General features: G+C 33.9%; 2 protein-coding genes across 3 annotated transcripts in view; one reads left to right on the top strand and one right to left on the bottom strand.

The window, feature by feature from the left end:
- LOC128235915 (uncharacterized) overlaps positions 1-4,272 on the top strand; it is a 4,291-nt gene extending 19 nt beyond the window's left edge. The window contains exons 1-5 of the mRNA XM_052950703.1: positions 1-62; positions 331-640; positions 1,085-1,378; positions 1,589-1,720; positions 3,950-4,272. The exon at positions 1-62 is cut by the window's left edge and continues 19 nt beyond it. Of these exons, the coding sequence (XP_052806663.1) occupies positions 1-62; positions 331-640; positions 1,085-1,378; positions 1,589-1,720; positions 3,950-3,966 (815 nt within the window). The 3' untranslated portion in view covers positions 3,967-4,272. The remainder of the gene's footprint in view (positions 63-330; positions 641-1,084; positions 1,379-1,588; positions 1,721-3,949) is intronic.
- Positions 4,273-13,483: 9,211 nt separating this feature from the next.
- On the bottom strand, positions 13,484-65,600 carry LOC128235282 (uncharacterized). 2 transcript variants are annotated; one of them, XM_052950095.1, is made up of 11 exons: positions 65,510-65,600; positions 59,318-59,635; positions 58,690-58,986; positions 58,212-58,517; positions 57,812-58,108; positions 57,260-57,577; positions 56,396-56,521; positions 55,365-55,416; positions 55,093-55,109; positions 54,509-54,606; positions 52,405-54,252 (listed from the first exon to the last, which is right to left on the bottom strand). In XM_052950095.1, exons 1-11 carry the CDS (start codon positions 65,559-65,561, stop codon positions 54,106-54,108), a joined length of 2,028 nt encoding a protein of 675 aa, XP_052806055.1. In that variant the 5' UTR covers positions 65,562-65,600; the 3' UTR covers positions 52,405-54,105. The 2 variants fall into 2 exon arrangements, with proteins under 2 accessions (XP_052806056.1, XP_052806055.1); XM_052950096.1 differs by lacking the exons at positions 52,405-54,252; positions 54,509-54,606; positions 55,093-55,109; positions 55,365-55,416; positions 56,396-56,521 and adding exons at positions 13,484-13,876; positions 14,161-14,267; positions 15,100-15,234.
- Between the last annotated feature and the right edge of the window lie 6,489 nt (positions 65,601-72,089).

Below are 72,089 nucleotides of genomic sequence, written 5' to 3'. Positions count from 1 at the left end.
CGTTTGGAAATACCTTCAACCAGGATCAGCTGAATTCAGGGTCGCTAACAGTCAAAATGACAGTACTCAGTTCTCGGAAAATGGATCATACTATTTAACACTCATTAATGCAAAGGCTGTTTACAATAACACGTACTTTTACGCCGAATATGCATACAAACCATCCATGAAATCACAAGTAATAGAGCTGGATTTAGATGGTATGGAGTATATATATCTTACTCTTGGGCAATCATAAGAAATTATAAATACTTCAAATCGATTTTAGCTTATATGTTGACATTTCATTTGCATCAGTAGTTTGTTATATTATGATATGGTATTTTGTAGTTCCACAAAACTCTGTCGTTGTCGGGCCTCAGTATGGAGACTTTTTTTAAGACAAAATGTGTTTACGCTGATGCTGGTATCGACATATTTTGCAAGACAGATACGGGAATAGATCCTGTGAGTGTTAGCTTTAGTGTTGGAGGCAAGGTATTACCACTTTTAGCTGATGGGAAAGAGCCAGAGTTGCGTAAATTAGACCACACCCGACTCCGCCTTAAGAAGGAAATGGCTGGCAGTAATGTAACCTGTAAAGTTGTATACAACGCCAATAAGGCTCCAGTTGAGTTTACAGCACATTTGTGCTATTTAGGTTAGGGTTTTTCCTTATCGTTTACCTAAAAGCGTTATCTCTGTAGCATAATTGCATATTTCATTCGATGTTACTCGTAACATCTCATTAGCCACAGGATAGTACGCAACGTGTTTTTTTAAATCACTGCCTTCAATGTTTATTAATTACTTTTTTATTGTTTTAAATTCCCTTCAATTTTTGTATACATACTCTGAATAATAAATGTGTTTCATTTATCAACAGGCATTTTTCTAGCGTTCGTTAAAAGCTTAATAATATATATTTTTAAACAGGTGGTCGGCTGCTCACTATGAATTTACAAGTAAAACGTTCAATTAATTGTGTTCAGGGTAATAAACATTACAAACTTGCATTGATTAAAAGTACTTGTTATAAAACGATGGGCCCGATGAATAATTAAAGTTGATAGTTACTTAATATTGTAATTTTATTGATTTTAAGAGTTTGGTACGGGACCAACATTAATAGAACCAAGTTGTTTCTATGGCGATGACTCAACTGCAACTTGTGAAATAAATAATATTCGACCGGTTCAAATGATTGAAATTCGTGTAAACGACAGGATATTAAAAGTGCAACAACAAGATGAATATGATCGTTCAAAAAATACCTTCTCCAGCAAAGCAACTCTTAAAACTGCTTCTGAGGAATGGAATGGAACAGAAATGTGTTGCACATCAAGGATTGGGAACAACAATATTGGAAGGTCTATTTGCAAGCCAATACTTATGAGCTGTACGTATGTAGTAAGGCTTAGTTCTAGTTTTCACATCTGATTAAGTATTCTTGAACTTTTCATTTTTTGAGTATATTTTATGCTTCGGAACTCTTATGTTATGGTAATTATAAATCGAATCTGAAGATAAAACTTACACATATTTAGTTGAAGAGTAAAACATAAATTGTAATGTGGTCATGAAAACAGGAAAACGGTTGATATTTCAGGTATGCAGAATAAAGAACAAAGCTCGCTTTTCGTTAGCTTCTGGCTCCCAATTATCGCCGGTAGTTTGGCATTTATCAGTATGTCCACAATAACGCTTGTTTGCTGTCTACGAAAAAGACGTCAACATAACGGTAAAACAAAGCAATGATGCATTTTTTTACCTCTAACGTTAGTGTTATATATTTTTATCACATGCTTTCCCTTGATTTCCGTGTAATATACCCATTACGAATATTTGTTTTATCTTACACATGTGTAAGATAACATATCAGACAATTCTATTGGCTAGACTAACCACACGCGACCTAGATATCCCTCCGCATTGTTTGAAACATTAAAATGGTTTAAACGCCAACCAATACTTACCTCAATAATGAAGCTGTAGGACTTCCGGGAGATAAATGGCTAACGAATCATAGTGCCATAAAGCATCTTGTTAACAACTTTCGCCAAAAACAATGATCCGCCAAACCAGATAATGCAGATCACTAGTCACAGAAATATTCTGAATTCAGTCAGTCAACAATTACAGCCACATTAGTGACAAACAACAAGAGAACATTTCAAACATCTTCATCTTGACAAATACAAGCAATATGCAATCTATGCCATTTGCTTGCCAGTTTAATCAGCTGTCGTTTACCAAAAACACAAAAACGAATTCCGCAGCACAATATTCTAATTACACGTTCCGTGACGGCTAGAACATCATGTTCGCTTGAAACATTCTTGGTGGAACTTTTTCAACATCAACGTTAGGCATTATAGAATCTGTATTTTGTGAAACTCCATGAATATATATACAAAAAGCTAAAAATGTTCCATGAACACAACGAAAACGCTGCAAAATCATCGTAGAAAGCGACAGCGAATAACTTTTAAATCCGTGCACAGTAAAACTTGACAGACCGATGTAGGTCACATAAACCGCGTAAGATGCGTGTACTCCCTCAGTGTGACTTCATCAAATTGTGTACTTATTGTTGTTTTTTTTTGGTTATAATTGTTCGTTATTCATGGTGTTGGATATTTCACTTCACATTTTTATATTTGTGACACGTAAAGCGCTTTATCTGAATTAAAACTTGATAACTGCCTGTATTTTTGTCATTTGAATTTGGACTTATTTATATGGTGCATCGATGGCATTTCACTCTGAGTACTTTGGGTGTCAAACAATGTGTTCAGAAAGTGGAACTAAATAAGTTATGAAAACATGTGATAAAAACAGATCTGACACTCTTTGTCATTTTATTCAAGATTATTTTATTAAACTCGTCCATGAAAAGTGTTATTAAGCTCGCCAGAGGCTCGCAAACTAACAAATTGTTAATAAAATCCTGTATTAAATGACAACTCCTGTCAGATCCTATATATACATTCTTTCTTAGTAAACACAATACATAAAACAAGTACCGCCTTCATTGATTCTGATCATTGACAACGTTTTGATTAAACAATAAAATTGTGTATGTTATAACATTATTTTAAAACTTTTTTTACTAGAATATGAGTCTAGGGCCATTGTCAACGAACGTACACTTGTCGTAAGGATTTTGATATAGAATGCTGCGATGCGAGTGCCCTACACTGTACTTTTCAATTGTTATAGTTTACCAGGCGAGCGCCTGAGATAAGACAAGGTCTAATATGAACAAACATGAGCCAGTGTATTCAACTATAGATGATCCCATAGACACCGCAATAAGAGTATATGGATTTCTTTTCTTAGAAAGTTTAACAAAAAAACTAATATCATTTGTATTCTTTTAACAACATCATATCTTAATGGCCCGGGTGTATGTAATATTGGTTCGTGGTCACCAAGCGGGACCAGTGGGTTTTGTCCGGGTACTCCGGATTCCCCCATAAAAAAACATGACGACTCTCTCGCAGAGCATCGTGCCGACGATAGTTACTTAGCTAAATCTAGAGTGAATTCATTCAGAAAAGTTAAATCAAATTGCATTTTAATTTGTATTTCTTCTCACGTTATTTGTGTGGTATTTGTATTCAAATGAAACTCATTTTCAAGTTTATTAATAACACCAGGGGCCGTATTCCATATCGTTCTTTATTTGTCAATACGCAAACATTAGCGATTCCTTCAGTCCATTGGCCAGTTTTTTTACAGTCCAATCAACACACTTGGAATATAGTTTATTTTCAGTTAACGTGGATGTCATAACTTTAATTTACTTTTAAATCACTTCAGTTGCCAACGTGCTCGCTGTGTAACGCATTGCGCTGCTTGATTTATATATATATATATATATATATATATATATATATATATATATATATATATATATATATATATATATATATATATATATATATATATATATCTCTTATTGCAGAGTACCATGACCTTTAGTCGACAGAGGAGTGCTTCTGCAGAGTCAACAGATTATATGACACCAATCTCAAGAAAAGCAACTAGTAGGCCAATCAGGATACATTGATATGTCAGGATCAACACATATTACTTAAGAGTGTTCACAAAAAATGTGTAGATAAGGAGTATTCAATTGAATACGACAATAAGTGCTGTGGAATTCTTAACGAACAAATAACAAAACTAGTTATTTGTAATTATTGGTGAACTATCAATTAATGCTTCTTTCCTGACGTTTTTGCTGATTGTGGGTCTTATTTTGCTGTAAAAGGATGGCCACAAATCATGAACATGTATTTGAATACGTTTTGAAATATGTGATGCGGTAAATCCTAACGAAAGAATAGAAATAAATAGTTTATCATTTATGTTTGATCAGGTTATGTTTCTATCTTGTCTTCAAACGTCTTGTTTGTTTTCTTTTGGTTATGCTATCGGAGGGGTTTGGTATATTTAAGTTAAGAAATAAATCGCGCGTTTGTGTCATAGCTTTCCTTATAATCGCCCGCTTATGTGTTTCGCCTCAATAGCGCAAAAAGGAAAGAAACTTTAAACAGCTAAATTTACAAAGAAACCATCACACCTGCCTTCTTTAAAGTTATCTGATCAGTCTGTTTTTTTATAAAACAGAAACATTGTGTTTTGAAAGTGTATATAAACATCTAAATTACTCCAGCATCGGAAAAGGTCAAATATTATATATCGTATATATTGTGGTGGTGTCTTATGAATCCTTCTTTTGTTAACGATAAAATCAAATATGTAACAATCAATCTAAGGAAGGCCACATAAATGAGATTTATGACATGTTTAAAACAACTATCCCTATTTAAGTTGTTTGGATGGTTTCGGTGTAAAATGCATGTTTATTTTTTTTAACTAGCTTACGTTTATGACATACATGTGAGAAACAAGTTATCTTTTTCGTATACAGGTTTCGCTTTCAGATGGTAACTAGAGGCGATCAAATGAAACAAAGTCAACCAAATATATATTGCTTTAATGAACTGCCTAATACCTATAATGAAACAAAGATAAACCACCACAGTTAACAATTGCAGTATTGTCGAAGTATTAATAGTTTGCACTATGCATCGGTGAAACAAATGAATAAATGTCGCCTCAGGAACAATTGAGTATAACCACACTCACAAACAATGCATCTTATACATTATTACTCTTGAAAAGGGTATTGTTGTCATCGATCTATTTAATGACCACATTGATAATTGCAAACACTGTCAATGCACCCTGACAGATGCTTAACGTGATTCAAACAACTGTAGTTATATTTTATACAACAAACACCTATTTGATTTTAACTATTATTTACTTCATTAATCTGAAAGGCTGGAAAGAATGTTCGGTTTCATGACTTAACTGAGTTTACTTAAGCTGATGATACGTATTACTAAATTTTAGAGAAATAAAAGAAAGGGCCATATGGGGGAATGCAAATGCATACGCGTTACAAGAATATAATAAGCCGATTAATAACAGTGAATATGCACCCACCATTTTTATTGAATGAAGACGGAACCCAAAACAATTCCCGATACGTCTTTAAGCCAATCTTAATTAATTATTTCTCTGTTCAGTGGCATCATCATTCAACCAGAGTGGCAAGCTGACACAAGATACGCCCGTCAAAACTTTGTGTAATGTAGGCAATTCAGCGACTGATTTCTGAAGTGTAGTGGAATACGAGGCAGAATATCGAACATGTCGGAGATAAATTGCCAATGCATATATTGTCAAGATTGGTGAATCTTCGGACAAAACCTTATCCAGTTACAGAGTTGTGTAAGTTTCGTCATTCGAGGGTCGTAAGTGCAACGTGACGGAGGTGACATGACCAGTTATCGTACATGGCCGATATATTTTGCCCATACAAAAATTGTCAAAATTGTGTTATGATAAGACTTAAGCTCTTCTAGTTACAGCGCGCACTATGTATATAGTTTGTGTCATGTAAGGGCTATAACTCTAAGGTGACTTGGTTTGTTAGTTAACATTTTCCAAAACTCATGTCGACAAAATTTGGTAATGATCAGACAAAGGCTAAGATTTTTATACCTCGGTCATTGTAAAGTTTGTATATTTCAATCAATTCAAGAGCCATATACATGGGGGTAAATTTACCCAAAGTACAAACTTGACCCATGCCTCAATGTGGGGTTGATTTTACCCGAAGTATATCATGTCAGATAAGCGTAACAATATATTTTTGAATATTTGTTTAACTTTGCATGGCTTTACAGTGAAAACATAAAGTAGGAAAATTGTTATAGAAAATTTTGTTTACTTTGTAAAACCATTTTTAATTTCTCAGAAGACTGTTTCTACAAACGATTAAACTATATGTAAATTGTTTATTTTAATAATTTGTTTTTATGTTAAGCTAATTGGTCTTTCTAAGAGACTTAAATGCTATCAAAATGGAATGCTTAGCTTTTAAATACATTTATTTACAAACGCTATCGCACTCTTTTTCAGCTGTTACTTAAAATAACGTACAGTTTGAATTTTTACTGACAGTATGACATTTCTATTGTTGAAAGACAGGTATCCTTTTTACTTGCCTTAATTTACTGCAAATAATATCGCTCAGTGAATAAGAGTATTATTTATTACAGAAATTGATATCTTAAGTTAGATACAAATATTATAGTATTTTCTTTTTAAATTGACAGGGATGCAAAGTAAATATGTAACGAAAGACGATTGTTATTCATGCAACCTTGTTTTTTCTGCAAACCCTTTTTTTGTAAATTCTAAAAACAGACTGTTTCTACGAAAGACAGAAATATCATGTCAATTCATGATTTAAATATTTTGTGATCAAGTTTAGCCATATGACCTTTTTTGAGCACATCCGCTATCAAAAAGAATGCTTAACTTTCAACACATAAAACGCTGTCGCTCACCTATTCTAGGTGACACTAAGATAGTATCAATTTACTGCATTTTTATGGGGGTTTTAATAAAATAAACTTGAATATATGCAGTTAAAACATTTTTGGTCAGAATTTCGTTTCTGTTTTTGATAACAGTTTTCTTTTTATACAGAAATTGAATCATTGCGTTAATAACTTTGGTTTCTGCCCAGGAAACGGACTCGAGAATGATTCTATAAGCTTAGCTTTCGCCACAATCGAGCTAAAACATATGTGTATATACATAACTGTTGCCATTGTACAATGAGAATGCCCTTCCTTAAAGTTTCAAACCATGTATCGGTTAATCCACATTTGTTAACGCACATGTGCATATTCGCAGGGGGCTGTTCCATAAGTATGTTTGCGCAAACGCACACTGTTCTCTTTTAACAAGATGTCAAATGTGGCTCACCAACATTATATGTTGTTCTTGAATTATTTTTTAAAACAAATCCTGGATATAGCTAACATGTATTGTAGTCTAATTTGATAGCGTTTGCAATGCTTTGTGTGATTGTTCTCACTACATCAGAATCCTTCTAATTTAGCAGTTTCGTATCACCAATTTAAAATCGAACTTGCTTTTTGGCATCTTGTCAATATGATGTCTGCTACTGGTCCTTATCTTTAAGCATCGCTCATTTGGTAGTCGTTTACATGTGCAATTTGGATATTGGTTGATGTGTTGCAGACGAACCGTAAAGCTTCTATTCATTTTCTACTTCAGATGTTTTTTGTTCTACGGATGATGATACATATACAGATGCGAACTCGCGGTCTCTTTGAAAAGCGGCCTAATCGCTTATGTTAAATCCACACAAATGATTTTTTAATATGTTTTAGTACAAGGCATAAAAAAGGATAATAAATTTTAAAAAGTGGAAGAAGCGTTACGCGTTTCAATGATATATGCATTTCAGTCTTTACAGTTTTTTTACGATACAAAAATGCTATATAGAGTACGTTCTTCAAATTACCAGTGTTTTTGTTTTTGTTTTTGGTCTTTCCATGAACAAAGTATTATTTAAAACATTCTACGACGACAAAGGTCTAACTTTGAGAAGATAGGAATCATATAGAATGGCAAAACTATACTCAGTCGATGAAATACGAGCAAATGGTTATTATTTCAGTTACATCTTATTATAAAATCCCTTTTGTTTATTGCCGAAAAGGATGAATATGTAATTAATTTTTCCCCGTTCTTTTTTTGAGCTAAAATGCTTAACATCCATTTATTATAACTTGTATCCTTTATTTTCTTTTTCTTCGCAATAAAAAACAGCGATTCAGCAAACCTAGTAACAACCAGACATTGTGACAGGAGAGTGTAATAAATTCATCAGACAACAGCAAAATTCACGACCAAAATGTCACAGAGTTTTCACACGAATGTATAATAAATGTGTAATGTTACTCTCAAAGTTCCTTGGGAATTCAATTCTTAGGTTTAAATATGTAGGAAAGTTTATTTTCGCAAGAACAACAAAATGAATGTTGGTGATTGAAAGAAATGATGTTTTAAAATATTCATCCGTAATATAAAGCAAATATGAGACTGACATTGAATGTCAATCATTGTGTTGAAACACATATCTTTAATATAAACTATGTCAAAAGCACAAATACGAACGCTGTTGAAGGATGTGGAAAAAGCAACAACATGTTTTCATGTTTCTAGTTTGGAAAAAGGCTAATCAGTTGATGAACAGAAACTTTATTTGCATTATTTATGGTTTAAATTTAATTATAATGAAAAATATCACGTACACAAGGCAATGTTCACTGGTTCTTCCCAAAACCAAGGCACATAGTTGCTTTTTACCTGAAGTAAAATACTCCTTTTTGTTACACAAATATTTTCCGTAAATATTATATTACTCTATAAGTCATCCACCGCTTTTAAACTACTATTAATCTATTGTACATTTACACATGTACGCAAATTATCAAATTATGGTAGTGTCTGCCATGTGCATATTGCATGAAGGAATGCTATAGTTGGTAAAATACCTTTTAAAAGGGCTCAATGGTCATGTACAATCATGTCAGCGAATCTCGAAATGCAACTATAGGCTTTGTTCTGTTTTCTTCCTTGTGTACTCAAGTTATGTAATTAAATCTCGACCATCCTTTAAAGTTTACGATCATTTGGTATAGATAGCTGGTTTGCCCTGTGTTTAGTTTGTGAAATGTTACGTTCACTAAATAGTATTTTGGTTAAACAGTCCAATCAACTTTAAGGCATACTGTGAATTCATTTGGCTAAAAACTCCGATCAACTTTCAAGGCATGAGAATACTGTGAATAAACATTAATTGCCGCACTTACACAAAACAGCTGTATTAGCACACAACACTTATTCTCTTTCTACAATCGTATATGTTATTCCAGATAATCTCATACCAGAATGTATGTCATTGAATGCATTTGTGATAATAAGGTTAACAATGGATGCATTAGCCCAGTTCATGAATTTTCATGAGGAAGCTAGCTGCACTACGAAATGAGATTACACTTTAAAACTCATAACAAACTTCATGTAGTATTCTGGGATTATTGTTGATAGCAACTTACCACTTCCTCTTATTTTGACCGCAGCTAAAGGTATTCAAATTCTCTCTAAATTGCTTGATCTACATACCATTTATACATTGATGTCTTCTAATTGTCAATTTGCGAGTGCTTACTTTTAAAATGGCTTAAAAATTCCCACTTTCCAAAGTTCACTAATTTATCTTTGCGCGCAGATAGTATTTCCGTGATGCAAAGGATTTTAAAACTTATTACTTATTTTGAAAATAGCTAAACATTAAAAAATATGTATTGGGGTTGCCTTATTGACCCGTTTTGCAAGGTCATTTAGTGGTAAAATTGTCCAGGTTTTCTGCAGAACAATCATATTTTGCCATTTACTCGACTTATATGTATATCATACTTTTTTAAGCTGTCATATTTTATATAATTGTATACGGTTTTTTTATCATACGTTTAATGTATTTTGTTTGGATACATTTTTTCCAATATTATGTTTAACATGGTCCCATTCTGTGTTTGTGGCGAATAGCATCCAAAAGATATTCAATGAATTTATTTTATTTATATATATTCGTAATGGCTAACACATGTGCTATTAATGCCTTTTCAGAGATGTCATACAATAATATTTTCGAGACTGTTTTTTTTTTTCAAGTGTCCTATCAAGTTGATGATAGTTTGTATAATCCTAAATGTTGCTTAGACAATTACTCACTCAAAAAGCATTAAAGCAACGAGATAAATGTTACGATTATGTCAACTATATTTTTGGTGTACATGTGGTGGTTTTAAACTAAAAACTATCTTACAACACATGTGTCTAAACAGTTAATTGAATAGCATCGCACACATATCAACTAGAACCTCCAGTTTTTCTTTGCACTTCTTCTCAACAGTAGAAATTAAATAAATTATCTTAGACAACGATAAACCTTTCATTACAACTGTACACTTTAGAGTAGTACTGAATAAAGTATTTACAAGGCACAACGAGCGATCACAAATAATTCAACTTGAGCTCCGACTAGCTTGAATAGCTGCCCGTTGTTATGAGACTGAAATTATTTATATGGTGACAAGTACAAAATTGTAAATCGATTAAAAATATGGTTTTCTTTTATAAGTTAACTCTACATGTACCTTGCAGTTTGCATCAACGAAAATGAAGTACGTTCATCTTTGTTACAAATGATAGTAGAAAGGTTCCAGCGAATTGAAATGCGCTGGATGCAGTGTTGGTGGTTGCATTAGATTGCAGGTCCTGCGCAGGTATTTCAGTTTGGATAGTACGGTTTTATTATGTCAATCAGACATATATATCATGTTCTTAATGCCTCTTTTCCACGGTTAAATAGCAATGTTCTTCCTTTGAAATGCCTTAGTTTGAAACACATATATATTATTTAGTCTTTTCTTCTGATGCGATGTCGATATCGGGTCAAGAAAGAGGGAATTGCTGCGCCAGGCAATTGCCATGATATGCATGTTCCACCAGGGTTGCAAGTTCAGTTTTTTGAGCAATAAAACTAACTATAAGATATGGTTAAATAACTTCCTTCATTGTTTTTCTTTAAAAAATACTTACACATACAGTTTGGATTTTATTCAGTTCATGGACCTTCATGTTATTTGCAGATGGCAGTAGTATTGTAAAACATCCTTTAGTTATATATTGTCATTTCTAAAGACGTTAATGTGCCATTGTCGTGGATTTGGAGTTAATAAACATAAAGTACTAATTAACAGTCTTTATCAATTAGATTGACTATTAAAAATGAATGAACAGCATCAAGCAGCAAAGCAAAAAATGTGAGTATTATTATAATAAAGCGCATAATATTAATAGCAAATGCGCTCCACATTGTTTATAGATTGATGCAGTTACATTTTGCTTGAATATATATTATCCCTTCATTATCAAGTAATATCTACTTGACTAACCATTAGTTAATATTCATTTAAACTTATGTTTCTTTTATTGGAGGGTTGTCTTACCGAAACTTATTGATGCTTAAAAGTTTAATTTAGGATATTCATTGTCGACTTTTCAAAATATTTGGAGCGGACGGCAGGGGACACCCTTCCTCGACCCTACCATCAGCAGTCCTAATGTGTTATACCTTCATACTCGCCTGAACTGTCTGGTAAGTGAAATGGCATCATACCTTACCTTAGCAGGTTCATTTCAATAACTCATTGTTCTTGTCTCCTCTGGTATATATTGTTACAACACACGAGCTACCCATTGAATTCATATTCATTGCTTTCTTGAAAAAAATGATATGTTTGACACCTTTTACAAAATTTGCTTCTGGCTTTGTCCTTGTAATTGTCTCGGTGTTATATATTGTTATATCTATCTGTGGAAATGTCATTGCAAAATTGCACTCGTTGCTTAACTGAACCCGTGATTTTTTAAATGAATTGCGCTAAAACATCAATTGCATTCGATTTCACATTATGTTGTTTAAATAACATATCGATTCATACACGGTTCGACTCGCAAAATTTCTTTAAATGAATTTGGCATTACAAACAACTGGTTCGTTTCATGGCTCTTGTACTTCCTAGCGAAGTAACACTTACGTGACAATTTGAATAGGCTACTTTCATATCGTATACTGTAAGAACATCAACCGCAATCATTGTCACATGTATATATTTCAGATTCTTTCTGAAAATGGGAGGAATCCGTTACAATTGACCTAGCTAGGACCGTATCATTTTCTGCATTTGTTAGCATAAAAGGTGTTTGTGTTTCAATACGATTGGACGGGTTAAACTCAGGTCGTTGTTTTATGGCGCTTGGTTCAAAACAAAGCACTTAATCACCTTTGATTTCTTTCAGTTATATGCCAATTTGTTTCCTTAATCTCACAATTACAGCTCACATAACAAACAACGAAATGCATACGCGTTAGTGAATTTTATTTCGTGCAAATGTCCGCTTAAATGACCAATTTGACACACAATTATGTTTAACATATAAAATCATCATAATATATTACAACGGCATCCTGATTCTTCAAATGTACAAGTCAACAGTAATTTGACATTCAACTAGTAATATAACTCGTCTAAAACAGTTTTCGAAACTATGCACTCATATGGGAAATAAATTAACAATGATATGATCATAGTACAAAAAGGAGGAAACAAATGCATTTAAAGCGTGATTGTTTTACATATGGTTAACCAACCATTCTTCAAATTGTTGTCACGCTTTTCGAAAACGAAAAGTTAACATTTAAATAATTAGGTTTACACGTTAACATTTAATATTATGTAATCCTATATGATGACAACACCAACTGGTCATGTGGGCCTTGAAGTCACCGTTAAATCATTAGAGGTTGCAAAACCCTTCTGGTACAGGGGCGTGTTCATGTTGGATACTTGTCTGTGTGCTACGTCATCATTATATGTGTACATTGTACAAATGTGGAATCTCATGTAACATGACACGAGGAAGTGAGTAAAAATATGGAACGCTATGCGTACACGTACACGTTACAAATTCGTAAGCTCCTCAAACGTATCTTTGCGAATAGGAAAATACAATATATTTTAATCATTCATTCATTCATTCAATCATTTTAAAAAGGCAGCTATATAGTGTTAAGCCAACTTCCGTAGATACTCAACCATGTCAAATGTTTTATATTATCTGAGTCATTTCCGAGGTTTTCATACTCAGTACAACTTCGTATTAACTATATTAAATATGAATAATTGAAAATACAACAGGATGAAAATGGTTTAACGATAAAGGTGTCCAACTCGAACCCAAGAGGCTGTGTTTTCGTGTTCTACCAGAGGTAGGATAAGATAATTCGGTCTCTCAACAAAGACAACTGGTTTATAATCATGAAACTGAGTCAAGTGTGATGGGTAACAGCTAAAGCTGTCTTTGCAATCGAGCTGAAAAAATAGCATATAGTTAAACCAGTTTCATAGTTAAACCAGTTTTATTTTGGGTAACGTATATCCAATTAATGATTGGTGAATTAATTTATATTTGTGCAAACTAATTTGCATAAGTATAAACTTGTTTACATATACACGTTTATATCTGCAAAGCTGTCATGTTTCAAACTAATACACACCATTAAGTACATTCTCATTATATTGTATAAACCATAAACGCCTTGAAATGGTTAGCGTAACAAGTATGATTATAGGATTTTCAAAAGATATAAATCAGACTATATAGCAAAATGTTTTACTCACAAATAGTTTTATAGAGGGTGAATATAATTTGCACCCGGCCCGTTTGTCTCACTGTCGCTGTGGTTGGATGGTGGGTCCACATAGTCATAATGACATTCATTTTCATTTGAACGTTTGTATCCTTCACTCTCCAAATGTTGAGGTGCTTTTGTAATCTCGATACCACTTGCTGACCCTCCTCTCTTCCAAAATAAATATTTCATCATAATATAAGAATAAACATAAGAGGATAAAATTACTACATGGCAAATTCATTTTTAGTAATTTTAGGAATACGATTATTGAGTATCCTATTTGTGTGAATTAATATCAATTATATATGGATCAAATAGATTGTTTAAACCAGTTTTTAATATCATTATATTACTCGGCTTCAAACATCGAAATAATCTTTGAGTAGAAATAGCATACGCTTCTTAGTCTAGAAGACATCACATTTCACTGTTTTAAATTGAAGAAATATTACCAGATTGTAATAGACAGTTGGCTCAAGATTAGACTGCACAGTATCATACACATGTGTAACTGGCTCTCTAACTGCAGTTGTCCTTTGGCGTTGAAGCGTTGCATAAACTGTGTCAAAAGTTTAAAAAAGATAACTGTGATTAAATTACGAAGGACACGACGACATTTTCTCACCTATCTGAATGTCATTGCACTGATGTAAACGCCATCAGTTCATGTTTTTGACCTTTCGAATAAAAAGCAAATTTACCGATGTAACAAATATTCAAGTTTGACAATTTAATATTTATAAATACTTCATCTGATAGCTCTGAAAGCATTGATGCTCTATCCATGGTTAATTGATAAATAATTACGTCATATTCATGTACGCGGATTTTTTTGCAGATTACTTTCGATCCTTGTGCCATTTAAAATATAACAGTATATTTATGGCTTCTAAGCATGCTTCCGTAGCTTCCATAGTGTTACCAAGTTAATGACATTGGTTTATGCAATGTCGTTTTAACAAGTTTCTCTTCCCTACTGATTTCTTGACATGTATAGTCAAACTTGCTGTACTTTCTGAAACATCTATTATGTTTGTTCGTATGCAGAGTCAGTGTGTGCTGATCTTAGCAGTGATATAACATACGAATGACGTACCAAGATATACAAACATGACCAAAACCTCACATATCTCAAAATTGACATTTGATGACAAATGAAATGCGTTCTGTGACAGATAAGTAAAAATGAGTCTTCCTGAAGTCAAATATTGTCAAATGGCAACAGGCGATGACAAATAGCTTTTCTCGAGTTCTGATAAAATTATATAGATGGTATTTTGTCTATTAATAATCTAAATTCGAAACAAGGGTCAAGAAAAATAATATACATATCGGTCAAACAAAAATTGATATGAATGTATTATTTCAAATTAAAGTATCTATAGAATTACCATGAGGTTTGCATCGCCTAAATAGAAGAGGAATCAACGTAGCTACAAGTAGAAATATAATTGTTCCAGCTACGGCGTAAATGACCGACATATGCCACTGTTGGGATACCTGTGGTGCAGAGTTGTTAGTTGATTCTGCAATTAGATAAAATATATTGTACCAATATTTCAAGAGACATTTATTTCTCTATTGGTTCGTAGTTAGAGATAATAAACAGAACTTAGAAATCACAATGGCCGGAGCTGCAGTCTTTCATTGAATGTACCAACTTGTAACCAGAATTCGGTTAAATCTACATTAAGATGTATACTAACTGTTGCTTTCTTTATACTGTGTACTCCCTTAACTGTGCTACTTCCTAAAATATTTCTACACTACTTTTCGTATTAAGGATGTATAATTATCTTTAGAAGGATTTGCCTTCCGGAATGTATTTAAACATTATGTTTTTTATACAGTGTGTTTAATCCATTTGTAGCAAGAACTAAATAGCAGATATCTTGACAATGTATAATAATAATAAGTTTTAATTCTTGAATATTATCTGTTTTACAGTTTGTCTGTTATAGTTCTACGCCTACATTTCAGGTGGACCGGGTCTCTTTTAAACTTGCAATTTAATTAGAAATAAACTATTTCAGGAAATCAACCCCTTGATAATGACAATCAGACATTTTCTTCAACATCCCGATTTCCTGTCAGCAAAGTACTTACTGGAACAGACGTTTTCTGTGGACTTTGCATCTTGTTTATAATCAGAAGTAAGGAATTTCGCTCCCTAAATAAACTCTTCAATTCAAACACTGAATGTAGTTATGTTCAGTTCTCTGTTAACATCGCGCAGTTTTAAAGGGGTGCAATGGCCTTCACGAATTATTTAGTCCACTGCAATGACTTATAATATCGGTAGAAATAAATAGAAACTGTCCGTATTTTTTATATTTTAATATGTTTTGTTTTCGCGTGACATTTCACTATTTTAAGGTAAGCTTAAAGTCTTAAAAGGGCCACAATATATATATATCCCTTTTTAAATTGTAATGCATTATTATGTTTGACTCATTTGACTTTAATGATCATAGCAAAAAACACCATATAGTTTATAGCTACGTGGCCACAAATTTCCCATTTAAAAAGCGCCAATATATCCAAATCATATGCCTTTTGTTTATATCATTAAAGACAAATAAGTTGAGCATTATATTGCATCGAGAAAAAACACTCACCTATATTGTGATCCTTAACTACTTTTTTACAGGAAGGACAAGGACTAACATGGGAATATATATTATATAGTGTGCGAAAAATAATTAAGAAAGATCAAAACATTTTATCTCTCTTTTACAAAACATAATAAAATAAAAATACAATACGGACAGTTTCGTCATTTCGATATGACTGCGTTGAAATTGTGTCCCAGCCGCATGAGCACTGACGATTGATTTGGAAGAAACAACGGGCAAAATATGAACATATTACACTCATCAAGAATGTTATTTCACTGTATGAAATAGTGAGATATCATTTTCATTTCACTGATCAATCTCTATGAATCAGCGGAGAGCATAATTATGTTAATTCCGTGAGATTCCTTTAAAAGAAGAAAATACATTAAAATAGCAGTTTTGGTTTGCTTGAGGGTGTTGATGAAACTCGAGAAAAGGTATCAGACCTAATACGTACCGGAAAACGATATTTCATAGCTTGCCTTTAAATGCAATGGGAAATGTTCGCATCTTGTTGAACATGTAATAGTTCCACCAGTCATATCTTTAATGATGTTGAAGAGCACGTTGGAAACAGATCGGAAACCCCCACTTTCACCATTCGTCCAGTTGTTGCTGTGTAGATATCTTAAATTATCGTTGTCGCTTGCCCATTCAATATTGCAAGGTGGATTTGATGCATCCGTTTCAAAAGACATGTTTAAGAAACAGACGAAATCATTGCTGCTACATTCTGGCATTTTGTTGACGAATATGGAAAGATCATACGGCGGATCTGAAAACAAAATAGAACACATATTAATATATATAAAAAATCAAATTTTACCGTTATCAATTCAGATAATATAAAGTTTTAACATACAATATCAATAATACACACTAACCAAACAAGAAAAAAACTGAATTTATTGTTAAAAAATACAAACATTTATTATCGGAAATGTAGTTAAGTTAAATTTGGGTTTTCCTCATCACAAATTCCCATCTTAAGTTTTAGCAATAATCTTGTTTTATCAATCGTTATGAAATAAACTTACATTTCATACTGATGTTTACGCATATTGACACATTTTTAAAACCAAAACCCTGTTTACTATACTTGATGCAACACATTTCTTTTCCATTCCACACTTTATAAGTCGTTGTCGCATTTGCATGACTTGTAAAAGTATGAGAGGATGTATTTAATGAATCAGTTTGTTGAACATCACCTAGCACAACTGTGCCAATGCGTATTTCTATTGCCGGGGCTGGGAAAGCATTGTGCACTTCACAGATTGTTGTCGATTTTTCTCCATCAAGAAATTCAGGAACTGTTATTACGGGCTTGCTACCTCTCTCTGGAATTGAAGCCTAATGATGTACTAACATTTAATATTATGCAAGATCCAAAAACCTCCACAAATGAAATCAATTTATAGATTGTCATTATGTGTCGCCTATTTGCTTACCTACGTTACAGAGAATGCCGTGCACTTCGTAAGGTGTTTCAAGGGCTGAATTTGAAACCTGACATGTGACATTCTGTCTTGACAGTCCATCCATTTGTTTATGAACATTACGGAATCTGTACAACCCTTTGTTTCCTTCGCTTTCAGAAAGAACAAATGCATCCTGGCCAAGTGAAAGTACGACATGTACGGGTTTTGTTCCATTATCAGTTATGCAATACATGTCGGAGCCTCCATAAACATAAATACATTCTGTTGTATTAAAGTCATTGGACTTTGGACCGAGTACTGGGTAACTCGGTCGCTCTAAAAACAGCAAAGCTCATTTAAATCAATAAGCACAGGATATATAAAATATTCTTTAAAAAAATATAATAGGTATTTTACATACTTATTTCCTAACACTTATAGGGCTCATGTATTACTTCTATCAGACGTGAACATTTTAAACATGAACTAATACTAATTCGTGGTTTTTTCTGGATTGCACTCTAAAATATATGAGCCCTCATCTTTTCGATCAAAGTTGTGTACCGTTAATGTGTACAGATATGCAGATACTTCTTCCTCTACATAATAACCTTCGCGTAGCTGTATCTCTTTGCTGTTCTTCTTCCATGTTCGTGTAATAATTGTTTCGTACCATATAGAAAGGTCGGACGGAAAGTATCCTAATTTGACGTCCGCGCCGTGAACAATTGGGGTTAAAAGCACCAGAGTTCCACATTGTCCAACAATATCTGTAGATTAGAAATTCGTAATAAATGTTAAGAATTTTTCTAAAACACTGGAAGTTTATTGATTTAAACTGATTAATTCGACAAAGATCTTATTTTCTTTGCATATTTAGCTGATAACAATTTAGATTTGCTTGTAGTTTAAGAATATGATAGTAAAACATAAAGTATATAGACTGGTCCAGTGGCAAACAACCTACCATGCATGTGTTAGTATGCATCAATGAGTAAAGACCAAAACAACAAAAATGGAGGAACAAATTTGGAACGCACAATCTTTATATCCGTATATATATATATATGTTTATTTTCATCATTTTGGTGACAGTCATAAATCGTGTTTTTTTTTCGATATTTTACCTCTCATATTTAAAGATACTAAGTTTGTTCTAATCGTTGTGTTTGTTGAACATGCGGCGTAGAAGACAGATCGGTTGTATGCAAGTGTGCCCCCCCCCCATTTCAAAAAGAATGATTCATCCTCCGAATATCTTGTAGCAAACTCAACATTCATTGTTTCAATTTGTGTTTCTCCGTCAATAATAAATTTCCATTCAACATGACATCCCCAAGGGTATAAAGGTGTCGCTTTTAGTGTTACCTCCCTGTTCACAAAAGCTGGTCCTACCACTGATATTGTTCCAAAATGTTTTTTTGCAGCCCATATATAGTTACACAGAGCTGCAATCAAGGTTGTACACGAATTAAATGTACTCAATACCCTCAATACAGTTACCTTTCAAAGAAAACAATATTATTATAAATTATTATTGCAAATCCGATTGGCCACCGATTTTAAACGTTTATTGTATAAAATAGGGTTATTAAGGGCTTTGATCCGGAAGGTTGTATTCGACTCTAGAGGATTTTGCAGATCTGCAAAAATCCACGAAGGTCGAATACGACATTCCGGATCACAACGCAGTATTAATAATCATTTTATTATATACATTACTGGTTAGATCACTTAACAGCCACATGTTTTCTTAATAAATGTCATTTTAACATCGCGCACTATTTTGTTTTATGACGTCATTTTAACATCGCGCAACGACACTTGTTATGACGTGACGTCATAAGATTGGAAAACGGCCGTATTGCACTGGAGTGGAATACGGACTTTTTTGCGATGTATATTCCGTGTGGATTTATGATGGGTATATAATAAAATAGAGTTATTAGTACTGCGTTTTAATCCGGGAGGTTGTATTCGACTCGAGTGGATTTTTGTAGATTCGGATTTCACGAGGCGCAAGCCTCTTATCATATACATTACGGTTTGATCACTTAAAAGCCACATGTTTTCATAAAAAATATCATTTGAACAACGCACTATTTTGTTAATGTCATTTTAACATCGCGCAACGATACTTGTTACGACGTGACGTCACAAGAGTGGAATACGACCCTATTTTGCGATATGTATTGCGTGTGGATATATGATGGGTGTATAATAAATAAAAAGTGCGCTATTAAAATCTGGTATATCATTTTGATAACAATAATAGTAATAATAATGATAATAGTAATAATAATAATAATAGAAATTATACTACTACTACTACTACTACTACTACTACTACTACTACTTAGTAGTAGTAGTAGTAGTAGTAGTAGTAGTAGTAGTAGTAGTAGTAGTAGTAGTAGTAGTAGTAGTAGTAGTAGTAGTAGTAGTAGTAGTAGTGGTAGCAGCAGCAGCAGTAGAAGTACCAGCAGTAGTTGTAGAGGTAGTAGTAGAAGTACTGTAGTAGCAGTAACAGTTTTTTGTAGGTAGTTATAACTCCTGTCTTATAGTGAAATTAAAACGATGAAGACCGGTTACATATCCAACATACCAAAAAGGAGTACTGTCAATTGAACACATTTTAGAATCGATTCCCGTGGCATATCTCCGCTGAATGAGTTATTTATTAATATAAATTGTGTAACATTTGTTACTTATTGTTTTCAGAAAATAGAAAAAGACCTTCGCTTAAATATCTTATATAAAGGAAGATAAGTGTGTGTTCGCCCTTTCACTCCACAATTGTTTAACTTGATTACCGGAATCGCCAATCGATATTCTTAGGCTTTTACAATGAATTGAACTTTCGTATAAATGAAAACAGTTTTGTCCAGCAGACAAACGTTTTTTTTATGTATTACTTTAATTCATCTCAGAAAGGAAATAAAATACGTCAAACACTGTTGTTAAATGTTAAATGTGTCTTGAGAAAAAATAATGAAAAATAGTTGATGAAATTAATTTCCGGGTTACACAAATGCAAACATCTTTTTTTTTTAAATAGATGCAATCAATACAAAGCCCCAAGACATTGTTCATTGGGCAGTTCCGATACATTTGACTCATAAACCCATTATATTTGTATTTAGACAATTCCGGGAAAACTTAAATGCTTTTTGTTTGGAAATCTGATAAAATATTCTTTCGTAAAAATGGTTTAATTCCTAATTTCAGTTTTTCATGTTGCGTCGGATATATGAATCATGCTTGTTAAATATAGAACCTCAAAACTAAATATTTTACATTTTTTGTAAACATTGTAAATTTTGGTCCTCTATCGACTTTTGCATCGCTGCTGACCCTTAATGTCCTTTTATTTTCATTTCAATATGGTCTTTATTTCATTGTTAATAGCTCAACATATATATTGCTATATTGCTACAACCTGAATGGTGCACGAACTCATTTAACTGAACGAATCATTACTCGTCTCCTCGGAGTTAAACCTAAGCGTATACTTGCATGTAGAATAGGGCATCTGTTCGTAAATTACATGTATCTGAGCATTCTTGTTGAAAATATAAGAGCCATTTTATTCTCAAAGCTACGACTTACCACTTTAGAACTCGGACAGTTGGGGCAATTGTGTCTTGCGTATGCTTCAAAATCATAACATTATTCTCGTTTATATGTTTTACAAATACGCATCATGTCAAAACACTCTGGTGGCGTTGTTGGTACCGTCGTCTGACTCCGCGTATAGTGGTTAGAAGACAGCTTAACTGAATGTCTAAATTCATCACATTGCACTTACAATATTATGCAAATTAGATATACACATGCATTAATTACTTAACATAATAATTACCAATGATTAAATAACTTTTGAATTTATAAAGTAATCAATTTAACGCATAATGAAATATATTACGATCTATTTTATCTCCGCTTATGTGCTTAGCAACAGTTAAATGTATGTCCAATTCATAATCGTAATCATCAATTTCGATTACAAATTGCTGACCTCTTGCCATATACGACAACTCATCGTGGTCGTTCGAATTGCCGGTACCAACTGCTAACATCGTAACATGCTTTTGTTACGCGTTGTCGGCTTGTCTCATTGTGATAAGTATTGATCGTATAAAAATGCCTAGTAAAATGAAGTTAAATAGACATGTTGACTTTCATTTCGACTAACTGCAGTCAAAGATGATACTCATACCATCTCATTTTAATAGCTACTTTAATAGTCACTTGAATATTCGAAATAAAATGAACGGGTTATGTTGTTTTCAGTCAGTCTACCATGGACTGTCACGTGGTACGTAGGTGTCCGGATCTGGTAATCTGGCTATTTGCACCATTGTTATGCCATGGACTGTACCCTTGTATATGGTTCGAACCCTGACAAAATCATAAGGGCGGGGGGGGGGGGGAGGAGGCACACACGATAACAAACACAACATCACATAGGTTAAATATATTTTATCAATAACGGTTGAGACCGTCAACGAAATATTGAGTTCATGGCATGTCAATTCTACATAACGTAATCCACCAGTAACGTAAAACGTAAATCGATTTTACTTAGAAGGTCTACATTGTTGCCCACTTCTGAACTTAGGTGACAGTAATGTAATTACGAACAATCTACCATAATTATTGTCCGACGATAATTACCAGATTTTATCATGCTTTATGCATGAACATATTAGCGATGATAACGGCGAGCTAGTCGTGCATTAAGTCACTTTCATTGGGACTATCTTTTTGTTCGAGTTTCATTTCACATGAAAACACAATTGTTTATTTACATGTGGCTAAATGAAGACAATAACGACTATTTTTATTATGTCCAGAAGGACTGTGGTTTGATAACAGGGCATACCAGCCAAATTAAATAGACTGCCGAACAGATATAAGTGAGTGTTTATGTTTAAATTTACCACATGGCGAACATTTCCGAGCCAAATTATGTATCAATGGAGGTCCGGTTGATCAGGACAATATAGTCGAGTAATATATGCTATAAATATATATGGGACATGCCCAAAAGATCCAAGCAAAAGAAAACTATTCCTGTCATGTTCATTGGCATAGTGTAGTCGATGAAAAAAACAAATGAAAAATAATGACTTTCATATAAATTGTTTAAACAACATAACAAAATAATGAGTTATTGTGTTTTGTTCCAATTAAGATTTTAGTCAACCATTGGAAATTAAATGTATTAAATAATATGAAATAAGGCACTGCCTTAGACGGGCTCTAGGTATGTTATCAACTGCAGAAACTGCTGATGCAGTACATTTTTTCGTAGGTAAACAAGAGTCAAAGGCAAAATTAATTTTATATGACATACTATGACTTTGACTATACCAATTAGATTATTAAGTTGCATAACAAGAAAGGTTAAGGCAATGCAAAGCAAATTTAATAATCTAATGTTTGAAAAAACTGATAATAACAAACACAAGTATATTATTTCACCTAATACTGAATATCATACAAGCATTTACAGTACAAATATATGATTTCTACTTTAAACATAACAAGGTAAACGAAACAGATTGAGTTTACTTAAAACTAATTATTACAGTTATCTGACAATTAACCTGTACTAAATTATCTTAATATGTAAAACAGCATGTGCATATTTTAAATTTTTAAGGTTCTGCAAATAACCTGGAAAAATGGTTCGACCACCTCAGCAGTTTGAAAGAATATAAATTCCCTGAAGTTAATGTTCTTAGCACCATTCCATCATTGAATATAACAATGTATGCAGAAAGTATGAAAACATTTAATTATTTAAAGTATGAGTCTTTAAACTGAATTATACATCTATAACATTTAAAAAACAAGAGGGCCCTTATCGCTCATCTGATCCAATACAGATCATCAAGAATAACAATCTGATCAAGTTCCATGAACATATGGTCATAAATGTGGCCTCTAGAGTGTTAACATGCTTTTTCTATTACTTGACCTGGTGACCTAGTTTTTGACTGCACATGACCCAAATTCGAACTTGGCCTAGAGCTAATCAATATAAACATTCTGACAAAGTATAATGAACATACAATCATAAATGTTATCTATAAAATGCTAACAAGCGTTTCCTATGATTTGAACTAATGACCTAGTTTTTGACCGCACATGACCAAGACCGAACTTGGCCTAGAGCTAATCAATATAAACATTCTGACCAACTTTTAGGAAGATACAGTTGTAAATGAGACCTCAATTTCTCGAAACTTCTTAAGTCCCTTATAACAGGATTAAGCTAAACTCACTATTTTTGGTTTTCAATAATTTTGATAATATTTACTATTTTAAGAGTTTTTATACTTTAGATAGGAATTCTCTATATGTTAGTTAAATTAAACCATTTTTCATTTATCAAAATTCCATTCAAGTATGTATTTTGAGTAATTGAAATAAGCTACTTATGCCTGTTAAGCTTAAGAAGTTTTGAGAAATTGGGGCCTAGAGTATTAACAAGCTTTTCCTTCAATTCGACTTAGTTGTTTACCACACTTGACCCAAATTCGAACATGACCTAGAGATTATCAATATTAACATTCTGACAAAGTTTCCTGAAGATACAGTCATAAATGTGACTTCTATAATGATAACAAGCTTTTCCTAAAATTTGACCTGGTGACCTAGTTTTTAACCCCAGCTGACCCAATATCGAACTCGTCCAAGATTTTATTGAGGGTAACATTCTGACCAAGTTTCATTAAGACAGTTCCCGAACTGTGACCTCTAGAGTGTTAACAGTCAAATTGTTGACGACGACGGACGACTACGACGGATAACGGACACAGGGCGATCACAATAGCTCACCTTGAGCACTTTGTGCTCAGGTGAACTAAACACAAGCACATAGATTATTCAACAAAACATTAGTTATTGATATATATATATATATATATATATATATATATATATATATATATATATATATATATATATATATATATATATATATATATATATATATATATATACAGAAACATGCTCAGTATATATATATATATATATATATATAGCATTTATGCACTGTGCTGTTTGTAGAGTTGTGTGCTGTTCTATGTTTCTTGTTTGTGAATTTGTGTTCTATATCTTTGGCGTTGCCCATTGCCACTAAACCGGGTTTATGTTAAAACTTTTTGCTACTGAGCATGTTTCTGTAGCTTTTTGCATATATATAATTTCCATGAAAAAATACTGTTTCTATTTTCAAAAAATTTCATTGTAGATAGTCATATTTTAGGAATGTACAATAAGTGCAAGTAATCTACTGCTTTCATATTTACAAATGTAAATACTATTTGTTGCGTGAGCAATGCTACCACAATGGATTATATTTTTTGCTTCGATTGAACTGGTTCGTAAGATAAATAACAAATGCAACACAATTTAAATTAATGAAAAAATCAATTAACGGCGATATGCCACGACAATTGATGCTAATATGTGCTTAATATACAGTACTCTTTTAGGTTTGTTTGATATGTAACCGCTCTTCATCGTTTTGATTTCAATATAAGGCAATTAATTTTATTTATTGTATTGTTCTTTCCGTTTGTTCATTAAAGTCTCATAACACACTCATGGCAGAAATTGTTCCACTAGTCCTGTCGATTTTGTTTCTTTTTTCCAGCACACCGGATAGGCATTTCCGGTGAATTCAGCCGTGGTGGAAAACTCCATCTGGATTTCTCCCCATGCCAGATGACTCACGCGTTTTGACGTCATGTTAGTTTGGGGACTACTTTTTTCAAATATGGTATGCAACCTGACTTGCGTACAAACTGATCAAATATATATAAGAACGACTTGTGTGTGTGTGTGTGTGTGTGTGTGTGTGCGTGTGCGTGTGCGTGTGCGTGTGCGTGTGCGTGTGTGTATGTTTTGCTTAAAATATGTCGTAAATATACACAATTATTGTCAAATTCAGACCAAAATACACCAAGTCAACATAATAAACAACAAATTGTAATAGTAGCAGGTCCAAGCACACTCCACTTCCGGTTGCGTTCTAAAAGTAAATAAAATAAATAAACATCCAAACTAAACAATTAAAATGTCTCTTCTGTGTGAATTTAATAGGCAGCAAGGTTTAATAAGGCAATATATTGTTTTTCGAACTATGACATTGATCAGGCTATGCACACCATTACAAATCATGCGTTAGATTCAGACAATAACAATGAAGTTAGTGTGCAGTCCATCCCATACCCCCAGTTGAACCTACGTACTGTCCCTCCAGCAGACCACACGGTCAATGCTCCTTTAGTCCATTGGTCAATTTAGTCTATTGCTATGAATCATTCAGTTCAAAAACGAAATTTTGTTCCATAGTATAACTCCACCGATTTGAATTGTAAACGTTTTACTCCGGTCCAGTTTGCTCATGCTGCATACCGTGAACTCCAAAAAAAAACAAGAACACGGACAGCAAAACCAAAACCCACATGAAGTTGATACCCCAGTTCCCGAATAGCCAAAATTAGTTGAAGGAAGTCTGCATAATTCCACCAGAGGAACTGAACATACTTGTTTAAGAGTTTATTTTCTGTGTGCGACAGAAGGACGGGACTGAGTATGAGCCAATCACACTCCGTGGAATGACAAGCAGCTTGGATATGTATAAACTGGCGCCTTTCTGAATTACAAAAACAAGTATTGCAATCAATATGAGAAAGGTAAAAATGAACTGCCCATAAAATTATTTTCTCCCTTATTTATAAAAATAGAGAGGATATTATAAGTATCTCTCATGTTTTGTCCGGTCGGAAAGAAAAACAAGGAAGTTGGGATTCTTACCATACGGACCGAATAAAACATGATTGATGGGTTTTCTTGCATATCTAAAATCATCAAATTGTCGAAATATTAACGTGGAAATCGCATTTTTGTACATTACAACAAAAAGCGTGTGCGACGTTGTTGACTAACTTCATAAAACGGATTAATTTTAAATTCGCTACTGACCTAAAAAATGTCCTCAAAAAATCATGTTTTTACAATTACTTATTTTCAATTGAATTAAAAGTGTTGGCGCGCGATGTTGCACGTGACTCATCTTACATGGGCGGGATTGTTCAAAACGGGTTTTTCCAGTACTGATCAGAAACACACGTCCGGTTTGCGAGAATACATCAGTTGTTATTCAATACAGAATTTATCAAACCAAGTCCCTATTCCTGGAAACATCTCAAGACCCTCATAAAGGGTCAAGCTAAGCTCAATACTTTAGATTATGCATGATTTGGGTAATATTGATATTCTAAAGGCTTTTTAATATTAAAAAGGAAATTAACTTTACGATTATTTGTTGTTTATTATTTAGCAAAATCAAGATTAAGTATGAAATTTCACTTAATGAAATATATTGTACGTTTTGATAACTTTTTTGATTTTTGTCTTGGAACGAACCAATTTATGCAAAAATGCATGGAAACCAGGCATATAAGACTGCTGAAAAAAATCGGATCGCATATTTAAGTTCAAAAATTTATGTTTTATGCATTTTTTCTTAAATCGTAAGAAACGTTTTTCCATAAAACATTAATTTTCGAACGGAAATACGACAATCTGCGATTTGATCTTCTGTCAATAATTTTATATCACTGGTTTGCAGATATTTACGCAAAAGTTAGCTCATTCCAAGACAAAAAATAAAAAAAAAAGTTTTAAAAGCGGTAAATCTGTTAGAGTGCAGCTTAAAGTACAGTCCAAACTCGTTATGTCGACTTTTTCTGGACCTAAGGAAAAAGTCGAGATAACGAACATACTATACATCCGAAATACAAAAAGTACACCAATCCAAACTCATATGAGTGTGATACATGTCCGACATCCGACTTGAATTTAATGGTGTTTTTACGGTCGTGGAAACAGCAAACGTATTGTTCAAAAATTAAGTGATACAAGAATGATTTATTTGTGACAAATTTATTCAGGTTTATGGATTACACAAATAAAATATTAAACCACAATTGCATACACTTGCATATTGTAAGAAAACGGTAAAGCACATATGTTATGCCCGTTCGTGTTCTACATGCAGTATAGAGAAATTATTTCGTCACGTAACTTTCAATGTTGTCGAATTTTTACGATGATGTCACCGTCGATTTAAATTTTGCGTTTCAATGTATAGCTTGATCAATAAGAGACTCTGTAATCAAAATCATAAACAAACACCTTTAATTATTCACACTAAACCATTAACTTCCAATTATGAAAGTTTGTTATTTTGATACAGTTCGATATAAGGGACAACGAAAATGTGTGAAATTCGACCACTGAGACTGATATAGGAGGTCGACATAGAGAAAAAAATTGAGATAAAAAAATCGACACAAACAGATTTATTTTATATAGAATAAGAAGAAATAAATTCGGGACCAGAGAAAAAAGTCGACATAGCTTGTTTGCACTGTATATCAATCCATTGCTATATATCACCTTCAAGTCTGAAAATAAGTTTACCATGAAGCAAATAACAGGTGAAATTGAATTTAAACAAGTAAAATTGTTGATAAAAATGGAATTCTGTAAATATTAAAATAAAATAAAGGCCACACCAATTATATGTTTCCAGCAGTTTCGACAAAATCTAATCGAAGGGCATGCACATAAGCCTTGCTTTCCGATTTACTTTAAATTAAATAAAAAATAAAAATTGGGGGGGGGGGGGGTCACTTGCTCGTTTCTACTTGTTTTGGGCAGGTTCCGTAGAACAAATGATAAAATTGTTGTGGCCTTAACAGATATGGACACTTAAAACTCAGACAAACGAGTTATGATTTTGATATGGCCTAAGTTTATATGATGACATATAAGAATTTGTACATAAGGCTTATATTTAAAAATAAACAAATAACTGCGTTGGAGCGATATTACCTTGGGTTATGACACAGACAGATTTAACGTCAGAGTATTTGGACTATCAAGAACGACTTACTAAAACCAGAACCGGGGTTGACTTAAACTACATTAGAAGGCAGCATCCCAGTATCTAGTCCATTGGGAGTAGAAGTGACAGATCCCCAGTGGAATGGTACAAGACATTAATTTTGCTGACCACCGTCCAACTAGATTATTTTGTAAGAGTTTAAGAATTTAAATATTCAGATTAAAATAAAAACCTTGGTATTTAAAGTTCAATTGAAGTAGAAACATCAGTTGCACCAGCAGTGCTAGAACCGAAAGCAGGAGGCGGTAGCAGACAAAGAAGTAGTTGTTGTTGTAGCAGTAGCACTTAATGTTGTTTGAATTAGATAATAATGAAAGATTTAAATGTATTTTACGTACCAGTTAAAAGCACGGTATATTGAGAAACTTATATTATTCATTGGGGTAGCATTGCTTTCGCAAACATACAGTGAATATGAAATCAATAGTTCACTTGCCTTTTAAGTGCATTTCTTGAAAAACGACTTCGTGCAATGATCATTTTAAAAAATAGAAACAGACAGTATTTTTGTTTGTATGGAGAAATAAAATACTGTTCGCCCTTTCAGTCGACAATTGCTTCACTGAAGTACTGGAAACACAAAGTTGTTGTTGGTAAGACAATGAATTGAACCGGCTGTACTTCAAATTGTATACATTTAACTTCTAGTTGTTGACTAAAATCTAAGTTGGAACAAAACACTATAGCTCAATCATTGTTTATTTGTTGTATAACCAATTTATATAAAAGTCGTTTTTTTTCATTTGGTTTATTCAGCAACTACACTATGTCAATAAACAAACAATAGTAGGTTTATTTTGCTTGAACCTGTTGGGAATGTAACATATGACTCGATTTTATGGTCCTGATCCACCGGACCTCTATTGGTATACTTTACTGCTTGCTTTTGAGTGTTTGCTCGGAAATGTACTTACCGGCTATAACGATTAAACATAAAATTTAAACATAAAAGTTCGTTGACAGCTTCTTTAATGATGCAACACCTCAATTTGTTTATGCGCTGATTATCAAAAATACCTGGTTGTTTCCACATTAATGTTTGAGTCCCGCACATGCCATTTTACATACGTTAGTTTTTAAGTATCTTATATTTATTGATTTTCGAATGGACCGTGTGTGTGTGTGTGTGTGCGTATGTGTGCGTGCGTGCGTGTCGTGCATGCTGTGCCGTACGTGCGTGCGTGCGTGCGTGCGTCTGTGTGATGATTATGAAATCAAAACAGAAAATAGCAATGTATTGTTTGATGTCAAACTGTGTCATTTTAACACACGAGTGCATGAATTTAAATTCACTAAAGCTTATATTCGTCGCACCCCATCGTGAAGATTTAGACATTCAACGATAAAGATGTATTTGCATTTTCTTTTCTAACATTTCAAGAAATCAACTAATTCCCATTGAAGTTAAATGTCGGCCCTATGGATTTCTTTACTTGCGACATTAGGTATGCGATTGTATTGAACAAAAACCTATTTTCCCCACACCTGCAGAACTTCTTACCGAATCGACACTATCGTAGCTAATCGATACTAGTCAAAGCACGCACACTACATGTCATTATAACAGTCACGAACGTAGTAGTTGGGATAACTGATTTGGACCTTGTTTTAAAGTACATTTATTAATAGCTAGATTTGTTAAACTTTAAAGAGATGTAATTTAGCCGCACGATAGTTATTCCACGGTTAACGGTCCGCCATATAAAGCAGCTCCGATGTAATAAGGAGCTCAAAGTATAGACGAACGTAGGAAAACACTATCAAACAAGGTAGAAGTATGTGAAAAACGGGTTGACATTACTCCCCAAGTGAGTTTCGAAGCATCTCTCTCACTCAAATTGATTGCCCTGCCCATGGTAAGGCTTTTTATCAATTAATGATGTAGATAAAGTATTATTACTTTTTAAAATATATTTCCAATTTTTCAAGAAATTCATCCCCAGTGAAATACTTTACTCACTAATTTTCAAAGTCGGTAACGGTAACACCTTTTCGCCACACTTATATTGATAATTAAATATGAATGGAATATTTTCCCATTACCTAATGGATCTCTTTGTCTCGTTTCATAAACGTAAATTGTGTTATTCATCCTTGTGACTTTGAACATGATTGTCGATTAATCCTTGTGTCATTGCTTTAGTTTATATTGATTTATTTGTGCTGAGCCTTGATTAAAAATGTGTGTTTTTTATTTAGTACGCGCATTTTATTCCTTTATTAAGCTTTTCTGGTCCTGGTCATTGTCAATTAATATTGAAAGTTCAACCACACATAGAATTGTGTGATTGTTGTATTGTGTGGTTACATATACTCTGAAACAATGGCGCCCTTCTCGTTATAGATTAAGCTCAACATCAAGGGTTAAAATAATATTGTGTTTTTGTTGTATTGTGTGGTTACATACACTTGTGTTAATATGTTGGAACAATGGCGACCTTCGGACCGTTACTGTTCACTGAAACAGTGTATACTCAAATCTTCTTATTATAGATTTAGGTCATGACACAGGTCAATCTATCACCATTAACGATGTTGATATTCTTTGATTACAGTGTTACCGTACCACAACGCGTAGGCGTAATGGATAGATATTACCATTTGATTTCTGGTGTCGCTAGGTTTTGACCCGTTTATTTCCAAGCAGCCGAAATAATTTTGTTGAATATGCCAATATTGAAACGTTAAATTTGTTAAGTGCTTCAAACTCTGAATGGGATAAATAGTAACAGTGATATAAAATGGACGAAGAATACCAGTAATTGTTGTAGAAGCAGGAGCAGGAGAAGAATACGTCATTAATAAGCTCTGTTTAAATTATTTTTCAAAGTTGTCAAAGTACCTGAATGACTAACAAGCTCAACAGTCGGACATAAAGGTCAAATTAACGATATTTTAATGATCTGTATTGCCAGTAAGCAATATGCATCATTATCAGTTATAGGACCTGTAAAGAAGAAGGTTATACTGAAATCGACACCTTGCTTCCGTTTGGCGAATAAAGTAGAATGGAGATACATAATGAAAGGCGGCTCACCACAATTTCAAACATTTAAAAGGCCACACGCTAACAGATTCTAAAATAATTATTTTTGATATTTTACGCTTCAATTCAATACAACAACTCTGATTTCCACGCCGGATGTTTAACGAATTCAATAAAATAGAATAAATAAGAACATGCTAACATATGAAAGGTTACTGTCAATGTCCAAATATATGTATTTAACAATATTATGCTTTAAACATATTTATATTGATAGAAATTGTTGCAGCAAGTACATTTGTTTTATTTATTCTATTCCTTTCCCAATTATCTTTTTTTAAACAAAGTGATTTTTATGTATGGCCTTATCATGGTGTTTGTATTGAGCATTGGTTAATTAAAATAAAGTAGACACTTTGTTCCCATGTTATAATTATAGGTTTTACGTTATAGTTTATAGATAGTTCTGGTCGATGTGGAGCTATTGTCCTTTTAAAGTTTTGAAACTGATACAGCTACGAGAGGGTTCTTACGAAGAGGAAATACTATTTGACAATCGTTCATATTAACGATATTAATCTAAAAAATGATGAAACAGACGAGGGATCATATATCTTAAATTGTAATTTAGTGCAAACCACGGTATTGGAATTCTGCACAAGAATCATTACATAGTTTCGTTGTTGTGCATGTTGATGGTTTCTATGCAGTTCAGGCCCTTTGAAGAATTGCGCGGCCTTACACACACTATAAGGCTGCATAGAAAAATAGTAATTACCAAAGGGATCAAAACATAAGAGCAATATTATCATTTGCCGAGTAAAATTCCTAGGTATTTTCATCTTCTCGTTGCGTATATGCTGCCAATATGTACAATTCAAAATTGTTCACATTTAAAGAGTTTTTGAATCGCATGTACCATTCTAATATTTTAAGACTATACTGTAATATTTTATATACGGTATTTCTAGACTTGACTTTAAGCGACGAAGGTCGGATAATATAGGACTGCATCTTCGATTAGGCAAATACAATAGCTTAGGTTTAAAGGTTGCTTAAGGGTTCTGGGATTTTCCTTGAAAAGAGAATTGTATCTTTCCGCCAAAAATGTTTCAATAATGACAATTTATTTGTAAATGAAGTCATTATATTACTGCCATTATTGTGAATTTGTTTGGTTATGTTTTGTGAAAACTGGAATTTCTTTTTGTCACTTTATTGATAACACTTACACAAAGATAAAGCAAATGAATACATGGTGTAGTAAACAACACTACCGCACATTTAACGGGCATAGTGTAGCACATTTTTGATATAGTTAACAACACATACATTCAAGCATTACAGTACATACACATATTATAAAATATACGATGCATAAATTTACAATAGTTTAAAATAAGCTGCTATGCCTGATTGTTTTTTATACACGTTTAAGAGAAATTTCTGCATGACCTATTTCTTAACTTAGTGGGTTTTCCCCATGATGTCGTAATAAATCGTTTTTAAATACATTAATCAACAACTAATCACACTTTATTTTGTTATTTTGACACGCACGTTTTTTAAGTGACATGACTCAAATCGTCATGTATATTTCACAACTTCAGCTCGATCTGCAGTTCGATATAAAGTGTAAAGGAAATGTGTGATATTCGACCGCACTGACTGACATATGATTTTGTCATAGCAGAACATTCGACATAAGCGGAATATTGTTTTATATCTAAATAATAGGACAGGGATTACATTCGACATAACCAGAAAATATAAATATCAGACAACGACATACTTTGTTTATCTATTTTCTTAACTCTGTTTACAGCTATGCTTCTTGCGCCAACTATTAATAAATTATGTAAGAATAAGCAGAAGAAAAAAATATTCAGTATCAATATATACAAAATATGTGTTTAAATTACATCATTATGACGCACGATACATACATTGCAATATGGATGGATGTGAATTAAAACAATTATTTGTTAAAATTTATGCATAATTACAATGATAATTATTATGTACAATACCATTTTAATCAATATCAATTAAACTGTTTGTATTAGTTACTAAGATAACTTGACGTAAAAGCTTGATAATTAAGAATGGGTAGAGTGAGCGTAGCAACGAGTCCTTCCTAACCATAAAGGTTTTACTCCAGGTAATCTATCTTACTTAGAAAACAATTTCTTTGGTTAACTTATAGTAACCGCTAAATCTGAGAAAAGGGTGTGTATCGGATGAGTGACAGTACGCGGACATTGGTTGTGTTTACAATAACACACTTTGATTGGTCAGATCTGTTGCTTTATATCGCGTGTATATAAGTTCCAGCCTCTGTATTTCTCATTCGGTCTTGTTGGACGGATGAGGTATCCAAATAGTCGTAGTGGCAAACATTTATGTTGGGGCAGACTTGGTTTTCTGCCATAACCGATAGTGGAGATGTGTTCTCAGGGACACTTGCAGATATTCTTTTCTTAAATATTCAGCAATATAATAACATACATTGCATAAATATCAGAAAATGACAACAATTACTATGTAAACCTTGGTTCCTTTTCAGAAATGATACAATCAACATTGTTTATTCAATTTTCATATCATTTTAATGGTACTTTACTAAATCACAAGCGGGGCTAAGATAAAACAACATGGGTAAGCTCTTCGCTTTCAATGATATAAAGCAACTGAAAACATTGTTAAGATATCACCATCTATTTCAAATATAATTAATGGTTATAGGTTTTCAAATATTGATTCCTTTTCTCAGTAATATTATGATTGAAATTATGAATGGTACTTTACACAATCACATGCGGGCTAAAAAAAATCAACACGTACAGCCCCTTTAATTTTAATTGGTATGAAGCCAATGCAAAGAGTGTTATAAGTTTGTCTCTCCATCTTTTTCTTTTACATATACTTGTACTAGATTCAAAACAAACTTACTAGACATGTACACATGTCTACTATGATCGCTAGCTACAGGTCCTCTTCGGCGCAGAAACCTTTCATACGCTGTGTCAAACAAAATTGCCTGTTATAATATATATATATATATATATATGCCTTTTCGCTGTACAAACGCCTTAACAGTCGAATTCAAATACTTTCTAAAATGTCAAACCTTGAGATAAAAGGTGATATTGAATAAAATTATGACATGGGACAGGGAGCATTCACACAGCACTCAAATTGAAAAAAAAATGCAATTATATAAATCGGTTTAACATGTATAGTGTATCAATAATTACCATGAGGCTTGCATCGAAGAAAGAGAATCACGGTCAACGCTGTAACAAGTGCAAGTAGTAAGGTTCCTGATAAGGTATAAAGGACCGCCGTATGCCATTGTTGGGTTATAACAGATGCATAGATGGTTGTTGATTCTGCAATTAGATAGCAGTTCCTGCTCAGGTATTCAGTTTGGTTAGGAAAGGTTTTGTAACTTTATTGTTTATCCCATCTATTTTGTTTGTTTTCATCGCGTTTCATAAATGGAATATAATATCATATGAAATATAATAGCAACAAACGTACCTTGAACAGCTTAAAAGGAAATTGTGTATGTTCTCTTGTTTAAATATGAAGACTCGTTCCCACAAATTACAAATTTAGCCGGAGCCACTGTTCCTTGTCCATTGCGATGTCGATATTGGGTAAAGATAAACGGAGTTGCTGCTCCACACAATTTCACATGTCATGCATGGTTTACCAGAGTGGCTGTTAAGTATTTTAGGACTGCTCTCCTTAATAACATCTTTTTGCATAAATAACTCTGAAGGGTAATCGAAAACATTAATCGAATAATGCATAAACATAATAACAAACAATAAGATCATGTCGGACTTCATTCAGTTTTGTCTATTTAGTGTTTCATATTGCTTAAGAAATAATTATTCAACACAAAATATAGTGAGTCCATTTAGAGAACGTTTATGTTATCTGTGACTTGAATGGGCATCGTAAGACATCTAAATATATCGTTATTTTAAGTGGCATTTAATAGAAGTTGTCTCGTATTTGAAGATACTATATATCTAAGGAATCACAATAAAATAATCCAAATATGTTGAATGTGTTGTTGTTACCACTGATGTCATAAAACAGTCTCTCTCATTTAAACTTAGTGTTATAAGTAGAGTAGAATGCAGCAAATCAACACAGTTGTTATTAAACAAATATGTAATCAGATATAGTTAATCTATTTCGTCGATAAAAGCAGTTTCGTTTTGATTATGAAAGTGAAAAAAAAACAGCAATTAATATGACCGAGAACTCACCTGAATAAGATAATCGTCTTTTTATAAACCAGATGGGAAATGATCGCACTTTGTTGCACATGTAATAGTTCCACCAGCCATGCCTTTCGTGACACTGAAGAGCACGTTGGATACATAACGGTATCTTCCACTGTCACCATTCGTCCAGTGTTTCACATGAACGTATCTTATATTATCGTTGTCACCATTCAATTGTGCAAGGCGGATTTGATGTATCCGTTTCACAAAACATGTTTAAGAAACAGTTAAAACCTTTCTTACTATAGTCATGTTTATTGTGTACGGACATCGAAAGAATCTGACAACAGAACAGGATAAACTATTCGATAAATGTGACTTTTTCAAGTAAAAAAATACAAAAACTCTTTCCCGAATGCGCCACCTTTCAAGAATCTATATGTATATACATTTTTGCTACATTAAATAATGAGAAAATATTTGAGAAAGTAACAGAGCAAAAGGAATACACAGATAAGAGAAAGCAACTGTTATTGTACTTTTTAAGATATATTTGATCTTATTTCTGATACTAGTTGGAAAAACACATTATATGAAAGAAATAATAATATATAAGCTTAAATCCGGAAAATACGAATCCCTTCGAAAGAATAAAATATATGAATACAGCAAAAACGGCTTTACTGAGAGTGTGAACAAAAGTCGACAAAATGGATAAGACCAAGTACGTACCAGTAAAAAGACTCTCTATAATCTTTATATAAATGAGTTGGGAAATGATGGCAACCATTCTTTTACTATGATAAAGCTCCCCAAGCAATGTCTTTTTTGTCAGAGTAAATCGAATTGGAAACATAACGGAAATTTCCATTTTTACCATACTTTAAATTGTTCTTTTAAACGTATCACATATTATCGTTGTCGCCTTATTTAATTGTGCAAGGCGGGCTTGATTAATAGGAAGCAGACAGAAACACTGTTGTTATATTCATGCATTTTTTTGAAGGACGTGGGAAGATCCAACGGCGGATCTGCACACAGAATCAGACAAACTCTTAAATATATTTTTTACCATTTTCAGTTCAGAAAATACAAAGTGCTTAAAATAATATTTATCTTCAAACAATTAAAACATATACAATAAAAATAAATACATATTAAGTTTGTTATGCTAATAGCATTGTCCTACTTCAACTTTTACTATAAAACGTGTTTATACAATCGATACGCTCCGAGTTAAACTTACATTTCATATAGATGTTTCCGCATACTGACACATTTCAAAGACCAAACTCTTATTTGGTTTTCAAGGTACAGCACATTCGTTTTCCATTCCATGTTTTGTTCGTCTTTGTCATCGTTGCTGTGCTGGTAAACGTATACGAAGATCCATTAAATGATGCGATATGTTTAACATCTGCTAGCAAAATATTGTCAACGCTTGTTTCTATTGCCAGAGCTGGCAAAGCATCTCGTACTTCACAACGTGATGTAGAGTTTTCTCCATGAAGTTGTTCAGGAACTCTTAGAACAGCCCGGCTACCTTTTTCTAAACTTAAAACACAAAGATTTAACAGCATTCAACTTTTATACACAATATTTTGTTGCCAAAACAAAAAAGAATCATCTCTTATTTGCCTACCTACGCTACATAAGGTGTCGTGCACCTCGTAAGGTGTTTCAATGGCTGCATTAGAAACCTGACATGTCACATTCCGTCTTGAAAGTCCAGCCATGTGTTGATGAACGTCACGTAATCTGTACAACCCGCTCTTCCTTTCGGTTTCAGCAAGAAAAAGTGAATCCTGTCCAACTAAAAGTGCCACTTGTACTGGCTCTATTCCATGTTCAGTTATGCAATATAACTCGGAGCCACCATAAACATAAATACATTCTGTTGTATTAAAGTCAGGATACTTTGGACCGATAACTGGAAAACTCGGTCTCTCTGAAAAACAACACAGATAATTTAAACCATTTGAATACCGTATAACATTTAAATCTTGAAATACCATATAACATGTCAAAATACAACGTTTATCACATTACATACGAGTTTCTTCTTTTGCTAATATGTGTCCTCTTTTTCTCTAGCTGAGTTGATACGTATCAAAATAACAAATATTATTAGGAAAAAAACGTAGTTAATTAGAAGCAAGGTAACTGACATAATAAGCTGTATAGAATCCGTGTATCCAAGGGAATGACAATCTAAAATGTACGTTCCTTTATCTGTTTTTTTTAAGTCAAATATAGTCAATATGAAGGAACATTCAGTTACTCTTTTCTCCTCGTAACACCCTTCGCGTAGCTGTATTTCGCATTTGTTTTTCTTTGATTTTCGTTTAGTGTCAAATTTGCCCTGTATTAAATGGTCAGACGGAAATATCCAAGTTCGATGTCCGCGCCAAGAACAACAGGACTTAAAAGCACGAGTGCTCCACATTGTCCAACAATATCTGTAAATTGTAACGATATAATAAATGTAAACGTCACAACGAAATCATAGTTGTATTAATGCATGTTAAAGGCCCATATCGAAAATGCAATGTAATAAACTGGAAACTAACAACTTACTTCCAATTCCCAGATTTGTAACTAGGAATGTTTTTTTTAATTAGTTTAAACCAATTGAAGATAATTGATATAAAATGACTAATCAAAATAAGATCTACTTATTTAAACATATGACGATTTACAGTTTTCTCATTCAACTTCTAAAGAAGCCGAAAATATACTCTCAGGTGTCAAGCGGCCCCAGAAATAAAGAATAGAACTATAGAAACTCCATGGAAACTACGTGGACAGGTTCTGTGAAAAACCTACAAAGATGGTGTAAGGAGGCTGGAATGATCTAAAACCCAGGTGACAAACAAACATGAAAAACAATAAAACAAACAAATTTCGATAACAATTAAGGTTACCGTCTTGAACCGGTCAGCGATATTTACCTTTCAAATTTAAAGATGCCATTTTAGTTCTAATTTTAATGTTTGTTGAACAGTAGGCGTAGAACTGAGCTCTGTTGTATTCGGCTGAAGCCGTCCATTTCAAAAAGAATGACCCATCTTTCGTATATCTTTCACATTTGTTACATTGGATTGTTATGCCCTTGTCCATTATGTATCCCCATTCTACGTCACATTCCCAAGGATAGATCTGTGTCACTTTCAGTATAACTTTCCTCTTGACAAAAGCTGGTCCTACCACTGATATCGTTCCATACGTGTTCCTGGATACAAAGGCGTTGCAAAAAACAGCTGAAATAGAAGTTGCAAACAAATAACAAATACAAAATTACCTCAATAATGACACTTGCATACAACTGACTAATATACATCTCATCTCAATAACAAAACAGTACAAGTTGATCTATAATAAAGAATTCTTATGGAAAATCCAATGGTTAACAAAGGAGAGGGTAAACAGATTATAGCGATGTAATAAACATTTCGTGAAACATAAACGTGGAAAGAGGAATATTTTACATTGCAGTAGTAGTAGTAGTAGTAGTAGTAGTAGTAGCAGCAGCAACAGCAGCAGCAGCAGCAGCAGAAGCAGCAGCAGCAGCAACAGCAGCAGCAGCAGCAGCAGCAGCAGCAGCAGTAGTAGTAGTAGTAGTAGTAGTAGAAGTAGTAGTAGTAGTAGTAGTAGAAGAAGTGGTAATGATAGTGGTAGTGGTTGTGGTGGTGGTGGTGGTGGTGGTGGTGGTTGTGGTAGTAGTAGTCGTCGTCGTCGTAATAGTGGTCGTAGTAGTAGTAGTAGTAGAAGTAGAAGTAGAAGTAACCAGTGATGGTAATTATCACTATAATTATTGTCTTCTATAGAGCTCTTTACTAATACAACATACCAGAATCGAGATTGGCAAGTTGAGCGCATATTTGCATCCATTGTCGTGACATATCTCCGCAAAATGATGTATTCATTAATGCCAATGTGGTTTTCATTCCTTTTTATTTATAATTGTGGTACACTAGTTACTTATTATTTTCAGATAATAGAAACAGACCATCCCAGTGGGGATATGTGTTGGTCATTCATTCTCTCTGCAATTGTTTATCTTAAGTATCGGAAACGCTTAACCTTTAATGTAAAAATTAATTGAATGAATCGTAATGAACATGAAAAAGCATTTATCCGTAGACATGCATTTTATTTTTTATTTCAGTAAGTCATTTTCAGAAGGAAATGAAAAAGGTTTGACAATGTATTTAAATGTTGAATCGTTAAGTTGTTCAAACCGCAATATAATTGACTAACTAAGAATGGGAACATTTTCTTGTTCGTATAAGGACAAAAACATAATTTTAAAGTATATCAGAACTAACACTTTCAAGCAAATATTATGGTTTACGATGTTCAAATAGGCTTTTCGGTTAATTGAGTCCTTGGTAACATCATATAATCGTAATTAATGTCCAGCGGCATGTCCTTGTTTCCATTTGTAAGGGCATTGTTTGTCAATAACTGATATGCGAATTAAATTAACATATTTTTTCTCTACTCGTTGTAAATTATACCAAAATAAAATGGGAACCACAATTCCCAACGTCTTACATTGAATGCTATGAGTAGTTTTGACAATGATTTACAGACTCTGTATATGTAGTTTAAGAATAATATAGCATCCACAATATAGTAGTACATACGAGCACCTCGCTTCAGTTATGAGCGTAGGGGATGAGGTATCTGATTTGCAAGAAGTTTCAAATGACAACTTTCAATAGCTAGAGTGCGTTAACATTTACAGAGATGTAATTCATCCGAACGCTAGTTATTTCACCGTTAAAGTCCGACATCTTGTAACGGCTCCAATATAAGGCTTAATGTATAGACACAGACAGGGAAACCGGTTGTGGTTACATACACTTGTGTTACTACGTTGGAACAATAGCGACCTTCGGACCATTACTGTTCACTGATACAATGTAGATGTAGAGCTCGGGACACATGCAAAGCTACCACCATCAAGTTCGAATAAGCATCTATCTGTGTGACAACCATGCTCAACAGCCTGACCTTATTTTAGTTTAATTTAAGGTGAATGTCGATTCCTGAAATAATACAACTCCGAACCCTTCCATCTCGTAGACCGCCTAATTGTTCGGATTAAAATAAAGTATATTTTATTGATTCGTGTGAAACCGTCGTGTGTTCATTTTGTTTTACAACCACTAATCTAGCTCTTTTTAAATATCTGTTCTGCAAAATGTCAGGATACATGCATCGATATATGAGGTAGGGCCTGCTTTTGTCAACAGGCAGGTTACACTAAACACGAGGTCGTTCTACCCTTGGGGATGTGAGGTAGATTGGAAATACATAATGAATGGCATGGATTGAGCATTTTGTTTTAGCTATAACGCTTAAATTTTATACAGCATATCACTTTATTAATCCATATAAAGCTTATGAATTATTTATATAAAATAAGTGCTTTAATCGTATATTTCTTTTGTCTGCTCTTTTTATAATTAGGTTTAAATTCAAGCCTCCAACAACAAATTAAGCGACTTTATGTTTCTGTTTGGCCTGATCAAGTCGGTTCTATTGGTCATTACTTTTGCGATCAGTGAACATAAAGTAGACATGGTTTTGCTGTAAATATGTATTTTACACTATGATATTCAGATGTTTCTGACGATGTGGAGCTTTCGTTCTTCTAAGCCAGGTCGTACAGTATTTACAGAGCTACGCTTTCACTAGACGAACGCGGAAGAAAACCATTCAAAGGAAGAGCTGGAAAATATTCTAGCATAATTAAGGCTGATTCATTTGCTTCTCTTCTATTTAAAGTATACCTAAAACTCGGATAACATTTTTTGGGGATTTAATTGTATATAACCAATTGATAATCTAAACTAATAGTTTCATATTCACTTAACTTAAATGAGTGCATAACTTAGGGCAGAATTAATCAGAATAAGAAAGTAAGTACAACACGCACGGCTACGCACGGTGACCTTTTTATTCAGTAAAACATATATATCAAGTAAGTACAACATGAACGATATCGCGAGCTGACAATTCTTAGGTCATGTACATAGCGAGTAAGTACAACATGCAAGCTAACAGTCGCTGGGCCTTATTTTGTCATATACATACCGACCAAGTACAACATGCGGGGTAGCACTTTTAAATTCAATTTAACAAGCACAACAAGCGCGGTGTATTCTCCTACTAAGTGAAGTGTAATTTACATGTATTATAAAACAAGTTCAAAATTAAATGATGAAAAGTCACAGAACTTAATACAAAGGCATATTCATAGTGTCTCCAGTGTCCTGTTATTAAGTTGCGGCACAAAACAAACTTCCTTTCGTTATTGAGAAACACGTGTACCTTCTTAAAACGTTGCCGAGTCCGAGTGGCGGTAACCAGGTAGACCCGAGTTCAAGTAACGGTGAACAAGCATACCCGATACTAACCGAGTCCATATTGCGGTTAGCAGGCTGACCAGAGTCTTTCCGAGTTCGAGTCGTGATGACCAAGCTGACCCGATGTCTGTCGAGTTAACAAAGCGGTGACCTGAGGCTTGCCGACCCCGAATGGTGGTGACTAGGCAGACGACTGGCTTGCCGAACCCGAATGCCGGTGACCAGGCACAGACGAGGTTCGCCGAGGCCGAATTTTATTTGATTTGCTCAAATAGCAGTGTACAAACGATGCTAAGCTAAAACGGCAATCGAAAAGGCCAAAGTCGATTTCTGAGCACTGTGTTTCGATATAAATGATTTATGTTACTTGTTTTTGTTTCGTCTATAAGAAACAGCTGTGATGTTTTTACTGAGTTTATTTTAGCGTTAGACGTTGCTCTCAACCCTGGATACATCCCTACAAACAGCCTGTGTAGTGTGTGTGTGTGACAGACTTGTGTATAAAAACCACCAGGTTTTATTCTACAGTATTTGTAAACAATGGACCCATAAAAAATGTTCAGACTTATCTAAACGTTTATATAAACAATACAAATCGTCAGTTGCTGTTCAACCTTTCAACTGCAATCCTTGCGTGAAATCTTCAATGCCTCCTGATATCAAACCCTCAACTCTACATCCAGATAGTGCTTCGAACCAACAGAATAACACTCATTTATCAGTGATTCAAAATATTTCTTTACAGTACAATGCCACCCATAAGAGTAATTCGAATAATTCATCTGGTGATACCACCCAGCAAAACATTCCAAATACAAATGAACATTTATTTGTACTAGTTTCAGATGACATTGCTAACATTTCTGATGCCTTGACGGACAGCTTCAACACGCCAGACCCAAGCATATGGAGCAACAACCTATCATCTTCGGACACTTCATATACCAGCTCAGTGAACTTGAACTATTATAAAAGAACATAAAACTTTGCGAAAAGGTAATCTCAAGCGACCTCTGATTGGACATTTAAATATCAACAGTCTGAAAAATATTTTTTCTGAAATGCATCAAATTTTGAGTGAAAATCTTGTTGACATGCTTGTATTATCAGAAACATAGTTAGATGAATCCTTTAACAAAAACATATATATTCTTTTAAAGATTTCAAAATGAAAAGAAAGGACAGAAATAGGTTTGGCTGGCGGATTCAGTATGCATAAGAGATGATCTCCCTTTTAGAAGAAGAACTGATTATGAATGTGAACATTTAGAATCTATGTGTTTTGAATTGTCCATGTCTAATAGAAAATGGGGTATTTTAGCAATGTATAAGCCCCTTACTACAAAAGACACCATATTATTAGAAGATATCTCAATTTCACTTGATAAAATGTTAATAAACTATGACCATATATTAGTCATTGGAGATCTGAATTTTGACCTGAATAAGCCAGCTAGATGTAAACCAATTTCACAAATTTGTGACACTTACAACCTAAAAAAAATGTTGTCAAGGGTTCAACATGCTATACTAAATTAGCTGATCCTTCAAATTTAGATGTTATTCTTACCAATCACTCAAATCTGCTTTGCAATACCATAAATTTTGACTCTGGTTTAAGTGACTGTCACTGTGACTGTTATTGATACAACTTTAAAGGAACAGTGCAATCCTGTAAAAACATAATATGTTAGTTTTAGATCATACAAACATTTTAATCCTGCTTCTTTTAATGCAGATTTGAAAATAGTACCCTTTCATGTGGCATATGTATTTGATGACATTGATGACATTTACTGGGCCAGAGAATTGTTAATGAAAGATGTAGGTAATGAACATGCTCCTTTAAAATAATCTAAGGTAAAAATAAACAGTCACCCCCTTTCATAAATGGAGATCTGAGACATGCTATTTTTAAAAAAGAAACAACCTAGAAATAATGTTTTCAAATGTAAAAATGATTTTAATTAGAATGCTTATAGAAGACAACGAAATCTAGTAACAAACCTTAAAAGAAAGTCTATGCAGGTATACTTCGAAGAAAGGTGTGGGGCTGGACCGACATCAAAGCACTTTTGGCCTACTATCAAACCCTTTTTTATCAAACAAAAATGTTCAAAAATGAGAGGTCAAAGTAATGTTGAATGAAAATAACACTCTCATATCCGATCCAAAATATGTTGTAATATTTTGAATGATTTTTATGTCAATATAGCAAACAATACAGATATAAACAGTTCTATAATTGTAGACAATCCTCACCCCAGCATAGAAGCTATCAAAAGAGTAAAAAACAAATGTTAATGCGTTTGACTTTAATCCCGTAGAAGACAAATATGTTCATAAACTGTTATGCAGTTTTGACTCTAAGGAAGCCACTGGTGTGGATAATCTCCATCCAAGGGTTATGAAAGCAGGTGCTGAATTACTAACAGAACCCCTTACAAATATTGTCAACACATCAGGAAACTTCCCAAATGCTCTCAAACTTGCTCAAGTTACACCCTTATTTAAAAAAGAAGACTCATTCCAAAAGAAAAACTTAAGACCTGTCAGTATTTTCCCTACTATATCCAAACTTCGATTAATGGAGGATTGGAAGAGGGCACTGGACAACCATGAGTATGTAGCGGCTATACTAATGGAACTGTCCAAGGCCTTCGACTGCCTCGCTCACGATCTTATTGTCCTAAAACTTAAAGCCTATGCGCTCTCTTACCAAGCTGCTGACCTCATGCATGATTATTTGACTAACCGCAAACATAGAGTAAAACTGTGTGATTTTTATAGTGAGTGGATGGATATATCAAAAGGTGTACCACAGGGACCGATCTTAGGACCGTGTATTTTCAATTTTTTTATCAATGATATATTTTATTTCATTCATCAAGCCAAAGTTTACAACTATGCTGATGACAATACTTTATCTCACTGTGATTCCAACATCAACAACCTAAAACAAGTTCTTGAAGCTAAAAGTGCTATTCTAATCAAGTGGTTTGAAGATAATCTCATGCAAGCAAATCCTGATAAATTTCAATCAATATGTATCGGAAAGTCCTCGTTAAGTAAAATAGGTTCCTTCAGAATTGAAAACACAGAAATACAATGTGAAGAAAGTGTTAAACTCTTAGGAGTAGAGATTGATTCACTGTTAAACTTTGATGCTCATGTTGCAACTATTTGTAAGAAATCAGCCCGGCAAATAAACGTTTTGTTTAGATTGTCTAAATATCTCACACAAGATACAAAATTGCTTATCTACAAATGTTTTGTGCGTTCCAGCTTTAACTATTGTCCTTTAGTCTGGCATTTCTGTAATCAACAAAATACTGAAAAACTAGAAAAATTGCAATATAGACCATTGAAATTGTTTTTTAACGATTATACATCGAGTTATTAACAGCTGTTCTGTTAGAAAGGGTAAATATGCCAACCCTTTACATAAGCAGGATAAGAAAAATCGCTGTTGAAGTTTTCAAATGTTTACATCAGTTATCTTCCATTTACATACAAGAACTTGTCTGTGTTACATCTAAACATTACTCTTTCAGACATAAAAACATGCTCGACATTCCAAGTGTAAATACAGTCACTTATAGTAAGAAAGGCTTTCGTTTTGAGGCCTCCCAGGTATGGAACAGTCTGCCAAACGAGATACGCACAACTACTTACTTCAAAGAGTTTAAGAGACTGATCCATGGAGTGGCAGTAAATGTAAATGCTCTATGTGTGTATAGTTTAACCGTTTTTTCTGTTATACCTTTTACCTTGTGGGCCTGTAAGCTTTACTAACCACTGCTTGTGCTTGTATCACAAATGTATAGCTTTAGTTGAAATGAGTCGTAGTTGCTTTATGCATGTAATGTGAACTATGTGCTTTTGTTAAATGTTATATTCTTCAAATGATGCACATGACCAATATTATAACCTCTTTATAGCTAATAGCCATATTATTTCTGTATTTTCCTGTTTTATTATTAGAAGAATGTTTTAGTATGTAAGTAATGCATCATCTTTTTATTAGAGAAAGCTATGCTTTTCTGTTGTCTAGTTTTATCCCTATACTGGAATTGAATGCTAATCAGTTCACCACAGGTCTGACCGTGGTGATAATAGGATCTTTTATACCCATTTTTTTATCCATGCATCGTAATGCGTGATTTTTCTTCAATGTCTTAATTTCTTTTTCGTTTTAATAATTTTTGAGAAAACTATTAGCGTTTACCTCTAGCATCTTATTGTGTATAAGTAAAAGATATGTCGTTTAATATGTTGAACTGCTTTGTAATAGCCGCTAACTACTTTCTAACCCCTAAATATGTATCAGCTAGTGTTATTTATGTTTATCATAACCGACTTTGAATAAAAATTATCCTATCTTATCTAGTCCATCAACATTTATCAGTACAATTTTGTGTTTATTGTCGTTATCAAGTTACAATAAAAACTTTCTCATAAAAACAATATTAACAATATAAACATTACCGATGCTTCATTTTATTATCAAAACAAATTACACTCAAACAATAACCTTCAGTACAACCCGACTTTATCATATGATGTATGTTTTTGGGGATTTGTTTGAACTCATGTCAGATTCTAGAGTTTGATTTAGACTGTCTCTCGGGATAATAACATTGGTTTCATATGGAAGCGAATTTTTGATTGAATCTTGTAAAAAATCGAAATCATCATATGCATTCATAGAGGTTTGTTGGATTGTATTCCTTTTTTAATAAATTAAATATATTTTTATTACACATCAAATTTTGTGTGCATAATATGGGACCGTTCCTGATACAACAGAAGGATATTACTATTATGTATACTGTCTTATACTACTGAATTTTGTCCATGGGTAATTTTATCCTCCAAATCTTAAAAATGAGTATGAGTAATAAATGTGGTAATCTTTATTCGTTTTGTGTTTATTGTATATTCTTGCATATTATTTTAATTGCTTTTTGTACTTTATCAAATGTATAGTAGCTCTATTAAAGTTAAAATGAGTTGGACAACTGAATTTTTTATCATGCGTAATATAATGTTCAATACATTTTCACTACCTAGTGCACTCCAATGCAATGATGACGTCACCATTCAACATGAGGTTTACAATAAGACAATACATTTGCAACGCTTTAAAATCAAAGGAGCTTCTAAAACATTCCCTGTCTGTTTTAAGCTCAATTACAGAGGGTTCGTATGATTCGATTCTAATATACGATTTCAAATGACACCAACACCAATAATCACTAACTATATCGACACTGACACAATAACTAAAATCTTAATTGTTTATACTATCCCTTTTTTAATTTTATACCTTTCTACTGTTCATTATTGCTTAACATTTTGATTGAAAAAGACAGTTTTTTGATATGCGTGGTTAAATATACAAAATAAAGGCAATCGACCACTAAATGTGTGCACATCTGAATTAGATTCAACCTAATCTGATCGTTGTTGGTTTTCTTAAATGTTAGCACGAAACATACACAATATATTTTATTGTAAGGTAATTGGCACTATTTTTAATATAAAAAAATGTATTTAAGTACAATTACTAATGGAGAAAACAATATATTTACAATTGTTTTTTTTTTCTTTCATTGCAGAATCAACCACCAACACTGCATACATTGTTACGAAAGAGTGGCATACGTCTGTCCTTTACGCCGTATCGGGAACAGTTACAGTTTTACTTGTTACAACGTTAACCGTGATTCTATTAAGGCAATGGAAATCTTATGGTAATTGTGCCAATACTTAAATAGAAAATTAGACATTCAAAACAATATATGTTTAATCAATACAGATATGTTTTCCTCGGTCTTTGGTCTCAATCTGAATGATGTATTGATACATTCTTATATAGTTCATCAAAACTCATCGGTACATATTTGTGATAGTTGGTTTCTCGTTAACAACATTTTACTCAGTATCGTAGGTAGACTCAATTCCACCTATCTGTGACAGAACGCATGTCTTTGGTAATCATGGGCCGGCTTTAAAGAATTCAAATACTATCATTAAAAGCCCCGTAAGGGTATCTTTGGTTCAGATATAACCTTTTAAAATAAACCATCCAGAGTATAACAAGAGACATGCAATTACCTCCTTAATGATTCAGATAAGGTAAAACACTTTTAATGCTTGATACATGCGGAAATTAGCTACACTTTTTGTACTTTATTATTTTAAAAATGCATTTGCTGATGTTTAGATTAGCGTGTATTTGTTGGCGAAGCTTCAAGTGCTTGTAAAAGGTGCAGATAAGTGGAAAAGTCATTAACAAAACTTATATTTAAATTTGGACTTGATTCGCTGATACTCTCATTAATATCTCCTTGTACATATTAAATGTCATTCGAAACTCGATACACATGTCACAACAATAACTTTTTGAGCTACATTTAAAAGTTATAAGCATCTTGTCATTTTGTTTTCGAAGAAAAGAAGGCAATTTGATGAGTTGATGACACCATAATTTAAACATTGTTTTCTTATTGCATTTGTTTCCACCTCTTTTTATACATTGGACATTGGTCATATCATCATGACACAAAAGAATGCATAAGTTTAAGTATATTCGTTGACAAGTTGTATTAGATGAGTGTCAAGGTTTTGTTGTATCGTACATTTATCTGGTATATATTGTTTATCCATCTGTACTTAATACCTTTCAATGCATTTTATTGTATTTGATCATTGAGAACTTTACGTTTATAATCAATGTATTGGATTTTGTTTTGCTTTATTCTGTTCAAGTTGATGCGGACTCATACTAGGCCTAAAAGTTTAATTGTAGAATTTTTGGGGCCTTGATAACTACTGCACAATGGAAATTTGATATATTTTATTTGTTGTAGTTGTGCCTGCAGTGGATTGTTTTATGTACTGTTAAATTGTTAACTTTCATCCGTTTTGTTTGGTGTGTTTGTGCATTTCGACTTCATTGTATATTCATAATGCACATACCCAGAGTGCATCAATAAAGAAAACGTGCCATGAGAGATTTTTTTTTTTTATATGCTTTATGTAATTACGTCACGGACAAGATACAACAAAAGCCTTTGCCCATGGTCATGCAGTGATACAGTTACCATAAGGAGCAGAAGGAAAACAATGTGAACGGCGTCAATCCTATAGCTAAAAGATAAGTTCTAGGTCGGCATCCAAACTTCATCATAGAATGCAATTGGGATAAATATTTGCAATGGCCACTTGATTATTTGTAATATTTTGTCAGCGATCGTTTTTAAAAACATTAACACTAATTTCATCAACAATTGCAGAAATTGGTATTATTTTGTATAAATGTTAATGCGGGTTTAACTAGGAAATATCTAGGTATATCTAAAAAAAACGTGATGGCACGAAACAGAACAAAACCTCTTGAAAGGCAGGCGCACATTCCAATATATATTTGCCTTTGTATTTTATTTTGTTTTCCGACCAAAAAGGTAAAATTACGGCTTTACTTCTAGGATATATAAACAAGGAACAAAACATGATTCAAGAAACATTATAGCTCCTTAAACATCCTAAAGCATGCTTGGAAAGACAGTTTATTATGCACAGTGGTAATATTTTGCTATAAAATTTACCAAAACCGAATATTCTGACAAAAGCGTGCAATTTTACTACTGGTATTATATCATTAATACCATTCAACGATTTATTGACTTAATTCCGATTCATGTATTTTTTAAATGACTATCTTTGAATTACTGTAAAGTATATTTTAAAGGTTGGAAAAGCTGCTCCGGACGGATTCATTCGTTTGCAGGTGATATCTGTAACTGGTGATTTAATAATTACTTTATCAGTTAGTGGAATACGTATTACTTTATTCTTCATTGTTTTCAAGTAATGATACGTTTGTGGTCAATTTCGGTTATATAAATGTAAATAGCATATTTAGGTATATTTCTGAATGTTAATATTTTTCACTATATCATCGACATTGTATTTTGAATTGTATGTGAATTTTTGCTGAAATTACGAAGTTATAACAACTTAAAACTTTAAACTCAAATTTTCACAGAAGCCTTACAAATGCTGTAAGAACGGCCTGGATTCAAGCGACGACGTGTTATTTCAAATGCCACCATTCAATTTCGTGTTATGTCAACCCTTAAATATCTGTATAAGTAAGATTTCAGCGCTAAAGAAAACCTTAATAAATCATTAATTAGTCTTTAACGACAAATCATAGTAGCGTCACTAAAATAACCTTCATTGTTCGAGGGCCGGATGGCAAGGAAGATTACTTGGCTATTTCATAAAGGCTATTGGAAGATTTCATGTTTGATGTGCCAAAATTGAAATTATTTTAATGACTCTAAAAAACATATAGCGTAAATTCATAGAATGCTATATAAAGGACTTGTAAAGAGGTTCAAAGTACATATTCAATTTCTCATTATCTCTAAATCATACAATCGCACATTTAAGTTTATTTATTCAAATAATAATTTTGTGATATAAATATATCACTTACAATAGCTCATCGATAATGTCCAATTATTTACTAACTGAACCTAGCCTGCAAATCCAGATCTGCACTTATAACATATTGGCATCAAGTTGCAGTTTTCACTGTAACACGATAGTTTTGTGTATGATTTGTTTTTGTTTGAATCATATTTCTTTCATTTAAAGACCTTGTTAAGCAAGTAATTATGCCCGCGATTTCATATTGAAGTTGTTTCGGTTTTCTTATTTATAATACTAAGTTAATCGAATCTAAATCACGGAGACAAAAAACCAAGTCTCATGTATGATTTATATATTGTTTAGATTGTTTCAGCTATTATTTAGTTTTGTAATGTTCATTGAGTTTAGCACCTAAAACGCTGAGTTTGTTATTTGTTTTTTTTTTTGGATCGTGCTATTTACAGTCATCACTAAATCATCGGTGAATGTATAAGTCCGAAATGGTTAACAAATGCGTAATTAGACGGTCTCCACGATAGTTTTCATTCCTTGACCTGCACCTTTTCAAATAATAAACAAATCACTGGCGCATACCCGCAGTTACTTTTAAGAACTTGAATACACACTCTCTTTCGCTAAAATTAAACTTCTAATCCCTTTTATATCGTCAGATAAAAAAATTATTAAATATTTGTGATTTTAACAAATTATAATCTTCAGGCCCATATTCCTTAAACAATGTCACCTTATATATCTTGTTAGCTTATATTTTTGTTTTCTTTTAGCATGCTATAATTACTTTGGTTGAAGTGCTGAGAGTTTACACATATTTATCTTAAGCATAGTCAAGAGAAAGTATTTTATAATTTTCAAATTAAGTTTAAGTTAGTAATTTAGCTAATTGTAATAAGACTTTTTAACCTGGTACGCTTGCGAAATTTCGAAAAAATAGGGCATATTTTCAAGAAATTTATTCCATCAGAAATTGAGTTATATGATTAGTTAGAAAGGATAATCATCGTCGTCACCTTCAATTTCGATGTTCAAAACAAACTAAAGATAAACGTTAAATGCTCCTGTTTTTCTTTGTATGTTGTGTTGGGATATCGTATATGCACGGAAGGCAAAGATTGACGCCACAACTTTTCGGTATGTGTTAAAACGCTGCCATCAACATTGAATATGGTTTCTTATGTTTCCCTTTCGAAGGTTCATACGAGTAAAGTTCCATAGTCGTGGTATGTAGCTCCATGTTTCAACTCTTTGGCAATTCAAATGAAGACATGTTGGAGCTAAACAAAATGTAATGACGTCAATGAGTGCCTCCATAATGTACTACGCAATGTTTGCTCTTTGAATGAACCAGTAAACATTATTTTCCTTATCTCTTGTTCTGTTATTACTTAGATAACGTTCAGTTTGAATTATTAATTTTCTTCACTGCTTTTTGCGCCAATTATTAATCAATATAATACAAGCATAAGAGGAAGAACATTTATTATGTAGCAATCTATACAGCACATATATTTGAAAAAGTTCAATATGACCCACGATACATGCAATGCAAGTCATATGATGAAAAATAGGTAAATGTGAATTAAAACAAATAGTTTGATAACACTTATGCATAGGTACAATGATACTAATGTACAAATCAATCTCAAACGATATTCATTATACTATAAATTATAATTATATATTGTTTTCAATTAATACATTAATATGTTTTGGCTTTTAACTTAACATATCGAGACAAAATTACAAGCATTTTTTAAATATCTAAAACAAATATCATGCCAAAATATATTTAACAATATATTCTTCCACTAAGTTGCATATGCATGTGTATAATATTCTGTACATTGTGTCCTTTTTACTAACCGAGGGACGAAAGCAAAACACTTAAGGGCACCACGAGGCCTTGTCAAACCAAAGTTTGTTTTTTTTATTTAATCAATTAATGTAATATAATCATGGGTACTATACATTTATAGAAACGATGCTGTGATAATATCAAAATAAATCATATGGAACAACAGCAAAATATAAATAACTATTAATAACCACTCACTCAGCATCTTAATATAAAAAGTGGTATGACAAGGGTGTAAAATTAACGAACATGCAAGTGATGTTCTTAAATTTCACGCACATATCTTTAGTATTCCTGATGACTGGAAATATGGTGTAAAACGTCATAACATATCACAACGTACTTACTCTTTGGAGAAAATCACGGAACATACAAAATGAATTACAATTACTTAAAATACCTTAAACAAAAAAGTAGGAATGGGAAAGAAAAATGGAAAACTAAATTTTAACTAAACTTAATCCAATGAATACATTGTCACAAAATTTCGCGAATTCAAAAACACAATTATATAATGAATATTACAATCAATGACAATCTATAAACATACAATATTGTTGTCTCCAGGTTATATGGCTTTTGCATATTAACACGAACATCCACATGTTTTGGAAGGACATCTGATGCTCTCGTATTGAAGTGAATTCAATTTTAAATTAACGGAGTATGATTGAGATCTAAACAATCTAAATTTTATTGCGAGTCTTTGCCAAACCAATGGCTATTAAATACATATTTCATTACTGTTAGCAAAATATTCAATTTTAAATAAAATATGTGAGGGACAAAAACGTGGCTGATATCATAGTCACATACCTGTCCTAAACAAATAGGCATTGTAGAGAAAACAATAGTTACAATGAAGAATTTTGAAGTACATTTAATAGGAGATGGTTCCAATTTGAAAAAAAATGTGCTCTTTAATATAGTGGAATGCATTAGGCTCGTAAACATTAACGAAATATGTATAAAACAAATACTTAATATTTCCCTGTTTTTATAAATTTATTAGTATTATATGAAGTGGATTACAAAAAATGTTTGCAAACTAACGCTTTGTTTGCCTTACATACAAACTGTATACCTGTTTTTATTAATGTCATTTTGAAATAAATAAAGACAGTAACCAAACTGTATTGCAGTAATTATAAAGTCTTAATATGTATAATATTAAAAGCTACCTTTTATTGAAGACAGTCAGAAAAAGCACATCAATCGAGGCTCACCCTGTTTTGCCGAATAAATCAATTGTTTAATCAAGTATTTGAATTAATACAAATAATTTAACTTTGTTGTTAATTGGACTTTGTTTCAACAATAGTCATTTCTGTTCAAGATGAAACGATCAAACATAGACGTATTATAAAACAGTATAGAAACAAAACAAGGCAGTGTATTTCTTTTAGATTGTCTGTCTTTGACGACCTAGTGCCCATGATCTACTTAAGCAGATTTCTGTGTTGAGGCAAACGCAATGTCAGCATACTCTGTCGGCGTGTTCTTTGTCTTTGTAAGAACTCTGGCGTTAGCTTCCTGTAGGAACTTAATGTTCAACTCGGCGTACGTTAGGCTGTCGTCATCATGTGGTTGCTGCAATATTTATTACATTGTCATAATCACCAAAAGACATAATAAGTGAGAATATTAGTATTATAAATTAAGGAGCTCATCGGAAAAGGAGCCTTGTATGTTTAAACCTGCGTGGCATCTGGAGAAATTTCATGCTACGTCAAAACATTTGAATACATGAAGGTTGGATTATTTATTATCGATGTTTCGACTTTTAGTTATACATTGTATCACATTTAATATACCTAGGAAAACTTTGCCAAGTAAAGTGAGTTACCTGCGTTTCAGTCCTCCGTGTGGCTGCCTGCCTATGGACGACTGCGTACTGAACTCCTTCCGTTGCTATGTGTAGCACGCCATTGTCCGAGGAAGTGTCTGTTTTTTGCACATTAATTCATATATCATTGCATCAACATGAACATCCATTTTGAGGGAAATAGTAGAGAAGGATATAGTTATACAGAACCATAAGCATAAAACTGGTTAAAATACCAAATGTCTTTGCAAACTGTTTGTGTTTTTAATCATATCTTTGAAATAACCATTCAATAAACGAAATAATAACACAACCCAAACTTACAAATAGCCAGGATGCAAATGCCGTCGAAAAGGTGATATGTTTTTACATTTTTGGGTCAAAAATCAAATTTTAACTGATGAATATTGTATCAAATGAAATACCTGTTGCTGTATCTTAAATATATCGTTACTTTGATACGCTTAGAGAGTTAATTTGGTGTTCCAAATCCTTAAATTCGACATGTTTATGTTATTTATTTTGATATGTTATGTCATAAAACCATCTTCAACCAAACCAATGAAAAGGATTTACGTATAGTAAACTTAAAGTAAGAAACTTACCGCTGTGATTTTCAACACTGAAAAAAAAAACGTATTTATTTGATTCGCGGTAAACAAGTATACTTTCTAAGCTTAATGAGCTTAAATATCGTAAGACGAATCACTGCACAATCTACTTCAAGCTATGGCAATTATTACTTTAACGTAACTATGTTCTGAATTAAATGCATAATCTATCAATAATGTATTTAAAACAAACTGTGTAACTTTCAACGTACATCTTAGCGGCTAGATCATTAATTCGAAATTACAAAATAACATTTGGTACATACATCTCTATTGTGTTGATTGCGTTGACCTTTCGCCGTTTCAGCAAAACATATCCTTAAACATATGTGTTCAAAATATGTGTTTAAAATATGTGTTCATAAAAACGAACAATCAACGTTAGTTCTAAATAGTTTCTTTTGAACTGCCTTTGAAAATACTATTTCTATTGTGTGATATTTGATTCAGAAAACTCATTTTCATGTGCAGTTTAAGACATTAAAATACAAATTTCATTTAAATGTCAATTAAAGAATTAAAGTTGGACAAATTGAAAATATCAATAATCTCTTTCTTAAGCATATTTCGCACAATATATAACGTAAATTCCCATGTTGGCCCTTGTCCTTTCTGTGAATAAGTCTTTAAAGGAGCGCAATATAGGTTGATGTTTTTTTTTCAATGCAATAACGATCAAAACAAAAACAATTTAGCGATATTTTGGTACTTTTTAACTTGAAGGTGTGTGGCCACTGAACCGTAGTATGTCTTATTCTGCTATGATCAAGGGCGGCTCCAAAATTCGACGTTAGAAAGGGTGTAACTTTGGGGCGTACCTATTTTTACTTGCGCCCCTCCCTCATGTATTTGATTTAAAGAGTTAGTGGGTCTTCCCCGAAGATAATCTTAACAATTTCTAGTCAGAAATGGTGCTTTTTCGGTGTATTTTATTAATTGTCTTATCCTATATTGAAATAAATTGGGGGGGGGGGCGCCCCCTTGAATCCGCTAGTGAAGTAAAGTTTGTTAAACATCATAATGCATAACCATAGAAAAAAGTCAGCTTATTGTGTTGCACTTCAAAAACATTAAACCTACCTTAAAATAGTAAAATGTCAAGCTATAAAACAAAAACAAAAGAAAGGAAAAATGTAATACGGACAGTTTCTATTTATTTCTTACTCTGGATTAGATAATTCGTTAATGCCATTGTACTCTTTCAAGACTGCCAGTGTGACTGTTTGCAAACACCCGAACTTAAGTACATTCAGTACTTAAATGTATAAAAGCATTTACTAGGAAGAAAAATCTTTACTTCCGATTCCGATAATAAACAAGATGCAGAATCCACAGGAAACGCCTGTCCCAAGAAGTACCTTGTCGATAGGATATCGGGATGTTGAAGAAAATGTTTGATTGTCATTTCCAAAGGTTTGACTTCCTGAAAAAGTTTGTTTTTAATTTAATTGCAAATTTAAAAGAGACTCTGTCCACCTTATATATAGGCATAGAACTATAACAGACAAAATGTAATACAGTTATATGTTAAGAATTAACACTTAATATTATTATACATTTTCAAGATATCTACTATTAAGGTCTTGTTACAAATGGATGAAACATTCTGTATAAATGTAAAAATACATTCCGGAAAGCGAGTCAAATATGTGTCCTTAATACGAAAAGTAGTATAGAGATGTTTTCAAAAGGAAGCACAGTTATGGGAATACACAGTATGGAGAAAATAACGACATTAGATGTAAAAGATGATCATGATCTTACACTGAATCAAAACAATTATCATCTTTATATTATCTTATAATCACATATACTTCATTAAATGTGAAAGAAACATTATGTGTATGTAAGTGTAGATTTCTTCAGAAAAGCGCGCAAAATAGAACGCGAACGCAACGTCATTCCGGAGGGACTTATTATTGATTTGGAGGAAACAACGGACAAAATATGAACGCATTAAACTCATTCAGAATGTAAGTTCACTGTATGTAAAAGTGAGATATCATTTTCATTTCACTGATAAATCTCTTAAAATCTGCGGAGAGCATGAATATGTTTATTCCGTAAGATTCCTTTGAAAGAAGAAATACACGAAATACAGTAATGGTTTGGTTGACAGCGTTAACGAAACTCGAGAAAACTTATCAGACCAAGTACGTACCAGAAAATGAAATTGCATAGCTTGCATTTAAATGCGATGGGAAATGATCGCATATTGTTGAACATGTAATAGTTACACCCGCCATGTCTTTAGTGACATTGTAGAGCACGTTGGCAACAGATCGGAAACTCCCATTTTCACGATTCGTCCAGTTGTAGATGTGAACGTATCTTAAATTATCGTTGTCACTTTCCCATTCAATTGTGCAAGGCGGATTTGATGCATCCGTTTCACAAAATATGTTTAAGATATAGACAGAAACATTGTTGCTATATATATGTTTTTTGTCGACGTATATGGAAAGATCCGACGGAGGATCTGAAAACAAAAGAGAACAAACTTTAAAGCATAAATATTAAATTGTCACCGTTTGAATTCAGAACATACAAACATATTATGTCTATTTTTCAATAAGACACACTTACCAAACAAGAAAAATGTTGAATCTAAAGTTCAATAATACAAATTTTTACTATGGGAAATATAGTTATATTAAATTTGGGTTTTCTTAAAATTTAACAATAATCGTAAATCGCATTGAGTTAAACTTACATTTCATACTGATGTTTTTGCATATTGGAATTTTTGTTAAACCAAAATCTTGTTTGCTGGTGCAACACATTTGTTTTCCATTCCACGTCTTATTAGTCTTTGTCGCCTTTGCACGGCTTGTAAAAGTATTAGAAGATATATTAAATGAATCGGTTTGTTGAACATCAGCTAGCAAAAATGTGCCAACGCGTATTTCTATTGCCGGCGCTGGGAAAGCATTGTGCACTTCACAGATTGTTGTCGAACTTTCTCCATCAAGGTATTCAGGAACTGTTATCACGGGCGGGCTACCTTTTTCTAGAATTGAAGCCTAATGATGTACTAACATTTAACATTATGCAAGATCCAAATAGATTCACATCCAAAAATATATGTTATTATGTGTCTCCTATTTGCGTACCTACGTTACAGAGAATGCCATGCACGTCGTAGGGTGTATCGAGGGCTGCATTTGAAACTAGGCATGTCACATTCTGTCTCGACAGTCCAGCCATTTGTTGATAAACGTCATGGAATTGGTATAACCCTTTGCTCTCTTTGCTTTCAGCAAGAACAAATGAAGTCTGGTCCAATTTAAGTACGACCTGTACGGGTTTTGTTCCTTTATCAGTTTTGCAATACAAGTCGGAATATTCATAAACATAAATGCATTCTGTTGTATTAAAGTCAGGGGAAATTGGACCGAGAATTGGGTAACTCGGTCCCTCTAAAAATAACAAAACTCATTTAAATTAGTTGGAATATTATATGTAATGTGTAATTTCCTACTTTTTCCTAACACTTATATAATTCATGTTTACATCCATCAGACGTGAACATTATAAACATGAAATATTTTTAATAATAAAATGTTTGATAATTAAGTGCAATGACGGTACCTGGAATATAAAGCTGCACAGATTCCGTGGTTGCATTTGCATTGCATACTAAAATATATGATCCCTCATCTTTTCGATCAAAGTTGAGTACCGTTAATGAGTACAGATATGCAGATACTTTTTCCTCTACGTAATAAACTTCGCGTAGCTGTATCTCTTTGCTGTTCTTCTTCCATGTCCGTGTAAGGAATGTTTCGTAATATATAGAAAGGTCGGACGGAAAGTATCCTAATTTGACATCCGCGCCTTGAACAACCGGGTTAAATAGCACGAGAGTTCCACATTGTCCAACAATATCTGTATATTAGATATAAGTTATAAATGTTTAGAAGTTTTCTAAAATAATTGAAGTTATTTTATTTGAATTTTTTTCTTTGCATATTTAGCTAATTACCATTTACATTTTCCTGTAGTTTAAGAAAATGATAGTAAACTATAAATTACATAGTCAGGCCCAGTGAAAAACAACTTACCATGTCTGTGCTAGTAGGTTTTAATAAGTAAACATCCCCCCCCCAAAAAAAAATGAAATGAAGGAAACCAAAATGCAACGCCTTTATATCCGTATTAATATGCATATCTTCATCTGGGTAACCGACTTAAATCGTGTGTTTTTTCGATATTTTACCTGTCATATTTAAAGATACGATGTTTGTTTTAATCGTCGTGTTTGTTGAACATCTGGCGTAGAAGATAGATTTGTTGTATGCAACTGGAGCCTTCCATTTCAAAAAGAATGATTCATCCTTCGAATATCTTGTAGCAAAGTCAGCATCCATTGTTTGAACTTGTGTTTGTCCGTCAATAATGTATTTCCACTCTACGTGACATCCCCAAGGGTAGAACGGTGTCGCTTTCAGTGTTACCTCCCTGTTCACAAAAACTGATCCTACCACTGATGTTGTTCCATAATGGTTTGGTGCAGCCGATATGAAGCCAAATAGAGCTGCAATCAAGGTTGTAAATTGTTAACAAGTACTCATTACTCTCTATAAAGTTAATCTAATTTCTAAAACATTTGAAAGAAACATATCAGCAATGTGTAATAAAAATAAATAATAATAATAACTATTACAAATAACGTGTGATTATATATAATCCCAATTAGTGGGCATCGTCATCATACAGCAATACAATATGTTCGTAACAATTTACACACATGGCAGACAGTCACTAATAAGTTGGAATGATATCAGGAGAAAGACCTTATTGTCATTATTGTCAAGCAGTGGCGCTAAAGGTGCACCCATCAGTTTCATAGTAAACATGGATTCGTCCAATTGAAGTATTTCTGATACAAACTCTATGCTGCACATTCACTGACTAGGTGAACAAATTTGTCCGTGGTTTGGACATTACAGATTTGACAAAGTGTTAGAGAGTCAAGTCGACAGCTGTGACACCATTGTTTTGCAACCTCGTGCATAATATTTTTCTGAGCAGCACGACAACACGTCCTGTACACAATTGACGGAGAGATAGTTGGTTGTAAAATTCTGAAGCGAGCAAAGTCAGAGTCTGTCATAATTCTGTATCTCCACATTTCTGTCTCGTATCTATATACTAATTGCTTGACAGTTCTTTTCCATACATACTTACTCGGCAATGTTGTCGGATCTACTAAAACATTGTTAATAACAAAATGAAAATCGTATTTACAGAGTGTGTTACAAATATCTGGAACAAAACCGTACTTTATGGTAGTGTTACAAGATATGAATGACAGATATCTGCGTATAAAGATATTTTGACATGTACTTTTACAATCAAGGCTTACTATCTTGTGAAAAAACACAAGTTTCCTTATAATCATATCGCAGGGAAGCTTTTGCAGTCCAACCATTGCTTCACACATATCTGATCTTGTCGAAATATGAAAACCCTGTATTTCTTAACAATGAAATGCTTGAACTTGTCAATAGTATACATGTTATGCGCAGTAAGGTTACACCATAATTCACAACCATAAAGAGCTATAGGCTTGATTATTTTCTTGTAAAGATCAGCACTCACTAAAGAGTTCAGTCCGGAAGGGTGGACACCCTGTGCAGCCATAGAAAAAATGAGTTTTTAGCCTTTTGCAGTCTTTCCTGAATTCTTAACGAAAACAATCCTGTCTAATTCTAAGTGGTTTACATTGTCTGCTTGATCTATACATATATCTTCATAAAGGATTCCTACAACTGGTATCGTCCTTTTACTTGTAAAGGCCACAACGTTTGATTTCGCTACGCTAATATCCATTTTCCAGTCTTTGCAATAAAAGTACACAATGTCTATTAACTTCTGGAGGTAAAGGGGGGTAACTGCAATCAGTGCTATATCGTCCGCGAATGATGGGTTACCTGCCTTGACTGACATGACACTGCTTCCGTAGTTACTCTTCTCGAGTGTGACGAGTAGTTCATTGATGTATACTAAATAGAAAAAAAGTTGACAAAACTCCTCCTTGCCGAACTGAGCGGTTAACGTCAATGGCCTTTGATGTGCTCCCGTGTGTGCGAACTACGCATTTAAGACTGCTGTATGATTGTATTATTAGGGCAAGAGTTTTCCACATATTCCCAACTGTACAAGGTGGTAAAATAGACCACCGTGCCGAATCGAACACAGCTTTCTGGTCGAGACAAGCGGTGTATGCATTACTGCCACTCTCTATCTGTGTATAAACTGTTTCCTGGAGGTTGAATGCAGTTGTAATGCAGCTAAGTCCTTTCTGGAAGCCTTGTTGCTGTGCCGACGGGAATGGTAAATTAGAAGTGCTTACATGGTTGTTAATTCTTGTCAGTAGTATCCGTTCAAATATTTTATAGGTACACGGAAGAAACGAGACGGGTCTTTAGCTGCTAGGGTCGCATTTAGTTTTACCCTTTCATTTGTATATGGGAATAATTATGCTAGATTTCCATATATCTGGGACTTTCTCGTAACGTAACACAGAGTTAAAAAGCTTGATAAGTGCATCTCGAACAATCACGCCACCATGTACAATGTGTTTGTTGATAACATTGTCTATTCCTGGCGATTTCTGTTTCTTAAGAGTGTGTATAACGTGGTCTTTTCGTTGATTTCAATGTTTGCTAACAAGTTTGGGTTGTTTAAATTATCATTTGCGGCAAAAATATTTACGCAGTTTAGTGTTTCAATATCGTTGGGTGAAAGCGGGTATTCCTGATCAAAAACACTTTTGAAGTAATCCTGGAAGCCGTCTACCACTTTATCGTTACTGTACTTGGTGCCATCAATAATTAAATCACTGCAAATATCAGGACGCTTCCCACTTTTACGCTTTAGTGTTTTCCAAAATAACTTGTAGTCAAGTTCAGCAGTTTTGTTAAGCTCATAAAAGAAATTATTTTCGCTCTCATCTTGCTTTTTTCCTTTGTATGTTTCGAAAGTTTGCTTTGGCCTGTTTGTACTGTCGGTATGGCACATGCTCATTCCCCCTTGGGCGCCCTGTCGCAATCCACACTCTACGCAGGCGCCTAGCGATGGTTTGTGCGACCTTAACCTCCTTGGACCAGTAGGGTTTAGCCCTCTTGTTAAACTTACTGACAGGTAAACGACGCGCAGCGCTGTGACGCGCTTCTGTGATCAGAGTGTTCAAAAAGTTCGGGTCGCATTTTTCACTTGCTGTTTCTAAAACACATTTAAGGTCACATTGTATGGAGTTTTGATAATTTCCAAACTGCTCGCTAGTACACTTGTGCCACGCAATGCATGGCCCCCTAATGTTTCATGTCTGCGTTTTAAATTTAACATGAAATGTCATGATAAGCGGAAGATGGTCTGACGTAAATATCTCTTCACTTTCAATTATCTTGAATGATTCTATATGATCTCTGAATGTTGGCTCGATAAATATATAATCCAATATAGATCTAGTTGGTACAAATGTATGAGAATTTTTCGGATTACAGAACAGTAAATTGTTTTTCCGGATGAAATGTGTGAGCTTTCGTGATTTCTGACTCCCTTTACCACCATCTTGAAGAAACTGGTCGTTGAAGTCCCTTGCGGCTATAACACTCCCCATTTTGCCGTAGTGGCATATGAATGATTCTTAATCACTTTATACTGATTGGTAAAAATCTAAGTCGTTACACGCTGGTAGGTACGCACAGAATATATATAGAGGCGATGAGTTTAAACACTTAACTTCTATACCTATGATCCTATCACAGAAATATTCTCAATCAACTCTAAACAGTTAGCTAATGATTTTTTTGTACATAATTGCTACGCCCGATTTGCCACACGTAATCGATCCATATTGGTCTGAACTGTTATCGATAATAATTAATGAGCTATAGTGTTGATGTGTGGACTCGAAAAAGGTCGCAGATCGTTGTAACAACTTATGCTCATTAATCAAGCAAATATCAATGTTATGGTTGGTCAACATTTCAGACAAAGGATATGCTGACGATAGATATGATACCACGACAATTCCAGCTTAACAAACTAAACATCAAAAATAGTAGTTTAAAAATATAGAGTACAGTAATCATTGGTAACATAGTTAGTTCAAAATTAAGTTAAAAGTTGCAATTTTTATAAACACACCAATGTTGCTCAGTATATGTTTCTCCGATCCCTCCACGATGCCGTGTATTCTTCGTGTAATCGTAGTTGGGGTCATAGTCACGAAAAGGTCAACCCTCGTCTTCCTGTTCCTTGATTTCACTGCGTCGATCCCAATAACTATGATCTTTTATGTCACAATGGTAACGATCATCGTATCCGGAATCGCCCCTACAGTCCGTTTCATGTCCATATGCCCGAAACCCTCTATCCTTGTTGTTGGGGCGGTTATGTCGTATGTCAAGGTGACGTGGCGGATTGCGCTGTTCGTCCCACTCTTCCCTCGTCACCCACTTCCGGTACTTGATCCCATTTGGCCAAAACATGTCGTCGTTGATGATAGGCTCCAGTTCTTCTGGCACGTTTATTTTAGCTGATGAGCCATTTTTTTCCGTTAAACATACGGACGTGAGAAAAGTATCCGTTGTTAAGTTGAAAGTAGTCGTAAAGGTCTTTTTCCACTGTGTGACTATCAATATTTGAGATATATTACGAAACGTTTCGGCGTCTTCGGACTGCAGTAAAATTAGTGTCCGCTGCATCTTGTCTACTAGTAATTGCATTGTCTTTTCCTGGATCTTTTTCTGGAGTGGCACTTATTTCCATGGAAAGACCTCGGGACGCGCGTGCGCAATTCCGGTCGGCGAGCCGCCGTGCTCCATTGGGACGCTCGTCTGCACTTGTCTTTCATCTGCTGCACGTTTTGAAAGCATAGTCTCGCGACGTTTTTCAGTTGACAACATGTTCCTGTTTGAAACCAGCCTTGTCATAGCCGTGTTTCCGGAGACACATTTTTCTCGAGCTTCCGAGTGGTTGATGTTCTCGGTTATTGTAACTTCGGCGTATGATTTCGATTGTGGGCTGTTTATCACTGTGTCCCCGTTTACATCTGATTTAGGAATTGTGGTGGTTACGGTAACGCCGCTGTTGTCTAGGAGCCGTTGGTTAACTGTTGCTATTGAGGACCCAAGCCGTTTTACGTCGGTCTGTAGTTTGCTCAGTTCAGAGCCTGCGGTAGTTTCCGGCATCCTGGATAGAATACTTCTAACCGTTCCGTTCAGTACTCTGTGGTTGACTGCTAGCTGCGCCATATCCGACTGAATTGAAGCTATGAGCACCGAATCCTTCGCGTGCTGTGCAGATATTTTCAATATTTCTGAGTTCATGTTAGAAGGAGGGCGAATAGATCGGGCTGAGTTAGTATATCTTTTGACGATAAACAGTCGTTGCCTATAAGTATTGTGTCATTTGAATTGGCTACGTTTACAAATAGGTCCATAATTTTCCTAGTCTGTTCTCCACAAATGAAGGCATTGAGCACAAAACAGTCTTGTGCGCATTTCTTTTTCTTTGTAGCATACGAAGAGTTCCTACGGTTCACGAGACGAGTGGTCGGGCAATCCGGAAGTACTCGCGCCCGTTCCGCCAGTCTTTTTCTATATTCATCAAGCCTAGATTAGTCGTTTCTGTAGAGCCGGAGAATCTCGCGTACATAGTTTTCACGCGCCATTCTCACAAGCTTTTCATCCGTCTCTTGAAAAAACTGTTGCGGGAGAGGGGCCTGTGAAAGCTCCGCATCCGGGTCCTCGAACGATGCGTCCTCGTCGTATATGGTCGAGCACTGGCTCGCAGTTCGTTCGCGCTTAATCCTTAAAAAATTTTCATTCACTAACATTTTCGGATCCGTATCATTGGGGTCCGACATCTTGAATGTGCACTAATCCCATTACGTGAAGCTACCTGTATCTTCACTCATTACATACAGTTAGAGGGTAATCCTACCCTGCGGCTATTCAGATAACCAAGCGACCTGACCCCTTGGAAGTTAGCCTATTTTCAGCAATTAGCTTTACACACTAGGCAACTGTTCATTCTCCAATGTGTGTTTACATATTTCAAACAAAGAACTTTTTCTATTTTCGTAACAGCTTGCAAGTTAGGTTATAGTTTACAAAAAATGTATTTTCGACAAGGTAGAAGACACTTATCTCCACAGTTTTATCCAAAATTTAATCTCTTATATCCAATATATCCCTGAATAAACACTTTTTTCTATCCCACGGAATTTCGCTCAACTAACAACCGGAAGCGGAAGCATTTGATTTTAATAATAATGATAATAATACTAAATAGTAATAGTATAGCAGTAGTAGGTAGAAGTAGTAGGTATAGTAGTAGTAGTAGTAGTGGTAGTAGTAGTAGTAGTAGTAGTTGTAGTAGTAGTAGTACAACATACCAGAAACGAGTACGACAAGTTGGGCCAGAGAAGCATCCATTGTCTTGGCCATATCTCCGCAAAATGATTTATTTCTTAGTGCGATTGTGGTTGTTCGGTCGTTTTTATTGCCTATTATGTTACACATGTTACTTTTCAGAAAATAGAAACAGACCCTCTCAGGGAAGATATGTGTTGGTCACCGTTTCAGTCCACAATTGTTTAACGCAAGTAACGGAAACACTTAAGTTTTACTTTGGATTTGAAAACGAGTCGATTTAATCGTTAAGAATATGAGTCCGCAGACAGGCGCTATGTTCTTTTTGTGTTAAGTTGTTCAAACCGCAATGCAATTGACTAACTCAAAATCGAAACATGTTAATGTCCGTATACGGACAAAAATAATTTATGAAGTATATCAGAGCTAACACTCACTATTTTCCCCAAGCAAATGTCATTGGTAATATTGTATACTCGTTATTAATGTCTAGCGACCTAATATGTTCTTCTTACCATTTGTAAGTGCATTGTTTGCCGATAACTGATATGCGAAATAAATTAACAAAATATATTTGAAGGCCAAAAAAGGATGTTTGTAACATAGTTTTTTTCTGTTCTCTTGTAAATGATACTAAAACAATATTGGATCGCAGGCATTTCAAATTATCAATAACCCCTTCAATAATTTGAGTATTTTTAACGTTTATTACGTTTAGACACTGTCTGTTTTTTTATATAGCCATGTTCATTAAAAATGTATGTGTTTATTATAATTTCCTTGCTAGATCAAAAGTCAATCACTTAATCAATCGTTTGAATTATTGATGGAACGACACGTGTGACCCGTCCCGTTATTCGATGTAAAATAATGTAATTGCGGGATTGCATGTTCTTAAGGGCTCTGACAAACATGATGTTGGCTTGGAGTAGATCATAAACAATGCAAAAACCTTATTTTTAAATAATCTGTCCAATTTATTTTATTTTTAAAAATCAAATTTGGCAGTACGGTTTCATATTTAAATTTTGAAATCATCCAACTGAAAAAAAGGATTAGTCTTATACCTTCAATTTAAATGTACAATATTTTGTTTAATGTAAAACGTAACCTGTAGCAACATGTTTTAGCTGAATTAACGAGTCAAAGAAATAATTATCAGATATTTGTTGAATTCCGTGGCATTATTCTTTTTTTTTTTTTTAAATATATTCCGTGACAAAATGTTTAAGAATATCCTATTATATTTATTTTTTGGTTTCTTGATGATTTATTTTTTAAAACCTGATAGATATTGAACAAGATAGTGAAAAAAAGTGACTTAACACTTACTTATGTAAAATGAAAGCAATAAAGACAAAAGTTAACCTGCTTATCTGTTCGGTGGCTATGTTTTACGTATTGAAGATTTGTGGATAGAAAACTTATTTCTTTAAAATTAGAAACACAGCGCAGTCATAGTTCAGTGCGTAAATTGTTCTTGTTAAACATTTTAACAATCGTCACATCGATTTATTTTACAGCAAAAGTTATAATTGGTAATACGTTTAGATGTTAGGATACTAATGTAAAACACACACACACACACTCACACACACACACACACACACACACACACACACACACACACACACACACACACACACACACACACACACACACACGCGCGCACGCACACACACACACACACACACACACACACACACACACACACACACTATTCAACTAAATAATTCAGCTTGTCTCGTATTTATTGTATACATTTGTAAACACTTTTCCTTAAACTTATATTATGACTGCACTATAAGTATTTGTTTTTAAAACGAATGAATATTAAATGCATATCACAACCCGTTAATGGTTTAATCTAGCTTGTTTGTGTTTTTAGGGCCTGTTTTACAACAGTTAAGCGGTAATATTTGTAGTCGTTAAACATTTGAAAAAGTGCATTAAGAGCACTGCTATTGATGTGGGATATGTACATTTCGCAGTTTAAGATGATGTAAACGCTGTGCAAAAAGGTATTATTCAAAATATAAACCAACTGCACATTAGTCTATATCAATAACTTGAGTGAACATCGTATCTTTGAAAGTTTATCTCCAACCTCTATCTCCTACCAATATATGTAAATTGTCTTAAAAAACGCAAATTCCCTCATCGGATATTAAGTTTCTTCTTTTTATCCCCTTTTTTTCTTATGTCCCTTTTTATCTCAACTGATAGGCCTGTTTGCATACATAGCTCAAATAATCTCCCTGTCTAAATATGATGTCTTACATTTGCACATTTCGTCTTAAGAGTGCATTCTACAGCTTATTTGTGAAAGAAAAAATATCCGGAATGAAACATTATTATATCTGTATTTGTTTTAATCTGTTTCAATATATAATGTATATAATACAAATACTGTAGTAAGAAACTAATTTCATAGAAACGGCCTAAATCAATTCATAAATATCCTTGCTGAATATTGAAACATTGGAAGTGAAAGTAGACAATGTGTGTGTGTGTGTGTGTGTGTGTGTGTGTGTGCGTTCGGGCATGCGTGCGTACCTGCGTGCGCGCGCGTGTGTGTGTTTGTGTGTGTTAACAAAGCGCAGCCCGGATTCATATATGCGGATGATATCAGTAATTCCCTTTAAGGCCGAATGTATTATACTGCATTGTTTGTTTTCATCTTGTCGATCCTGGCTTCGATTAGGCTTTACTATATTTGTTTTAATTATATAATAATGTTTTACGTTTGAAACAAATGTCAGGTTAAGTACATGTAAATTGGCTTTATCATCCTAGTGAACTCTAGTTTCGTTGACATTTCCAAGGTGTAACATTTATTATTTTTTAGAAAAGTCATATAGATCTGTTTTGTTGTGTTGTGACCCTGTATCGTTTATTTCAATGTTTGGAAAAAAAATCTCTATATCATTTTCGTACACATGAGCGATATTGTCATGCCATTGTATTGAAAATAAAACACAAATTTACTTTATTGACAACTGCAGAACTTATAGCCGAAACGACATTATCGTAGATATTTCAAAATATAGCATCGACAATACCAGTTATTTTAGAAGTATTTACGAGCATTTCGCTTCAGTAATAAGCGTAGGGTGTTAGCCGTCTGGTTTTCAACATCTGGTAAAGGGCAACTTTTAAAAGCTAGAGTGCGATAACATTAGCAGAGATGCAGTTCATCCGTACTCAAAGTCGGATAACTTGTTACGGCTCCAATATAGGGAAACAGACAGGGTAACACTATCAAACAAGGTACAATATATTTTATAGCGGTTTGACATTACTCCCCAAGTGTGTTCGAAGCATTCGGTCTTATGGCAGTGGATTGCCCTGTCAATGGTAAGGTTTTTGTATCCATTTTTGTATCCAACGTTTAAACCCCATTCCCAGAGATTTTTTTAACCAACTGAGCACTTATTACGGTCATAGAAACACCGTTTCAACACATTTTCATTGCATTGAAACACTATAGATAATGGAACCTTTCCTATTACTTAACATAATGAGTTACAATAATATTTTGTAATTGTTGTATTGTGTGGTTACATACACTTGTGTTACTACGTTAGGACAATGGCGACCTTCGGACCATTACTGTTCACTGAAACCATGTAAACTCATCTCGTAGACCGCATAATTGTTCGTATTAAGATAAAGTATGTTTTATTTGTACTTGTTAAACCGTCGTCTGTTCATTGTGTTTTACAAGCACTATTCTAGCTCTTTTCAATTATCTGTTCTGCAAGAAGTTTGTATACATGCATCGATATAAGTGGTAGGGCCTGCTTTTGTCAAAAGGGAAGTTACATTAAAAAAGACACCGTCCTACCCTTGAGGATGTAAGGTAGAATGGAAAAAATAATGAAAGGCGGCACACATTTTCAAACAATGAATAGACCACAAGTTAAAAAATCAAAGGATGGGGCATTTTGTTTTAGAATGAACGCTTCAATTTAATACAACAACTCTGACTTCTACGCCGGATATTCATCAAATGCAAAATAAAAACATGCTTAGATTCAATACATATGAAAGGTTAATGTCAAAATCCATATCACAGTTGTAACCCATATAATGCTTATCATTTATTTATATAGATACGATGTGTTTAAATCGTATATTTCTTTCGTCTACTCTTTTTTATAATTGATTTAAATTCAAGCCTCCTACAACAAATTAAGCGAGTTTATGTTTCTGTTTGGCGTGATCAAGTTGATCATTAATCAGAGAACATATAGTCGACATATTGTTTTGCTGTAATAATATTTTCTACGTTATGATACTCAGATATTTCTGGGTAATGTGGAGCTCTCGTTCTTCAAAGCCCGATCGTTCGCGGTGCAGACGTTATACTCGTATATTTTCAATCTGATCAGTATTTACTGCGCCAAGCTTCCACTAGACGAACGTTGAAGAGACCCATTCAAGGGAGAGCTATATATGGAGAACATTTTCTAGAAAAATTAAGCCAATTAATTTGCTTTTTATTATATATAAGAAGTACACCTAAAACACGGATAACATTTTTAGGGAATTAATTGAATATGACCAATTGATAATCTACCATAATAGTTTCATATTCAATCTACTTAACTGAGTATAAAACTTTAGGCAGATCCACTAATAATTTCATTTTTGTTACTACAACAGATGCAATATTGGCATGCATAGTTCTTAAAACAACTGCAACTGAAACAGCTGTGACCGATCTGATTTGATGAACATACCATGTATGTACAACATGTGCAGCTAAGCACGGTGACCATTTTATTCGATATATATCAATCGCGTTAGTACAACATGAACGCCATAACGCGATGGCATTTTTAGATCATGTACATACAGAGTAAGTACAACATGCAAGCTAACCGTCGTTGGCCCTTTTGTTGCCATATACCTACTGAACAATTTCAAAAGGCTTGGTAGCTTTTTTAATTTCAATTTAATATCGACAAGTACAACAAGCGCGGTGTCCAGTCTAGTAGTTTTTAATCCTTGGTAGTATAACAACTGCTGTGATCAGTTTTATTTTATGTAACACCGAGCATAATTTAACAAACCTTACTCCTACTAAGTGAAATATAATGTACTTATGTTGCCATATACCTACTAAACAATTACAACATGTTTCGTAGCTTTTTTAGTTTCAATTAATATCGACAAGTACCACAAGCGCGGTGTCAAGTCTATTAGTTTTTAATCCGTGGTAGTACAACAGCCTCTGTGAAATTTTTTATTTCATGTAATCACCAAGCATAATTTAACAAACCTTTCTCCTACTAAGTGAAGTTTAATGTAAATATAATACATTAAACCTGTTTTACACTCTTAGGTAAATGATGAAGAGTCACAAAACTTTATACAAAGGCATTTTATTACTGTCACTAGTGTTCTGATGTTAAGTTCGTGACACAAAACAAACATCCTGTCGTAATTAACAAACATAAATACCCTTTTAAAAAGGTATGGCAGTGAAGAAACGTGGTTTGCCGAGTCCAAATGTGACCAGGCAACCTAGAAGCTTGCCAAGTTCAAGTGGCGGTGATAAGGCAGACCCGAGGTTTGCAGCCTCCAAGTGGTGGTGACAAGCCTCACCGGACCAAGTCCGATTGGCGGTGACCAGGGAGACCCGAGGCTTGCCAAGTCGAAATGGCGAAGACCAGGCTGACTCGATGCTTGGTGAGTGCGACAGGTGGTGACCACCAGACCCGAAGCTTGCTGATTGGCGGTGACAAGGGGGTCCCAAAGGTTGCCGAATCCGACTAGCGATGACCAGGCAGATATGAGGCTTGTCGAGTCCTAGTGCCGATGACCAGGCATATCTGTTACCAAATAGATGTTACAGCGACCGAGCACACCAGAATCTTGCCGAGTCCGAGTAGCGGTATCCAGGTAGACCTGAGCCTTGCCGAGTTCAAGTAACGGTGATCAAGCTGTTCCGGTGCTAGCCGAGTCCTCGTTTCAGTGAACAGGCTGACAATAGTCTTACCGAGTCTGATTGGTGATGACCAGGCTGACCTGAGACTTTTCGAGTTAAAATGGCCCTGGTCAAGCAGACCCTAGGCTTTCCGAGGCCTGATAGCGGTCACCAAGCACACTGAGTCCTCGGCAAATCACGGACCCGGATAATCCGTGCCTTGTTAAACCCTCATGGCGGTAGGCAGACAGACCCGAGGGTTACCGAGCCCGTATGATGGTGACTATGCTGACGAGGAGCTTGCCGTGAACTCTTGACGGTGACCTGGCGGTCAAGAGGCTTGCCGAGTCTATATGGCGGAGACCAGGCCCAGCTGGGGTTTGCCGAGGCCGAATCCTATATGGTTTGTTCAAATGGCATTGTACATGCGGTCCTAAGCTAAAACATCAATCGAAAAGGCCAAACTCGATTTAGAACTACAGTTTTTCGATATATTAAATGATTAATTTTACGGTATTTCGGTTCGTCTATTAGATACAACTGTGAGGCATTTTCACTGAGTTTATTATAATGATTTAATAAATATTGCCATAGAGTATGTATATCAGTGAAAGCAGATCATATTGAATTAACAGCCACTTTATAAAAAATAGCAAATGCATTATCGA

Source organism: Mya arenaria, chromosome 5 (genome assembly GCF_026914265.1).
Source record: "Mya arenaria isolate MELC-2E11 chromosome 5, ASM2691426v1".
In the NCBI taxonomy this organism is placed as follows: domain Eukaryota; kingdom Metazoa; phylum Mollusca; class Bivalvia; order Myida; family Myidae; genus Mya; species Mya arenaria.
Note: the sequence above shows the minus strand (reverse complement) of the source record. Positions and strands in the feature narration are given on the sequence as shown.

Bases quoted from the DNA above. Each gene is read 5' to 3' on its own strand.
- LOC128235282 (XM_052950095.1), bottom strand. From the start codon at position 65,561: ATGGCCAAGACAATGGATGCTTCTCTGGCCCAACTTGTCGTACTCGTT. The intron at 58,109-58,211 runs GTACGCAAATAG...CTTCAATTCTAG, and splicing joins TGGCATTCTCTGTAACGTAG to AAAAAGGTAGCCCGCCCGTG. The intron at 54,253-54,508 runs GTAACTCACTTT...TAAATATTGCAG, and splicing joins CACGGAGGACTGAAACGCAG to CAACCACATGATGACGACAG.